We start from the raw sequence: 71331 nt of genomic DNA on the forward strand, positions 1-71331 counted from the left end.
TGTGGTGGAGAAGAAGTGAAGTTATTAAAGTATCGATACAGCTTAGTGTTTTTTGCTGTTGTTGTTTGGGTTGTGTTTCTTTCAGGAAAATATATCCAAATCATCTTACTTTAAAGTAAGATGATTTGGATAATTCTGTTTCTGTGTGCAGTTAGAGAATTAAGAGTGATAAGAGAAGTTTGTGTAGCAGTGTGCTTTTTAAAGCTTACTTGCCTTTTAACTTGTGATGTGAATTCTATCAAAAAAAGATTTACTTCTACCGGGAATTGCTATGAAAAAAAAAAGTATATACAAGCAGAATTAAACAATGCTTTGGAGTTTGTGTTATTTCTAAGCTTAGAATCTAGAGCTTGAATCTTACCATTAAGTTGATGCTAGAATCATTTCTTTTGCTGCTTCCTTTTGAAGACAAAATATAGATTTAATTGGAGATTTCACCATTAAATAAATGAAAGAACGACTAAAAGAACACGACAACTGAAAAGTTTATTCTTTAAACATTTTATTTCCAGAACAGTTAGAGAGATAAATAGATAAATAAATGAAAGGACCTGAGAGTGGAGAAGGTGTATTACTCAAACATATTGCCAGAATTATCTGTCTGCTCAGTGGCAGCAGGGAGTGAGCCAGAGGCTGGCACATTTCCCTCTGTGCTGCTGCAGTAGGTCTGGCAGGGCTGGAGCAGCACTGGTTTGGGTGGTGGCTTTCTTAGGGCACTTGAGTGGTGGGGGCCCATGGGTGCTGCTGTCTCTGCGCCTTCTTCCTTTGGTGCTGCCAGCAGGCTCTTGTCTCACCCAGCAGCTGCTCCCCGCAGCTGGGCACCTGGTCTGCTCCTCAGGTGGCTCTCGTTCAGGTCCTGCAGGGCAGGGGCAGCCACCTCTCCTCTCCTCAGGGCAACACCTTGCTGGCAGTGTTCAGGCAGTTGTGGATCATCTGTCATGAAGCATGGGTGAGAGTAGAAGAGTGAATGAAAAATGCAGAGACAAGTTAGTTGCTGTCCAATTGGGACTGGAAGGCAGCAAGATACAGGAAGTAAGACTTTTAATTGCTCAATGAAATTAAAATTAAAAATGTCTATAGGTCGGATTAATCCTACAGCTTAGGCTGACTAAAACAAGTTATGCTGCAAACATACTGAAGTAAATAGACATCACATCCTGATCTAGTTATCTTTCTATTCCATGGGTTCAAACTGGGATATAACCCAAATCTTATTCATATTTCTACCACTCAGCAGTGCTACTCTAAAATACCCAGAAATAGACAGAGAAAGAAATGGAGATCAGAACATTTACTGTCATCATCCTCTTCTCTATTACCAGGACTTATTTTCTTGGAACCTCCAACCCTCCCACCAGAATCTTGTGAGGGTTGGTTTATGTGTGTAGTAACTGACATACCTTCCTGTAAGCAGCAAATGTTTCTTCCTTTGCAAGAAATTTGGCAACTGAAGGAGATCTTTTGCTGTCACAGTGTGTTTTGGTGAATTCATACAATTAAGTTGGTGAATGAAGCTTTTCATGCTTGTAGTCCGAAAAACTCTCACAGGTCCTTTCCTTCCCAGCTTAAATATTTCTTCATCGATGACAACACAGTTTCCACTATGACACTGCCAAATCATCTTAAATTGGTCACTTTCAACCAGTTGCAGAGTTTCTGTGGAAAGCTGAGGGCTGAGGAGATGCTGGCTTTGCTCTCCTCAAAAGAAATGTGAGGAAAACATGTGGTTTGTTCTTCATCTGAAAAATTAGTGAATCTTTTTCTTCCTTTATCCATGCTGCAGCAGCATCCCATATTGTTCCTTTTCATCCTATTAGGAAGGAAGGAGAAGAGGAGCCTGAGGCTTTTCTGGCACTGAAACAGAAGATGTTTCTGGTTCAGGTGGCTAAATTTTAATTTTCCTTGTCTCTCTCTGACTGGAGTTCTCACGCAGAGGCATTTCTGTGGTAAGGCAGTCTTTGCCCTGCCAGTTGGTAAGCGAAATCCGACCGAACTGTTGGGGTGTTTTGTTGGGCAATGTTCAAACATCACCATGACACCAACGCGTCATCGCAGTGACATTGCTATGTGGCAGCCATGGCCTGGCTGGTTGGAGCAACCAGAGAGATGTCACTGAGCAGCACTTGCTCTGGTCCTTCACAGAGCCATGGGTGTTTAGACTTGAGTCCAGACACAAAGAAAACAGTATTTAAAGGGGATCACTCCTCATCTGGACCTTTCTTCCCCCTTCCTGTGTGGTCCTAAATAGCTCTGTTCTTGCCTCCTTGGTGGTCCTCCAGATGGGGGTGGGGAAGAACCAGTTTCCCAAGCAATATTAACAAAAGAAAACAGCAATCTCTTACCAGTACATCACCATGTCTTGCAAACGTTTCATGGCTTTAGTATCAGAATAGCTAGGAGAATTTTATATTTTCTTTTAAATGGGTAGTAGGACTAGATGTGTTATTTAGTCCAGTCTGACTTACAATTTGTTTTCTGCATTCCCCAGTTCTGGAAACTGAGGCCATGACTACTGAAACTCATGTCAAAAAGTAGTGGTGATAAAAGGTTTGGTTTAATTTCTGTCCCCAGAAGTTTATGTCAGGAGTGCCAAAATGGCATTGAATATGAATGATTAAATGAAGTGTTATGCTGGACAACCATCAGATTTAATGAATTGAACAATGAGTTGCCTTATCACTTCTTTTTGCTGATTTTTCACTTTCGTAGAGCATCTGCCTGCCAGTTAGTGCTTTTGCTACAAGGCAACCTTACACTATGGATAAAGGGTCATGATGAAAGTCTACAGAATAAAAACTTGCCTTAGTGAAAGATCTGTATACAGATTTTTTTAACAGAAAGCAAATGTATAATAGTAGTGAAAACTTTTACGTCCAAAAATCCTAGACAAAACATATGAAGCATGCAGAAACACCAACTGAAATCAAATCTGCCTTTTAGAAACACTTGCCAAACTGCCATGTTCTATATATACATAATAGTTGTTTAGGAAAGAGAGGAAAACAGGGGACATCTAATCATCTGTCTACACCAAAATTAAATGTATCAGTGACCTTGGTTGTGCTTACATACAGCTAACTTGTTTATGCTGCATTACCTTAAACATTTCAGAGGAAAGCTGTTTTTAAGTTCTAAAGTTCCTTTAGATGCTGTCATGAATTTGTTGAAGAAGGAAGTATGGTCTGCTGTTCAAAGCACAGAACTCTGAGTCAGAAGATGCAGATTATGCTCCCTGTGCTGCTAACTAGTGACTGTGAGGCTTCTTCATCTCTAAATTGGGAAATCATACTTAACTGGGCACAAGGTAACAAGGAGACAAGTCAGTACTGCTTACGATAATTGTAATAACCAGAGCAAAGTTATCAGATGAATCCTCACTAAAAAATCCATGGGAAAAAAGCAAACCACCTGTATGTTTTCCGGCAATTTACTCTGAAACAAAGTGAAATTTCTGAGCCGTGTTGGTGGGCGGTTTAGGAACGCAAAATATCGGTGGTTGCATGTGTTAAGCAACATCATCTAAAGGTCACCGGGATTCCAAAGTAAAAGCATGATCTCATGGCTGCAGTCTTTGCCCTTCCCTGTTCACACCCTTTCCGTGTTTATGACTGTTGTGCAGGGAGGTATTCATGGCCTCCCCACCCTTATATAGGCAGCCACGCATCGTGTAATGCCGTGTGGGCTCACTATACCTCACAAAGTCTTGATGCTGGAAACAAAGGGAGGCAACTGCTTGGCAGGCTCTATCTTGAGACTGATCAGGATCTGAGCTTGTGAGGGTGGAGGTTTTCCCTGGCACTGGAAAATGCTGTCACTATAAGGCTACCTGGCGGCCTCTGTCCGAGAGACGGCGTGCTCACAAGTGGGCGTGGGCAATAAAATCTGGGGAGAGAAAGCAGTGAGGAAGTCACATACCAAGATAGGAGTGAGGTGGGACAGTTTACTCACTATATTCATTGTATGATAAAATTCCCTCTATTTTAAATTGAAAATTCTGTCAACTACATTTTGCTATATTTTGGATTGAGCTACAAGAAACTGAAGGAGGAAGAAAGTTAACTGCATTGCAGCTGAAATCAGGACAGGTATTTACTGTGTGTGGGCAGCACCAACACACAGACATACATATATATGTGTACCAAATACAATATATACATAGAGGAATTTTTGTGAGTGTAAGTTTGCAAGAGAAGGAAGGTGGCAGGGCTGTAAGCAGCCGCCTCATTGCACTGCCCCAGCAAGCAGCAGCAGCAGAATGTATTGCTCCTCCTTCCCCACTGCCCCACAGCTGCAGGGGGACTGTGCAGCAGCCCAAGCCTCACAGGCTGCCTTGCCTGCCTGGCTGAACCGTGCTGTCTGAGTCTGCAGAAAGCGAGCTGCGTGCCTGACATACCTGTGCCCACAGAAACCATGAAACTGCCTTCTGGTGCCAGCAGAGATTTCACAGAATCACAGTGGTTCTGAGGCAGGCAGGGCCTCCAGGTCCATCTGGCACAGCCCCTGCTCCAGCAGGGACACCCAGCGCACGGTGCCCAGGTGCTTTTGGAGGTCTCCGAAAAATGGTTTTAAGTTCAGGGAGGGAAGATTTAGGTTGGATGTCAGGGAGAAGTTCTTTACAGAGAGAGTGGTGAGGTGCTGGAACAGCTGCCCAGAGAGGTTGTGGATGCCCCATCCTTAGAGGTGTTCAAAGCCAGATTGGATGGGGCTCCGGACAGCTTGGTCTAGTATCAAATGGGGAGGTCGGTGGCCCTGCATGTGGCAGGGGGGTTGGAGATTCATGATCCTTGAGCTCCCTTCTGACCCTGGCCATTCTGTGATTCTGTATGTCTCCAAGGAGACTTTCCCGTCTCTGGGCAGGTTATGCCAGTGCTCCACTACCCACACAGCACAGAGAGCTACCTGGCACTCAGAGGGAGCTCTGTGCTCTGCTTTGTGCCCACGGCCGCTGGTCCTGGGCAGAGCCTGGCTCCGTCCTCTGCATGGCCTCCCTTCAGGGATCCCGGAGCCCGAGTAACCCGGGCTGAGCACGCACAGGTCCTCCTCACAGGAGAGGTGCTCCAGGCCCTCCACCATCTCCACAGCCGTTCAATCCCAGCGTTTGCCACGAAGAACTAACGTTCCAACTTATTTTTAGGTTGGATACTGAGAAAAACCCCTTCTCACAGCGGCGACGCAGTGGCACAGCAGCCCGGGCAAGCGGTGCAATCACCGTCCCTGGAAGCGTCTGAGAACCGCGTTCGCGTGGCGCTGAGGGACGGGCTGTGGGACGGCGGTGGAGGGCCGGCGATCGGTCGAGACGATCCGAGAGCTGTTTTCCAGCCTTCGCGATTCCGTGATCCCACACACCAATTCTTAGGGTGTTCTCAGGACCCTTCGCATCCCCCTGCTCTCCCGAGCTGCTAGGCTCATCCCCACAACCCCCTCCCGGCACTCACCACCCCCACACGCAGCCGCAGCGCCCGCCGAGGGGCGACGGCGATCGACGCGGGCGGTGCGTGAGGCGGGGAAAGCGGGTGGGGGGCGGTGTGCGTGCGTGCGTGACGTCGCTGCGTCGGGAGCGCGCGACGATCCCGGAAGTGCGCGGCTGTGCAGGAGCGGGCCGGCAGGCCGGGTGCGGGACTCGGCTGAGGCGCGAAGTGAGCGCGAAGCGGCCTGAGCTGAGCTGAGCTGAGCGCCGCCCGCCGTCCCGCGCTGGCCATGACGAACTTTATCTCGGTGCAGCTGAAGAAGGCCTCGGAGGTGGATCTGGCCAAACCGCTCTGCAAGTTCATTCAGCAGAGCTACCCGAGCGGCGACGCCCAGGCCGAGCACTGCCGCGCCGCCGAGGAGCTCAGCAAGCTGCGCAAGAGCGCGTTGGGCCGCCCGCTCGATAAGCACGAGAGCGCGCTCGAGACCCTCCTTAGGTAGGGCCGGGGCGGCCGCGCCTCTCCTCCCTTGTCGGGGCTCGGGGGCGCGGTGCGGGCGGGGCCGTCGGGAAGCGGCCGGGGCCGTCGGGCCGGCTCTGGAGCTGCGCCTCGAGCGGGTGCCTGGCGGCTCGGGAGCCTGGGCTGGGAGTAATGCGCAGGCCTCGGCTCTCCCAGCTTCCCCTTCCGAATGTGGGTAGTGGGAGCTGGGTAAACGCCGTTGGCTTTACGGGACGTGCCTTCCGCTCCAGCGTTGGTGCTGGAACAGGCTGCCCAGAGAGGCTGCGGATGCCCCGTCCCTGGAGGCCAGGTTGGATGGGGTCCTGGGCAGCCTCGTCTAGTATTAAATGCGGAGGTTGGTGGCCCTTCCAACCTGGCCGTTCTGTGATTCTGTTACATCTCGCTGTCTCTGATGGCTTCTCTTCAGCTCCCCTCATGCTCCTGACCCTGTTCAGTAGCTGTTCAGTACCTGTTCAGCAGCTTTTAAGTATATTTGCAAAGTCACGGCCTTATTTCTCTGCTTGACGCTTTCAGTTTGCTAAAAGGTTTTGCTAAGAGGAAGCAAAGGGGGGCCTTGTGCTGGAGCTGCTGTACGTTGGATAAGTTTCCATCTGAGCCTTCTGCCTATTAAACTGTATGAGCGCTGCTTTGGGACCCGCAGCTCTGTCACCTGCAAAAATGCTCACCCTTTTGCGTCTCTGTATAATGCCGATGCATCACAGCATTGCCTCGCTGTGGTAATCCTGCTCCTCTCTCCTGCGTGGGAAACATTTCAAGCTCAGCTATTTGTAGCTCTAATCGCTGAAGGCACTGTGATTAACTCAGTGGTGAACACCAAGCACAGACTTCAGTCTTCATAGTTAGAATCGAAGATTCAGTGAGTTTTTAGCACTAAGATTCTTAAAGAGAAAAATAAGTAGGGGGATTTCCTAGTGCACAGAGAAATGATAGCCGAGAGCTTGACATGCTTCTGCAGTGTTGTCAAGAGCAAACATATCTTATGCTCACTGGGGTTTTTTTATGAACTGTAAAAGGAGTGGAAAAGATACATGACAGAGAAGGTAGTTACTGTTTTTTGTTGTTTAAAGGCTTATCAAGCCCACACTGGGTGTTTGGACTATAAAAACTACGTGTTTTATGGTATCTGTGCAGCTTCCTGTTCTATTCTTGCTTATTACTCTTTATGCTTTTGAGGGTATTACTGTGCATGCCTTTTGAAGGTCAGGGAAATAAATGAGCATCTATGAACAGAAAGATTGACTCAGCCAAGTTGAAGGGTGTGACGTCCCCTTCCCTCGAACACTGGAATCGGGCTCCTTTTTCTGATTGTGCCAATCAGGTTTGTGATTAATTTCTTACCTGAAATCCATGTTTGGTCCTGATCTGTCACATGACCTCACCTCATCTAACAAGTGCTGAATGGAGAAAGTGCTGCCATATCTCCTCAGTTCTGTTCTTTCTCTTCCTCGGTTCTAGAATACAAAAGGTGTACGTGGCTCTTTCTCAGGTTTGAAACTTGAAAATGAGCTCAGCAAGAGGTCAGATGAACCTCAGAGCTGGAACAAAAGAGGGTAGGAGGAGTATGGCTGAAAGCCAATGGCTGAGGGAAACATCCCTCTTTCAGAGCCAGGTCATTACGTTAATTGAAGCCATACTATGCAACTACCTCAGGAATTATGAAGAGAAACTGATCGGAATTGCATAATTAGCCAACTTTCAAGGCAGTTCCATATGCAGAGATCTGTTCTCGCTATCCGTCAGCAGATGGCTATTTTGCCCGGGTGCTGCTGCAGCAGTCAGAAGTTGAGTGTGGTTTCACACTGCCACATTATGTATGAGCAAGTCATGTTCTCTCCAGCAGTTCTGTCAAGGCCTCCACTCATAAAACACCTGCATTCATGATGCTGCAGCTTGAGAATGTTCCCTTTATAGTGGGAGTGAGTTAAGATGGTTTGAATTATCTGTAAGTTCAGAGATTATAACCAAAATCTCTTTGTATTTACTTCAGTCTTAGTCATGGAAACAGAATAGAATAGGCATAAAATGTACTTAAATGAGAAATAAAACTGTCAAAATTTGTTTCTTATCTTTAACAATGCATTTTTTTATCCATGTCTGACTGTTCATGTCCATTCCAGTTGTTGGAAAATAAGTTCTTATTCTGTAAGAATATTCTGCTATATATACTCAGTTCCGGAAGGTGCCAGCAGTTGCTGACAAGTTGAAACAGAAGCATCCAGCTGAGCTTTGCTGGAAGGAGCCCAAACTTCCAACTGCCTTGAGAAAGCTCTCATCCCTTCCCAGCTCCTGCTATCTCGTTGTTACTGTTGGAGCCGTGTGAAGTCTTGTGTTTCAGTTAACAGTTTTAGCAAGGTTAAAGCTGGATTTCACACTTGCCATGTTTAAAATGGGTTTGTTAGTGAAGCAAAGTTGGAAGAACTAACTGCAAAGTCCGTTCGCTTCTTTGTGACATTTTAGACCATAGAATCACAGAATGGCCTGGGTTGAAAAGGACCACAGTGCTCATCCAGTTCCAACCCCCTATGTGCAGGGTCGCCAACCAGCAGCCCAGGCTGCCCAGAGCCACATCCAGCCTGGCCTTGAATGCCTCCAGGGATGGGGCATCCACAGCCTCCTTGGGCAACCTGTTCCAGTTCCTCACCACCCTCTGGGGGAAAAACTTCCTCTTAATATCCAACCTAATCCTCCGCTGCCTCAGTTTAAGACCGTTCCCCCTTGTCCTGTCGCTCTCCACCCTCGTAAACAGTCGTTAAACCATCTTCCTTAGTAGAGCGCTGCAGGCTCCTTAAATGTTAAGAAATGAGGGCATAATCTTCTGCTAACAAGTCTAGAGCTGTCCCCTGTTTTTCAGTCTTCCCCCTTGTTTCGCTGCTTAGATACTGCATATTTTTTCTTTTGGAGAAGAAATACGCTCGCTTGTGGCTCCATTACCTAGATAAACCCTGAACAAAAGCGCTGAAAGCGGCCGGTAGGCTGTGTTTGTGTGGCTGATGAATGTAAGCGCTTCTTGGAGAAGTACTTGAGGCACCCGGTGAAAAGGGGGGGAAATGTAAGTGGGAAGGACTGCTGCCTGCCTCCAGGCTTTGTGCTCTGTGAGAATCGGAGCGCTCGGAAGGCGACGTCCGTGAGCTTTTGGACACGTTTCTCCTTAAATCCTGTCGTACCGAGTGTGATGTTGTGCTCTTTTCCTTAGCTTGATAATAGCTTCGAGGGGTTCCCCGCTTCCTCTCTTAATTCTAAAGATAACCAGGACTCCATTTTTGTTCTCTGGAGTGCTGGTATGAGCTTAATTGGTTTAATTTTGCTTACAGCCCTTGCAGATTTGTGTGTGTGTGCACGTGGCTTTATTTTGAGCCGTCAGATCCTGTGGAGGCTGAAGGCTGCAGCTCTGGTTTCCATCTGTGGATTCAGAACTCCAGCTCTTATCTGAGAGAGTGGGCAGATCTTGGCCTCTTTTAGCTTCTTTTGAAGGAGATTTTACTTTGTGATTGTCTGAAGGAGAAAGGGGAGTTGAGCTTAATGCATAAATCATATCGTTACGTTTCGATGAAATGCTAATTAGACCTTGATTTCCAGCTCATTTGGCTGCTGTTTCTCATTTCTGCAAGCATTTGGGAGCCTGTAATGCCCGTTTTAGTGAACGAGCCCTGCACTTTGAGCTAGGTCTGGGTTGCTGACATCTGTTCTGCCTTTCTTGCTGTAGCCGGAACTCTGGCACACATTGATAGGTTTGTGTGACTTTCTTTAATCCATCACCTTAACACAGCCACATGTGCAGTGCCCATCTATGTTGCACAGCAACTTCAGGTCTTGGTGTCTGGACAGTTAGAAATTACTGTAACTTTGTTTTAAATGGCACCTTTATGTGTTACTGACTCATGTATCAGATGTGGCCTTTCCTTTAATGGTTTCTCTCTTTGTGCTGTACTGCTTGCTTGCCGTTCTCTGGTTGGTGTTTTCTTACCCTTATCGTTATGTTTAGTCACTGCTAAGCAAAAGTGTTGGGTTTTTTTTTTGTGGGGGAGGAAGGTCTGCAGAGTTTTAAAGAGACCTGAGTCTTGAATAGGATTTCAGGTTCTTCAGTAAGAGGAAATGACACCACCACACACTTCAAACAGCAAACAAGGTATGAATTTATTTGTAAAAAAGACAGCCAAACAAAAAGCCCTCTGTTGTTGGTATCCATGGATGTTAAATGGAGCAACTGCATGTTGGTAGAAGCTCGCACCTCTTGATTTCTTTGTGGCTGTCCTTTGACCATACTAAGAAGAGTCTTTGCCAGCAGCCACTGCTTACATGCACCTGACTGCATGCATCTGGCGTGCAAGGCCATTGAACGAGCTGTGCATCTTGATTCTGTCCTATTGGCAGCTGAGGAGAAAGGTGATGGGAGGACTGTAGGAGGGTAACTTGTATGACAAACTGAATTGGGTGACGTGAGGAGAGTAAAAGAGAAGTCTCATTTTTTATGTAATACAAAATGGAACCTGCTGAGACCAGCAGAGGACAATGGAGGAAATATCAAAGTACATGACTTGAAATTATCTTTAGTAATAGCATTTATTTCACTGATTTCTGAACTGCTTGTGTTAAACCGTGTCAGTTAAACCTCCTAGGGAGTGGAGGTGGGGGGGAGAGGAGGTGGTAATGATGTGATGATTCAGACCAAACTTAAACTGATGAGAGCATCGCCATGCAAAACTGAACCTCTTGTAACTACAAGAGGGCTGCTGTTCTGTGCACTTTTATGTGATCAGGCCTTGATTAAGGTCTTAAACTAAAAAAGAAATTGTAACTAAGGTGTGTTTAACTACTTCAAGGGCTATGTGCTTTCAAGCTATGGTCATCTAATGAAAGATGGAAAACAGACAGAATGTTTTAAAAAAAACAACCACACACAAACACTTAACAAAAAAAAGCATTCTTTTAAATACTGCTGCCTTTCATGTGCTGACTTCCTTCGTGTTGAAAGAAAGTTATGTTACCTTGATATTACAGTCGCACAGTTTATCAGCTCGTTACCACCATTTTAGTTCTTTTGGGAAAGCACCTTGTTCTAGAGTATGTCTCTGAGTAGAAGCATATCTCAAATCTGACTCTGTACCAACAGGTCATCTTATAGCAATCTTACTTGTGAAGCATGATAAGATAGAATGCAGATTTATGGGTTTGTGTAGGCAAGAGGAGAATTGTCACAAGCTTTAAAGCTCATATGAAGTGTCTTAAAGCCCTTTGGCTTTTACATACTTGTTGTTTTAAGTAAGAAATTATCTTGAGTGAAGCACTGTCACACAGAACAGCTCCAGAGATCTTCTAATAAAACTCAGTGCTACTGGTCAGAGACCTTCTGCAGAGTCACTGTAGCAGATTACTGTAGCTTTTGACATGGCTTAGCATATTGTCTTTTGAATTGCAGTGCCTCAGTTGAAGCCATAAACCCGTATCATTATGTACATTGGTAGATGTAATTTACTGAAGCATATGTCAGTGCTATTCTTATTGTATATTAGAAATGTTTCCTGAATTTTTAAACATGCATTCCTTGCCTGTGGAACATCTGCTTCCTGTCCTAGACTGATTAATATTTGATAACACATTCTAAAGAAACAGGGGTGATGTTTACTGTGATTCAGATTGAGAAGCTAGATGTTTTGAATGTTGGGAACATAAATTGCTTAAAAGAAACGGACTAATATAATGTTGGGTATATGCCCATATGTCAGTTTGTACAAGGAGAAGCATAGAAACAGTCTTCACATGGGATGTGTTTGCAGTTCGGTGGCTTTCTGTTCTGCATGCTGCCTGCCACTGAATTAGTGGTGCAACTTGGGAAAACTTTCAGCTGCTAATTGTTGCTTGGAAAGATTGTGTGGGGAACTGTGCTGTTCTTGCCACTTTTCTGACACTTTCCCAAACATCTTCTGCTGAGTAGACAAAATACTGGCACGGAGACTTGGTTTTAGTTCACAGTGGCTGTGATAATATACTCCAATGACAACAGCTTACAACTGAAGAATTTTATCAAGGATTGGGCTTTTCAGCTGATAAACTGTAAAGCAAATTCTGTTTCCAGGATGCTGAATTTGAAACAAGTCAGTTGGAAATGACTGGGGACTGGGTCGTAATGTTCAGAACAAGAGCCCATTAAGTAACTTGTTTATATTAAGTGTTGTACTTACTTTTGCAGCATGATTTTATGTCTAATGTATTCCTGTGTTTTTATGCACATGGGGTCTCCTTTGTATAACTTTTTTTTTAATACATTCTCTTTCAGAATGTGGCATGGACAGCTTAATCTGTGCTACTTAATTCTTAATTAATTCTTTGACTGTCACTGAATAAGCCTCTCTTTGAACACACTGGTCTTCTGAAATGAATTCCTTTAGGCAGGATTTGTCCTGCAGATGCCCTCCATAGCTATGAGTGAGCCCCATAGTGTACTGGGTAGCAGTGGGGAGCCTGTGCTACCCTCTTCTTTACGTGCAAATTTGACAGTGAGGGCTCTTGGTTTGGTTTCTAATACCTTTTTTTTTCTTTTTTTTTTTTTGTAGATATTATGATCAGCTGTGTTCGATTGAACCAAAATTTCCATTCTCTGAGAATCAGGTAAGGAGATGCATCGAACCCTTACACAGAAGTAACTGTAATGGTGGCATCTAGGATGCAACTTCCAAGCCTGGGCATAATCCGCTAAACAGGACTTAGCTTAGGCAGGGCATTAAATCTTTGATCCTTATTTTTGTGACCTTTGTTTATTTTCAGCCTGTACTCACATAGTCTGTGCTAAAACTTCATTTCTGATTGTCACGATTGCTTCTTTATTAAAGATTTGGGAAAGCTTTAGTGCTGGCTGATGGTTGTGGTTTAAGTTAGAAAGAGTTGTGCTTGGCTGGAGGATTCCTCTTCAACTCTCCTTTTTCCAGGAAATCTATTTCATACCATGTTATAAAGGCTATTTAAAAACATGATTTTTATGGGAAAACCTTTAGTTAGTAACGGATGCAATATGATCTTTGGTTTCTTTTGAGGCAGGACAGATGTTTCGTTCATAGCAGCAAAAAGACTAAATCCAATGAAAAGCTTACTGCTTATTCTTTCTCTGCATTTATAAATTGCATAGCTTCTGAAAGGTGGTTTTTTTTTTTTTCCCCTACCAAATTTACTTACTATTTTATGATTCAGATGACAAATTCAGCTTAAATTCTGCGTGCTGAGATAAAAGATTTCTTTCCTCAGGTGGAGACTGGAATATGTTTATAGACTCTTATCTTGGGAGAAAAAGACACAGGTTGTTTTTCAGAGGCATTTACCAAAAGGACAGAATTTCAGACTTAAAGATTACAAGGGAGTGGCTTTGATGGAGTTCAAACTGATTTGAGTTTTCTGTGTAGCTGCCTTCACTTGTTGGTAAAGCCAAGCCAAACTGTACTTGGTTTTAACTTGCAGAAGTTTCCGTGTGGTGATCTGCAAACCCTGGGATGCAGTGAACTGGAAAACTTTATAAGCAGGAACTACAGATCTGTAAACTGTTCTGTTAATAGAAGCAGTCAGTGGGAATGAGGAGTTGGGGACCAGAACTTCTTCCTGAACCAGTGTTTCTGCTAGAAGAAAATGTTATTGAACAGTATTGTGCTCTGCCTCTCAGGGCATTTGAAAATGAAGTATTCTGTTATTTTTTCTGGGCTGATACCTGTGGCCAACAACTTGTTCAATGGACTGAATCAAATTGTGGAACTTCAAAACAGGCTGTGTGAAGAATTTAAATTGTCTTTGACATATGTGCTGGAAATGTAATATAAGAAAACACTATTTTTACCTGCTTTCTCTTCTGAATGCGTTTCCTGACAATTGAATTCACTCCTAATATGCGTGTCATAAAAACTGTATTACAAAACAGTTCTAGATATGCTGGTGATTGGGAATAGTGGAAACTGCATGGCTGGGTGGTTTCATTTAATGGTGACCTTACCTGTCTGTCATGGTGGGTGTGGAAGGAGTCAGTTTGGAAATAAACACGTCTGTCACTCGGAATAGGAGCAGAGCTGGAGGGTTATTTTTGGATTTGTCTTGCTTGCATGAATTAGAAGTACTTTAGGAAAACTACCGAGAAGGAAAAAATATGGAATAAACACTTTCAAGTAATGTTGATTATTTCCTGAAACTTCCAGAACGTGTGTAACATCACAAGTGAAGTACATGCTTCGTGTAGTTAGAATAAAAAGGGATAAGTAGTAAGTTTGGAATATTTTCTGAAGCTTTATTATTTAATTTTACAAATAAACATCTTTTTTATACCTTTCAGGTCTGTGTAACATTTACGTGGAAAGATGCTTTTGACAAAGGATCGCTTTTTGGAGGCTCTGTCAAACTGGGTATGTAGTTGTACTGAAAATGCATGCATTGAAAATATTATCAAGATTTAATAAAACTATATAACTGAAAGTTTGGTAGTCTTTATAGTATTTTCAGTAGAGCTTTCCATGAGTTCACCTGCAATAATAACAGATTAATCTCTTAACATAGCTAATAACTCAGTACCATGCACATGATTTCTATAAAATTGAAGTCGAGATTCAAGATTAGTTTTCCGAAGGCACAAATAGATACTCAGTCTGATAATAGTTATACTAACTTATACACTCTGAACTGGCATTAGTCGAAATTGTTCAAGTTAACATTAAGTTTCAATAGTAGATGATTGTTTGGCTTTCCATGAATTGGGTTCTCTTGAAATGTGCTGCTGAATCTTCTCGAGGAGAAGGCTGAATTCAGTGACGTAACTGGGCATCACATTTTGTTCCAGAGAATAAAAGGATCTTCCTTCCCATATGTTGAAATAATTATTCTATTACTTCTTTATAAAATGTCTTCATACAGTATTGAACGTTTAGAAGAGAGAGAAATAACATTAGTCTCCTGTGGACGTGGAGGAGTTAGTCTGTTTTGTTTCAGTTGCCTAAGGACAATTCTGCACTGCAAACTCACAGTCATAAAGTGTATTGGCAAGTGTTCCAAATCCAGAAACTGAGACTAAATCCTTTTGAATCAAGTGAGAAGCTTTTCAGCCGAGTCATCATTCTCTATTTATTTCTATTTATACCTAAGTGTTTATCATGACTAGCATTGCAGGATGACCGTTGCAATTTTGAAGCTCTGGACAAAGCTTGAAAAATGTTAGAGTGCCTTTTTTTGTAGGTTTTTTGAAGCTCTCGTGTCTTATTCTGAATACAGCTGCCACAGCTGTGTTTATGTGAACTCCGTGTGTAACAACATACCATGTCCCTGTGCTTAAGCAGGTGCTACACATCTTTTCTTGCTCAGTTTTCCAAAGTGCTCTAGGAAGTTCTTGTGGGTAATGAGGGACTGTCCTGAAGATGCTGTGTCTTTCTTTAAAGTTTGCTTGGCTCTGTGTTCTGGGGAGCTTCTGCTTCATGATAAATAACTTTTCTTTCATAATGAAGTTCAGAATATATAATTATTACTTAAAAAGTCTGTCACTTTTCGGAGATGTATAAAAAACTAGGAGGGAAAATCAGTAATCATAAGGTTGGTGATTGTCCTGAGAATTTGAATACATGCAGTGTCAGGGCGGTTTGAGGAAAGCTTGCTTGTCTGCAGGTTAATTATATACTACCCCAAATAACGTGAGGCAGATGGCCAGAGATTTATGCAGCAGTCCCTGTGCAATATCCAAGACATTCATTATTGACTTGTGAGTAATGGTCAGTTAACGAGCAGTGGAAGAAAAACTGTTTTGAAGCTTTAAAACAGACCTTAGTGGGAAGAAATTAACAAAAGGAGTTTACTGGTCTGTGGTTTTAGTGCTACATTGCAGATTGCCCAGATGCTGCTCTCCAGGTGAAATATAGCATATGTGTGAACCTTTCAGATGAGAATTGGCAGTGGGCTTTATCGGTACGAGGCCAAGTTTTCCGTTATTGAGGGAGTAAAATGTGCTTACCTCTAAAGAGGAAAATTCTTTCTCCAGATGAAAATTCAACACACAACTCCTTTCACTTCTGTGGAAGTGAGATCCAGTGGTATGGCTTGAGAGTTCTGGCTTTCACTGTGGTGACTGCTTTCTTCCTGTTCTCCCCTGTATCCCAGTCTGTATCACAAGGGTAGCTAGCAGATACTGTGACTGTTGGAAAAGTGACCCAGTTCATAGCATGGCATGCAATCTGAAACATGTTGGCTTAAGTTAGTAGGTAGAGCTATAAACAGATGAGTCTGAGGAAAACTATATTGCTTAACAGCTGTTCTCACTGTAGTAAATCACACTTGAGAAACAATCCAAAGTGTAAAGTAATTCTAGCTACAGAGCACTTCTGCACTTCAGAAACATTAAGACCTTGTCTTCTTTACTTCCTGGTGTTTTAATTTTTTGACTTAACATGTAGCCTGTACAACACGCTGTTTAGAAAAATTCTGGAAAGTAAACTTAAAGGAGAAATGATGTAGATAAATGACTGTCACCTAAATGAAATACAGTGGCTGCTTGTCTTAAAATTTAGTGCAGGTCAGGGAGTAAAAACTTCAGAGATAAAGTAGCAGCTGAATAAAGAGGCTGGATGATGGTGAAACAAAACAATGTGCCCCATTGGTACTACTTGCGTGTTATAACTCAGCAGTCGGACCTGGGTTTGTGAAATGGGGAATGCAGTAACTGAGTTTTGTCTTCTCCATGGAGCACAGAATATCTGCAGTCTTTGGCTGAATGCCAGTGCTGGAAATTCTAATAACCTTTGGAAGGCAATTAGTAGATTCAAAATAGTTGCTGTTAAGGTATTAACTGTTACTAGAACTGGGGGCTCCATCCTCTGGGGCTTTGAAGTACTGCAGGAATTGAGTCTGAACAGGCCATGCTGCTCTCTAGTGAGCACATGTTTTAAGTAAATCTGTAGCTGTCTCAGTACATCTATAACCAGAATGCATCCATTATATTTGTTAATATTTTCAGTGTGAAATGATATTTGTAAAGGGTGGGAAAAACTCCCTCCGTTTCAATGTATAGTAAGACAGAGCATGTGAATCCATTTGCTCTCAATGAAAGAAGGGCAATCTGCGTTCAAGATACAGTAAGAACATGTCAGTGTGTAGTTGCTGCAGGGTGACTGATACTTAAAAGGTCACACACGTGAGTAAAGGATAATCTAAAATATGTTCTTATATTTCAGGAGCCAAAAAAACCCCATTGCATTGTAATTATAGTGACTTTCTAGCTATTTCATGTATTGTGTAGATATTTATGCTATGACTCTTCCTCACTTTGAAACATTTAGTGGAAATATTGAACAGGATCTGTTCAGCCTTTGGGTCAAAGATAATTTTTACTTTAAAAGTTCATTATGATTGTTTTATTTTTTTAGTTTGAAACTGTCCCTTTGTCTGTAGGATGTTCAAGTACTGGAAGTTACTATTTTCTTAAAAGTGTGGATAACAGTTTTTCTTGATTGCAGCTCTGGCAAGTTTGGGGTATGAGAAGACCTGTGTTTTGTTCAACTGTGGAGCATTGGCAAGCCAGATTGCAGCAGAACAGAATCTAGATAATGACGAAGGGCTAAAAGCTGCAGCTAAACACTATCAGGTACAGAGGCTCCCTGCTTATGCTTTGGAATTCAGTTATCTATCTTAGAACATCAATTTTGCAGCTGCATGTCTTTTCTTCCTTTAATTACAATGGTGGATTGGCTGAGCAGATGGCATTGGCTCATGCTTATTTGCTAGTTTTGAAAGATTTCATTCCATAACAGCTCGCCTCTGCCCCTTCCCCCAAGACTGCTGGGAACTAATAGCCTCCAACTAAAAACCTAGTAATTCTAGCTAATATGAAGTTTACTCCTAACAAATTATACAGTAATACTCGCTTAAATTCTTCTTGCTAGAATGCATTACATTTTTCCTGTTCTTACATGGTTAGCTATCACCAGTATAGTTTGGCTTTTATAATCCCTCTTGATAAGCGTTTCCACGTGAGTAACTGCAGGAACAAGAAGTTGCAAGTTGGAGTTGGTTTGGATAGTTAAACAATAAATGAGAGACTGTATACCAAAGAATTTATAGTTCTTTGTAATTACTGCATGAATTATATTAGAGCAAAAGCCTGTTTTGGAATAAGAAAAATGTTAATTTTCTATTTTGTTTAGTTTGCAAGTGGTGCTTTCCAACACATTAAAGACACCGTCCTGTCAGCTCTGAGCAGAGAACCTACAGTGGACATCTCTCCAGACACGGTTGGAACCCTCAGTCTCATTATGCTGGCTCAAGCACAAGAGGTGTTTTTTTTGAAAGCAACAAGAGGTATACGTTAACATTCAGGTTGTGTTCATGTGCTTGTTGTAACTTCAAAAAACATGAAATCATCTTAAATTATTAAGAGATGATGGCTGGCCTTTCAGGTTTTCAATTTTGCCTTTAGATTTCCAACCTTTCTCTGTGAATACAGGTCATCAAACAGAAACTACAGATGTCATTTTAGAATTTAAAGTTCATTTGACAGTGCATTTGTTCCACTTGCCTTTACTTTCTTTTTGTATTCAAAACAATTAGTCTTTCTTTATGAAGGATTTTGCTGGATTACGTACTTGTCTGTCTGGGAAACAAAAGATCTTACCTGGTATGTTTCTTCACAGGGGAAAAAATATTGTAGCCTTTTGCCTTTTAGAGAATCTCAACGAGAAGCTAATGTCCTTTGGCTTATTAATAAGCTGTGTTTATGTTTATTATCGTGCTGGTAGCAAAACTTCTTATTCAGAATATGATAAAGCAAGGCTGATTGAAAGTCCACATGCACCTAGTTAATGAATGAATGTGGTTAGTCCTATGATACAAGTCTTCCAGTCTTAGAAGCACAGGTTAATAATAATCTGACTGTGGAGGCTGTAGATTTTTGTCAGATGTAGAGATTCTTTTCCCTTCAGGAAAATAAATGCACTGTGTGAAGTGTTGTAGTTGACAACATGGGAAACCTGTTTTTCAGGCACAAGTGCTTCACAGCTTGGTCTCAGAACTCAAATCCAGCTTCTTGCTGCTTTGTCTATTTGCATTACTTGCAATTTTTCTGATTCGACTCTCATGAGATGGGTTGTTCAGTAGCCTTACTCAACTGATATCTGGTGAAACTGCACTTATTCACAAATTGAAAGGGGAATTGTTTGACAAAAAAAATTGGTCAGCTAAATCTAACTTCATTGCAGAACTGCAAATTACTTCTTCAATTTCTGAGCCTTTCTTAATGTTTTAAGTGTCTCCAAGTTTACATATAATTGTTATTCCTTCTCTAGGTTTGCATTAGTAGCTGCAATATTTTTAGGATGTGTGAATGAAAACTAAAGCTCGTAACAGGAAAATATCTATTCCAAACTATCTGTGTGGACAAATAGTCTCTGACATTTCCATTGTTAATAGAAGCGTGGCTACTGTATGAATAGTTATTTTTCATTAATGCTCAGGCTCTGCGGAGGAAGATTAAACTGTAGAACATTCTTCCAGTTCCATCTATTTAGATGTTACTTGTTTCTCTTCGGTTAACTAAATATTTAATAAAAACATTTTAACAAAAAAGTTGTCAGATCACAAACGCTCCTTTTCCTTCATTTGTCATCTCTAACCTGTTCCACGCTGGAAAACATCTGCCTAGGATATCTTAAATGCACTGAAGTCATAGAGCATAAATGTGTAACATCATAGCTCGTATCTGAGTGTTGTAGGCGTGTGTGTGCTGGAATGAACAGCACATTTTGGATTTGATTTCAGTAATTTGAGTATTTATGGCTTTCCACTCCGCCTCTCCTGTACTTCCCACTACTGCTCATCAGTCTGGCCATACACAAAAAATTACCTGAATCAGAAAATATTTGTTTGTAAGAGCAGCTGTTTAGATGGTCAACGTTTGCATTGATTGCTTGCTTCATCTAAGAAGGCTGAATTGCTAGTGCAGGCCAGAGATGATTATAAAAGGAGATAAGAACAGATATGTCTTATTTTTAATGGTTCTGGCTTCGGAAACTGGGTGAGAACGCGAGGCAGGGAATGCTGCTGAGCACAAGTGTCTCTGATGTGAAATATATTCCCTTAGTGATTATTGCTGTTTGAGGATGAAATAATTAACCTGTTGACTTGTGTAAACTGATCATAATCATAATGTTTTTCTTTCTTCCTTCAGATAAAATGAAAGATGGCATCATAGCTAAACTAGCTAATCAAGCTGCAGATTACTATGGTGATGCTTACAAACAGTGTCAGTACAAAGATACTCTGCCCAAGGTTAGTAACTCTTGGAAATAACATGGGATCTGTTGCTGTTGTGTGCAGTGTACTTAATGAAATATGCATCACGTGGTATCCTCAAGAAAAGCTGACCATTATTGTTACATTTATGTTATGTGTGAAGCTGTAATTAGAAAAACTGAAGAATCCAGGAAGAAAAATATCACTTACTTTAAATAATTATTAAAAATGTAATTACAGTTATTAAAAAATGTAATTAAAGTGTGTTTACTTACAGCATATTTCACTTAAAGTGAACTTGGAATATTTGATGCCTTCAAGGATACCTTCTTACTTAATATCTTACTGAATTGGGTTTTCAGACTAACATTTCTAATGGGGTTTAATTGGTTTCTAGTCTCAGTGTTTTTGTGTGAAATTTGCTGTCTTGATAACAGGTTATTATGGTGGCATTTATCACCTACTTGTTAATGAAAAGCATGGCTGAAAAAGTGTCTCTTCTTCCTGCCTTCTCCTCTTCCACCTCCAAAGCAGTTTTGATATTTATAAATTACCTCAGTCTAGACTTGACTATTAATTTGAGTGCTCTTAATTTTTGGAAGAAGTGGGAAGATAGTTTTTACCACATTCTTTCAATAACAAGTACTTTAAGAAGTTGGGAAGGTTCTATCAATTATAATTAAATCATAAAACAGTAGGAATTCTTCTGTGCAGTGTGAGATCTTTAATCTTGGATAAGAGGCACTTAATTTTGATATTGTTAGACTCTTGAAATTTGTATGTAGTAAAAGTTGGAGTTTGTCTTCCGTAGTGACTGTGGTGTGAATATCCACAGGAGCATCCCAAGCTGCTCATTTTCAGTTACTTTTCATTAATAGTTTCTAAAACAATGATCCCAGCTTGCAGTGGGTGATCATCATAAAAGTGAAATGTCAAATATACCAAATCTACTAAAACCTACCACCACAGAGGAAAAAAGAAATATTTTTTACCAGTGATAAAATGATTGATGTTTGGTTCAATAACTTAATATGCCCTGTAAGCCACAAAGGTATCCTTAGTGTCATGGCAGTTATTTCCTCTGGAATAAATCATGTCAGTTTTCTCTTTTTTTCCCTGTTTTTCAAACTTTTCTGCAGAGTAGAATCTTGAATTATAGGAACCGTGTAAGGGCTACTCTGCTAAAGTAGAACTGCTAAAGTAAAGTGTGCTTTTTTTATTCTTAAGGACTAAATTACACAAATGCCTTTGCTCTGGACAGTCGGTGACTTTTCAATATATGTGTGGGGAAAAAAAGCCTAAGTTCAATTGATGTTTTACTTGGCTTCAACTCTGGATTCCTTTGTGTGCACATATTTCTTGTTGCATGTGCAGTGGTGTTTTACAGATTGGACCAATTTCTTGCCTAGGTGCTGTGGTTGTAATTGAATTCTGAGGTAATGTGATATAACAGAAGGCCTTGCTTTGTCTTTTGTGATTGTGAATGTTTCTAAACTGTAGATTTGCTCCCTGTTGCAGTTTTACAGTAATCTGTCAATTGGTTATTCGAAATAACATGGTAAGGTTTTCTGGTTCTGTGAGTTAATATCAGCTCTGAGAACCGTTACGTGCTTAGGGGTGTGAAATAAAGTCAACTTGATGTGTCATATTCCAGTTGCAAGGCTTCCTAGTCTGCTGATGTTTCAAGTTGGACTACTCATCTCTGAGGTGCATCAAGGTTGCACAAATGTGAAGAAGCAGGTTTTTGTATGAGTTCTTTACAACATCACTCTGCTTTTCCAGTGCTCCTTGGTTTAAGAAATAGAACAGCAAGGCCAAATCCTTGATCAAAGGCTGTGCCTAATGCTGTTGCCTGCAGTATAATGTTTTCTTCATGTCTTGGTTGGTGTTCCTGTGAAGATAAGTGCGTTCATATGAAAGTCTAAAATGACTTTTAATGGCTTTACATCTTTTGGTTCTTTTTGTTTTTTGTTTTCATGGTTTTAGACTTATTTTCTTGATAGATGTTATTTTCTTGCTGCTACGTATAAAGAAAACCAACCAAACAAAAAAAAATGGTTTTCTCCTCCCACTCCTTCCTCCTCCTTTTAAGAATACTGTCTTGTCTTCGGGGCATTTGGGTGTGTTCTTGCAACTATCCTTCCTAATATATGCATGCATTCCTAATCTCTAGAGTAAATGTTGCGACTTCATGGTTTGAATTTAAACTCTAGTTCATCTAATATAATAGACACCAAGAAACTTACAGCAACAGATTGAAAAAGAAGAAAAAAATTGATTCAATCCATGCCAAGTCGTGTCATCTCTGACATTTACCTCTAATATTTTAACCTATCTAAACCATTAATTGGGTGATTCTAATTTCCTTTTCTTCTTCCTTTTTCTTCCTGCATCCCATGTTGTCTGTGGTGGTTTATGTGGTTGGACTTTCCCTGGTCAGTATTTTTATTTCCAGGAGGTGTTTCCTGTTCTGGCTGCAAAGCACTGCATTATGCAGGCCAATGCAGAATATCATCAGTCTATCCTGGCAAAACAGCAGAAGAAATTTGGTGAAGAAATTGGGAGGTTGCAGGTAGGTAATTTGAATACTTTTTATCTTTTCTGAAAAATATATGGGAAAACTTCAAGTCCTGAAATGTCAGCTGAGTGTCTTAAAACTGAAATAGGCAGGACTGAAACATTCAAAAATTGCAGAGTAATTTATCACATGAATCAAATTATTAGTAGCTGCATAGATGAGAAATAGATCTGTAGCTGTTATAATGATGCATTTTCATTTTGGGGCACTTTGATACCGTTGATCCTGCTTGTTAAATCTGTATCTTTACATTTGCATGTGCTTCTTTCCTCAGAATAGTTAACAGTTCTGTTAATAAATGTTCCTAAGTAATTTTGTCATAAAAAGAAATTAAATTCAGCTTTGTCTATACTTAACTCTTTTAATGCAATCCTGATATAAGTGATTTTTGAAAAACACAAACAGTTGTATTTTTCGTCTTTTTTTTTTTTTTTTTTTGTATCTACACCTGATTTACAGAGGGGCTTATTTATAATATAGCAATGGGTAAGATCTTCTCACTATTTCAGTGTAGTATAGTAAAAATATCTTAAATTAACAGTTTTCTTCAAGTTTCTGGTTCTTGAGAAAGGGAAATAGGAAGTACCATTTTGTCTAGGGATCCATGTGCTCTATTAATAACAGGAAAGTTACAAGATAGAGTTATTGTGTTGACATTTTAGAAGTTACTGTTACAAGTTTTTTGGTGAAGAATGAAGGTATACCTCTGTACCTTTCTCTTGACTTCCAAATCCATCTAGCAGAGCTCTTTTTTTCTCTAGGATTGCACTGCTAGAGAATCTTCGAGTTTTTTTTTTAAATGTTTGCCACTAACAGATCTGTCTAGATCAGATTTACTATTAATTTGTATTGTTAATAAGCTTCTGCCCTTGATTTCATGTAGAGTTCTGGTACAAAAAATATCCCTTCATGCTTGATAGTTGAGATGTTTTTGTGAAGTCTGAAGGGAAGTATGCCATTATTACTTATTTCAGTACTGCCTCGTGAATGGTGCAAAAAGTCCTGTCTTATTTTACTAAACTAGAGACTTGCTGTCCTTTCTGCTCATGTTTTTTAAAAATTTCAGATGCTATGAAGTGCTACTCTTTGTTTTCTCTTTTTAAAAACTAAACCAAATTAGGCTGGGGAGAAATAGAACATTTGTTACGAATTTTCAAGTTAAAGTATGTATGATGCCTACCTGTTTCTTCTGTCGTTTCCTGTTTCTGGCACATGCTTGTTAGTCTGCAGTAATAGGGAGGAGGGGGATGCAACAGAACTGCTGGTGGGTGATTTCTTACAAAGTCTTAGCAAACTTCAGTTTTATTTGTAATACAGCTCTGGACGTCCCTCCATTGTACAATCCTCAGAAGTTTCAGTTCTTGACTTTCTGTGCTTTTATGTAGGCCTTGAGTAAAATTGCCTTTTAAATATGTTGGTTTTACGTATTTGCAACACGAATGTGATCAGGATGGAACAAATACCATCTAAGGACAGTGTCTTGTCCTGCATTTCTCTTGCAGTAAATTGGGTGTAGGAAGGCCGGAGATCTTAGGGCTTTATGTAGCTTTGGCAAACAGAAGTGAAGAGGCAGCGGTATTTGTGTTTTAATTTGTAGTAGGACCCAGCAACACTTCTGAGCTCAAGGTTAGACAGGTATTAGCAGTAGGGGTGGAGACCAGGACTTTGGCTTTGCTTCTTCTATGCCCTTGAGCAAGATTTGAGAAATTTCTGTGATACCTGTGAAAGCAAGCTTTGAATTTAAATTGACCTGGAAATGACTTGGTGACTTCTTTTGTAAACAGGTTTTTGAAGTGTCACTGCCTTTAACCTGTGATCCCTATAAGATTTGGCTGTGAGGCTTGCTCACTGATTTTTTATTTTTAAATAAGCAACTTCAATTAATTTTTAATTTCAATTTTGATGCCCAGTAAAAATTATTCCACTTCTTAAAGAAAAGAATAATATCAGTCATACTGATATGGTATGACTCCAGCTTTGGTAATCATACAGCTTTGGTAGTTAAGACACGTGATCAACTGGGAAGCTAATCTTTTTTTAAAATAAATATATTAGAACAGTATCTTTTCTCTAACTTTAACTCTTTTAATTTCCTAGCATGCAGCAGACTTGGTGAAAACAGTGGCGTCTCGTTATGATGAATACATCAATGTTAAAGATTTGGTTGACAAAATCAACCGTGCGCTTACAGCTGCCAAAAAAGATAACGACTTCATTTATCATGACCGTGTTCCTGACCTGAAAGATTTGGAGCCCATTGGGAAAGCCAGCCTTGTCAAGTCTACTCCAGTTGCCGTGCCCCTCAGTCAGAAATTCACTGGTGAGCAAAGTTTGCCAAGCACAGGGTAATTGCTACCTTGTAAAATGTGCCTAGCCACTAAAGCTTGTTTGTGCCATGAAAAAGTAGGTGTTTACTTGTGAATTATTAAGTTCACTCAGTGTCTTTGAAAGTATTACTTTTTTCAATTTGATGTTTTTCATCTTGAGAATAAAATGTACTGGAAGAAAAAAAACACAATATAAATCATTATCTGCAATGTAATCTTAAAGATTTTTCACAGCAGCTGTTTTTTCCCATATTAAACCAATCTTTATAACTTCGAAGGAGCAATGATACAGGGGAAAACATCAAATTATACGGTCTTTGCTAACCTACTTGCTGGCCTTCCTTAAAGCTGACAAATACCAGTTTGGCTGAGCAGGGGGTTCTGAAAAATGGTCTTCTCTCTTTCCTTTTGTTCCCTTTGGAAAAAAAAAAAAAAAAAAAGCTTAAGGAAGGTATGATATTTAGTCCTACAACTGTCAATGAAATGCTTTTATGTTATTTTAACTCAGTTTTGGTCTTAGATGGAAATCCAATGCATTAAAATAAAGACCTTTAGAAATTTATTTTAACACACCTTAGGGAGTGGAGGAGAAGTATCTTAAAGTACAGCCTGTACTGAAGAGCCATGAAGATGGTTGCATCCTCTTACCTCCACAGTACAACTTCAGTAATCTATACTTCTTTCATTGTAGACCTGTTTGAGAAGATGGTTCCCTTGCAAGTTCAGCAATCTGTGAGTGTTTATAACCAGAGAAAGGCAGATCTAGTAAACAGGCTAATTGCCCAGATGAGAGAAGCCACAAATTTGGCAAATGGGTAAGTATGGCTGCTTCTTAACTTCATCAAGAGGAGTTATGGAACACCCTCTAAACACTAATTGCCTTGTACTCTGTATGTCTCCAGACTACAGTGAAGTCTTTTGTTACTGCTGTATGGTAGGCTAGCAAACGTCCAAGTTCAGCGGGGGTGTTGAGAACTACTTGTCTGCGGATATTAAGGCTAAAAGTATCAGAAGAACTAATGGCATTTCATTTTTTTCAGTCTTTTCAGTTTTTAAGAGCCTGGCACTTCTTCTGAAAGAAATCCACTATCATTAATCTAGAAGGATTTTCACATTTCAGTGGTCAGCTTAATTGAACCAATGATAAGATACATCATCTCCCCACCTCCAAAGATTTTTTTTTTAAATAATAATAGTAATAATAATAATAATAATAATAATAATTAAAAAACCCTACAAAGATGGAAAATGTAACTCAAGGCAATTGGTTATTGAACTACCAGGTAGTTGCTACTGAAAATCTGTGCCATATTTGTTAGAAGCTGGGAGTCTAGGATTTGTTTAGCTTTTAAGAGCATTGAAAGAGCTGCTTTTTTGTTTTTTGTGAGGTATACTACACGAATAAGTTCCAAGTACTCACTTTGACCTTTTTGTCCAATGGCATGTTAAGTACTGTGTTTCCATTCTTTTATTGACTGTGTGAATGTTTATTTGAATAGCAATGCTATTTATAGGGTAAAATTACCTTAACACTGTAGACAAGGTACTGTATAACATGTTTACTCTTTCAGAGTGTTGGCTTCCCTCAATCTTCCGGCTGCTATAGAAGATGTGTCTGGTGATACTGTTCCTCAGTCTATTTTGAACAAATCTAAGGCTGTGATTGAACAGGGAGGAGTTCAGACTATTGATCAGCTGATCAAAGATCTACCTGAACTGCTACAAAGGAACAAAGAAATATTAGATGAAGTAAGCTCAGCAACTGCTAACACTAAAACATCCTTAAACACAGCAACCTAATTGGTTTTCTTTAAAGGCCCACCTCAAGGTGCACGGTTATCCAAAATACTTGTAACTCCTTAAAATCACAGTGCTTATAGTAGCATTAAAAATTGTGCTTGTGATAGCACTTTAAATGTTTAGTCCATGTATGCAAAAGCTGCACTGTCATGTAAGTGAACACACAAGTGTTTTGTTTTTAACATCAAGGTGGGGGAAGTGGGGAAACATTCTGTAAAAACCTGGATCATTTATGCCATATTTGTCCTTTTCTATTTGCAAATTATAATTATGAAATATAGGTACGCATTCTTTTTATTTCTTAAACTAGCTGTATACTTTGTAGCTATTTCATGTTTACAAGGCATGATAATGCATATACACTTCTAACTCTTCAGTCACTGCGGTTATTAGATGAGGAAGAAACTACAGACAACGAACTCCGAACAAAATTCAAAGAACGTTGGCAGCGAACACCATCCAATGATCTCTATAAACCTTTAAGGGCAGGTAAAGTTCATACTTCGTGACTTGAATCCAAGGGGTGTTCTAAAGTGTCCTTACGTAAACTGAAATAGTTTTTACATATTATGTTGTATTAATTTTGAAGATAAATCTCAATTTAGGAGAGTGTGTGCTGAAATATCCTTATGCAATCTGTACTACTGTTTGGAGTTGAGAGTTGATATTATGGCAGAGAATTTTTGGATGCTTCATCATCCCTGGAGTGAACATATGTGCTGATATTCAGAAATAATATATAACAAAAAATGGCCGCCCTTCTAAGAACTTGTTTTCAGTTACCACTTAAGTGGGTCTTTTAGTGCTTCTTTCTTTGTATGTCAGCCTTTAAAAATTATCTCCTAAGGCGTTTTTTCTTTGATTTGTGTAGTTTGCTTTTTAGCAGTTTGTCATAATACTTACAATCATCACCATAGCAGGCTTTCTGTTCTTGATGTGTATTGTTGGGAAGGTAGCAAGGTACTGCCACCGGTGCCTTAATTAAGTAACGTTTTACAGGCTTTAAAATCGGAGTGGTTCAAACTGAGTGTTAAAATACTTTCATATGCCTCTCTGGACAATTGATATAATTGCCTTGTTTGTGTACTGTTTCTAAATGAAGCTTAAAACTTTGTCTTAAATCATAAAAGTGTGGTCTTGTGTTTGCATGCATGGCCTGGTGCAGGACAAGTTTTGAAATATTACCATTTTTCTTCCCACCACCAGAGGGAGCCAACTTCCATAATATCTTGAATAAAGCTGTGCAAGCAGATGGACAGGTTAGAGAAGGCTATCAGTCTCACCGGGATACCATTGCACTTCTCTGTAAGCCAGAGGCAGAACTCAATGCAGCCATTCCTTCTGCCAACCCAGCAAAAACATTACAAGGGAGCGAGGTAAAGCATGGAAATTAGTCTCTGTTTTGTATAGAAGGATTATTCATCTAACTAAATATACTCAAGTGAACTGATGTGTAAGCTGTTCCTTAGCAGCTCTTGTTTAGTCACAGTTAATACAGGGGACAGCACTTCAAAAATGTTTTCTATACTTTGTTTTGTGTAAAATCTGCTGAAGTATATTTTATGCTTACTGTAAGCAAGTTTAGTTGTTAAGCAAAGCAGAATTGGTTGACAAACTTGTAAGAGGAGCAGTACTGGATGTGTACTTTCTTATAGGGTGGTGTAGGGGAGTACTCAGGCTCTTGGAGCAGTTAGACAAAAAAAAAAAACAGTACTTCTAAGCATTAGGTAATTATGTCTATCTGCTTTTGAAGAAAGTCGTGGCTCATTAACAATGATATGCTATTTGTTTTCTTCTAGAAGTGCTTTGAAATCAGTATATGTAGCTTGCCATGTTTAGAATATTGTACTGGAAGTTACCTGATCTTTAAATAACAACAACAAAAAAATCATAGTTATTCACTGTTTTTAGTTGGAAGCAAATCTGTAGAAGAGAAGATAGCTTAAGGAATGCTTGAAGTTGCTTGTTTCTTTGTGTTTTGTCCTTAATCATGCATCCTTAAAATGTCATTTTAAACACATAAATAAAAGCTCATACAGTAGTGTCGCTGGTGCAATATAGAAAATAAATAATACAGTATATACTTCTGCAATAATTCTTCTAAACATATTAATTTCTGACAATTTTATTACCTAGGTCGTTAATGTATTAAAAACTTTGCTGGCTAGTCTGGATGAAGTCAAGAAGGAGAGAGAACAACTGGAAAATGACCTAAAATCTGTAAATTTTGACATGACGAATAAATTCCTGACTGCACTCGCACAGGATGGTGCTATCAATGAGGAGGCTATCTCTGTGACAGAGTTGGACAGAATTTATGGAAGTTACACACAGAAAGTGCAGGAATCACTGAAAAAGCAGGAAGAACTTCTCAAAAACATTCAGGTGCAATAGCTTGTCTTCATTATATCTTATATCGTCCTTACTCTCAACATAAACAGTAACAATTCTTTAACATTTCCAGTGCTGTAGAAATCTCACTTCGCTTTCTATTCTGTTTTGCTGTGGACTCTTATTGTAGACCAGCTGATACTCCTTTACTCATTGATCACTGAGAAATAGCTGGAAAGAAAAACAGATTTCTAGTGAACTCTGCCAGAGTTCCAGTGTAAATTTCCTTGGACTGTCTTTAGCCCAGTAATGCAGATTGTTTTGCCCTAGAAGAAATTTATCTGTGCAAGAGGTTTTGGGTTGATTTAACTATCTTTCTCCTCACCCCATCACCCCATCTTGATAGCCATCTGTGAGATAACAGGAGATCGGTCTTGGTTGTCTGCTAGAAGATGTTTTTTCTCTCTGAAGCAAGTTTTGGTTTATTCCTTGCTGCTCTTCACAATCTGCTTGACTTCCAGATCAAAGTAAAAAACAATGAGAATTTCTCAAAGTGTGAATTATAATCTTAACCTTAATTTGTCATTAACACTTGAGATGGATGTGATAGAAGAGGAAATCCTAGTGCTTAGTCAAGTAAGAACAGTTGGTTGAGTAATCATGGAGCCTGTTTGCATGCAAGGTTACTTGCAACTTCTGACTGCAACTGGCACTTGGAAGAATATAGATAAGAAACTCTTCAATAAGGAACAAGTTGTTTCTTAATCACCACGTGGCTCTGTTTGACAGACATTTTACATTTGTGTATTTCTTAACATAATTACTTCTAAAAATCTTGATGGATATTGCTTGGATGCTTGAGTGTCCTGGAATTCAAGTTTGTTGGCTGCTTCTGGCAGCTGAAGTTATCTTTTAAGTCTGATTTTTCCCATAGAAATGAGTTGGTGATCCTTCAGTCAGTTTTCCACTTTGCTGGCCTTTTAATAACTTGCCAATGTCAACCAAATTTGAGGTAGAGCTTCCTAAATATACTAGCACTCAATGTGATTTCATGAATATCAGTGGAGTATAGTGCAGCAGAAAGAGCCTAATTAGTATATCCTCTAAAGGAGTGTCTGCAGTAGGAGCTAAAGAATTATCTGGAGGCCAGCCCAAACGAAACAGATAATTAGCTGTTACCTACTGGCAGTTAGTTAACACATACATAGTTCTGAAATAGCCACTGCACTTGGCAGTCAGTGTGTGTCAGGAAGTACGTTGTGTGGCTGGAAGGTGATCAAGGTGGGTGTTGGGAAAAAGAGGGTAGAAACACTGAATAAAACTAAAAACAGAAGGTACAGAATCTTACATGGAACCATTCTGCATTATTTTCCCTCCTCACTTTTTCCCTTTGTCTTTTTAAGAATGCACATCAGGATTTTTCAAAGATGAAACAATCAAACAACGAATCCAATTTGAGAGAAGAAGTTTTGAAGAACTTAGCTGTAGCAAATGACAACTTCGTGGAACTCCTCGCCAATTTAAAGGAAGGCACAAAGGTACAGTAATAACTGAAGAATTGGAAGAATCTTTTATCTACTCAGTCAGATGTGAATCAAAAGTCATAAACTGTGTAGTGCTAAGTGGGACGTACATTTTGGGGGATTTTACTGCAGAAGTGAGGACAGTGAATTGCTTGAAAGTTGATTGTTTTTGCACGTGTTCATCTCTGAAAAGTGAGCTTTTGAGTGTTGTTTTATATTAAAATAGGAAAAGCTATTAATTATACTGGGCTGTTTAACGCTGAATTACCCACATAAGCTGTTTTATTTGAGGAATTTATGCTATGGTAATTAATCTGCTTATCAAATTTGTGTTTTATATACTGCTAATATATATATATATATATATATATATAGGTGAGAAAAGGTGGGAGGAGGGTTTTATTCAGCCTGCTTTCTTGATCTAGTCTTCCAGATTGCTTCCTGCTACTTTAATATTAAGTACTTTTGCTAGTTTATTGAATTGATAACCTTCTAGACGAAAAAAAATTAGAAAACAAATCAGATGCGTGGAACTGACTGAAGGTGGTAAAATAATAAGTCAAAAATAATAATTTAAAAAAGAAACAACAGAAAACCCCACTTAACAAATAATCAACTAACAACGATCCAAGTTTTGTTCTATTTTAAATAGATTTTCTAATTGTTTTGAATTATTTATGTGTTTTAATATTGATTATGTGCAATTGGATGGTATTACAGACATGGGCAGCAGCTGACTAGTATGTGCTTTTGCAAAAAGTGTAAAATGCAGTTGCAATTTCTGCTGGAATGGTAGGCTGTGATCAATGTAGTAGCATAATGCCTGTAACAGTCTGTGTGTAGAAAAATGCTGCTGTGGAATCTGAAACTCTTGGTTGAACATGTTTAATTTTTGTTACTAGTTTTACAATGAGCTGACAGAAATCCTTCTGAAGTTCCAAAACAAATGCAGTGACATTGTCTTTGCTCGCAAGACTGAAAGAGATGAACTGCTCAAGTAAGATTTAAATATTTTACGTGTTGTAGAAATCGTTCAGCATTTATCAGACATAATCATTGGAGACAAATTTGTTACGGTACTTGATGACATGAGGCATTCCACACACATCCTTCCTTTTGCTTTACATGTTAACCCTGCTCTCTTTTCTTGACGTTCAAAACTACAAAAGTAATAGAATAAGTGAATGGTGAATTCTGCTTTGAATTCTATTCTCTGGTTCCCTATACAGTTTAGCATGAATCTTTTTCATCTTAGCATGATTTTACTCTACTTCATTTTTTTTGCATGTGTCTGGTAATCATATTCTTCCTCCTGAGGAAGTTTTGATTTTTGTTCCTTGCCTCTGCTGTTATACTGGCTTGGGAGGTCAGCTAAATGCTTTAGCATCCGTCGTTCATGCCCCTCAGTGTAGTGGAGGGAAAGAAATAGATGTTCCATCTATGATCCAGTCTGTCCCTTTGTTATTGTTTAGGTTGTGCACGTTGCCCTTGCTACTGAAGGAAGGCAAGTAGATTTTGTCCTTCATGTGAAGGAAGCAACAGTTTTCTGTTGTCAAGCTCCCATGCATGTGACTAGGATAGTACAGTATGCTTGAAATGTAATTTTTAGGCACTTGATTTGAGAGGAAACGATAATTGATATTACTTACTATTTTCAGCTGTCTACAGCAAAGCACATAGACTATTGTAAAAAAGGCTAATTAGTAAAGTTTCAGCTGGTGAAAATACAAGTTTTTTTTGTACCATGTCATGAATGAGATGCTCAGCCCTCAAATTGTATCTTTTCTAACCTCATCCTTTTTAAAACTGCTTTTAATCACTTGGATGTTGTGCTTTTAAATAAATTCCTTGCAACTGTATACAACCCCTTCCATCTTTTTTTCACATCTATTTTTTTTCCTCCTTCATACACAAATGAAGTTCAGAAGCTCTAAGCCTAATGAAGGCTTAGTTCTTAATATTTTTACATCTCCTATATGTTAATAATCACTGTTAAAGCTTTACATTTATTGCCTCATACATAACCTGTTCACTGACCAACTCTCGTCACTCAGAGACAATCAGATTTGGGATGCCTGTAGTATATGATGCCAAATGTATTTCTCAGTTTGAGTACTAAAATAGTGTGGTGAGCACTGTGTGTTTCTCCTGTTCCTCCATTAAAATCAAGTACTGGCTGTGGGCTATGCCTTCACTTACTGAAAGTTAATTTGTTGATCTGGAGGTCTCACTGAGGTGGTGTTTTAAGCTTTACAGTTGATGTTTGGTCACTGGGTGCCAGAATACACACTTAACTCTGAAGCTTACCACTTTTCTGTAAGCCAGCAATCTCTGCTGTGTAATTTTAAGAAGAAAATTATGAATTCCTTCTCCGAGTTGCATCTTTTTCTAAGATGTTAAGATTAGTTTTGATAGTTTCAGCATAATGATGTTGAAAAGTAATTCCACTGTCTGCTACAAATAGTTTGACATATACATATGAGTCATTGCTTTTTTTCCCTACAAATCGAGTTACCAGTTCTGTTCTGCTCTGAGCTCACCTCTGCGTGCTGTGTTTCAGAATGCCAGGTGCAATGTGCTAGCTGCTGCATCCTGTTATGTATCTTATCTGTCACTTTTTTGTGCAGAATTTTTTCCAACTTTAAATGCATCCTAACGTGTTTTGGAGAATCTGCCAAGTGCTGTATTTTTTTGCACTGAAACATACCCTACATTCACCTGAATATGTAGCTTTGATCTACTTGCTCAGAATTTTCATGATGAACTGACTGTAAAATTTCACTATTTAGTGGACGCTAAACATGATGCCAATGCTTCCTTTTATTTTATCAAAGTAGTGTCCAGGAGTCATGATCTATACCAAATACTGACTTGGAACATAAAGATATTATTAGAAAATAAATATAACCCTTAATCAAAGGTTTTGCTGGAAGATTTTCTCTGATTAAAGTGATATAACTCCAAATTGTTTGAGCTAGCTCACCGATTAAGCTCTCAATACTAGGTTTAGTTCCTTTTTTTAAGGAGTTGTTATATACTTCTTTTTTTAATAAAGTTTATATGTATGCTTATCTGTTTTTAATAGAGATTTGCAACAAAGCATTGCTAGGGAGCCCAGTGCACCCTCCATTCCTCTGCCTACTTATCAGACCACGCCAGCTGGAGGAACTAAGCCTGCTGCTCCATCAACTCCCACTCCAGCACCCAGAACCATGGTGGTAAATATGTTACAGAATTAGTGGGTTGAAAGTAGGTCTGTTCTTTGAACTCTATGCTGATCTATAACCTTACATATATTGTTCCTTAATGTACTGGAGGAACGTGTATTATATCCTGCTGGTGTTAATAATTTATATGTCTGAAATTGAATGTTTATTGCTTTGCATTATCTGTGTGAAGTAAATATAGAGTATCTATTTAAAAAGTAAGAAATAAGCCAACCACATAACCATAGATTTTGATTCTATGGCTTCCTGAAAGAAGCTCCAATTTGATTAATCTTCTCTTGTTAGGGTACTAAACCACAGCCACCAGCACGGCCACCACCACCAGTGATTTCTGCAGCAAGCAGTTCCCCATCTGCATCAGCACCCTCTGGAACAGCTGCAGCACCTCCTTCTGCTCCTGCTGCTCCTACTCCAGCTCCAGCTCCAGGAGCCAGTGCATCAAGCACTCTGCCTTCACAGGCACAGGGACCTCCTTACCCAACTTATCCAGGTTACCCAGGGTATGTTATGGGAGTATTTATGTTGTGGAATGTTAACGCAGTCTAAAAGCACTTGTTTGTTACTTGTGACGTATTTAAATCTGTTATCACTGAAGATAACGGATTTTACAGAAATGTTTAGTGTTCTCAAGGCATGATGGTTTTTTTTTTTTTTTTTTTTCAGTTTCAATCATGTAATTCTTACTAGAATTATTTGCACATAGCATTTGTGGAGGGTTCGCTTTGCTTGAGGCAATTTTTACTTCAACATTTTCCTGTTTAAAGAGAAAGGGAGATAGGACTGCAATTCCTTAACTATGCTTTGTGGACCATCGTCATTCCTCCCATAATTAGTTGGTGTTTATCTCCTAAGTGTTGGCATATCATTTTTCAATTCCCAGTGTCTTACTGAAGATGACAATATACAGAATAAATTCTATTTGAGTAGTGTGCTATCTTCTGATCCTTTTTTCATCTTTCTGGAGAGGATTTTGAGGCTGCTGCTGTCTCTTTCAGAAGCAGACTCTTAAAATGTTAAAATATTTATAATGATATTCAACACAAAAAATCAATTTGGATCACTTCAAGTTACATTCCTCTACCTTCTGTCTGTATTTCTGCTCCATGCGTTATACCTCTTTTTGTTTTGTCCTTAAAAGTTGCCACGCTTCCTGCTGCACATAAAGAAGCATGAAAAGAAAGCATGTGCAGTGATTGCATGTCTTTTTGTCTATTAAGGAGTTATATGATGTTGTTTGCAAATTGACATAGGCAGTGTTTTGCAACTAAGGTATGTTTTTTCTTTTTCTTCACGCAGGTATTGCCAAATGCCAATGCCAATAGGCTATAACCCATACATGTATGGTCAGTATGCGCCGTATGCCCCATCACCTGTATTTCAAAACCCTGGACAACCACCATATCCTCAGCAACCTGGATACCCTTTTCCTCAACAGCCTTATTTCCCACAGCAATAATATATCTGCGACAAAACTCTGCTTGTTAAAAATCTTGGAGAAATTTGCAATAAGCATACTAAAACTTTAGCTTCCGTTAATGTATCATACTGAACTGTATGCAGTCTATAACTCTTGTTTATTCTTAACTGCTCAAAAATGTCTAGGTGGGTTTTTGATTACACTAAACACTGAGATCAGGCGTGGCATATAGACTGTAGAGCAATGCCAGAATTAGAACCTAGTTCAGTGGTCTGAAAACTCTACACTACATGTTGACTAGCCCAAAATGTTTCTTTGCAAAAATCCTTCAAATAACAAGTGGGATCAGATGAGCAAAATGAAGCAGGGTGTGCACTGGGTGTGATATATTCTATGAAACTATATAGCCTTTCCTTCAATACTCCATTGGTTTGTATTTTTTTTTTGAGTTTAGTTAAAATATGCTATTTTGTCTAATAATCAAGACCTTGTAAATCATTGGTTAAAAATAAATTACATAAGAATGGTTTAAATATTTAGCATTTTCATTACCAGAAAAATGTATTGTGATGTATTGTCTCTTAGATTCTTCCATTTATCCCTTGACTTACACTTGACCATAACACAAAACCAACTTTGAGTGCTTAGCCTTACAATTGAATTTCAACCTCTTCTTGAGCTTTTTTGTTGTTGTTGACGGTCTGTAACTAACCATTTAGATATATAGCAGATAAAGTCGTGCGGGTAGAATCCTGTACCTCTGAAGTGCATTTGATTAAAAAGTGCTGATTACCACTTTAAAATAATGGTTGCTCTCATCTCAAGAACCCTTTTTAAAAGAAGGGAGTTGAATCACGGTCCTTGTTAGAAGAGCAGTGGTTGGTTGGTATATAACCCATGTTTTTCTGAGAAAAGTTGATCAGAAATGTGTAATGACTTAACATAGGGCAGCTACTGATTGTTGGAATTTTCCAGATTGTTTTTATGTGATTTTTCCCTCCAGCCCCTCAAAGTGTAACGCATTCCCTCAGAGAGGTCATAATGAGTGGAGAAACAGGTCTTTTTTTTTTTTTTTTTTTTTTTTGGTGGGTAAAAGAATCACCTTGCGAATTACAGTATGTATAATATTTACTTTTGGATCCATCTTCTGAAGGGACTAACAACCTTGCGTTACATTTTACACTAGATAGGAAGAATCTAAGATTGTGGTTAATGGCTTCTACCAAATACTTGCTAAGCATTTTTCAATTTCTTTTTAACTTGTTTGTGTAGCATGGGACTCTCTTCCTTTTAGCCCTGCACATGTGTTACTTGGTTCTGTGGGGCATTTGGTTTCTTGAGTGCTTCATTCAAGATTTTCTGGCCGTACAGAATAGTTATCACAAAACTGTTAAGTGTTACTACTTTTATTTTTCTATTTAAGTGCCTGATTAAAATAGCAAGGTATATTTTAATGTAGAGGTTTAAGGGTGCCAGTTTTTGTAGCATCTGGGTGGAAATCTCATTAGATCTTGAATACTCTTCCTCTTAAAAGAAAGCAGCATACAGGTCCATACGAGCTCCTTTCTTTGTCTCGAGTTCTTGCTATGAGATCGCTCCAATTACTTTGTGAAGACTAATTGTCTTTTATGCTCCCTGTCCCCTATAGAAAATGCCAATCAAAAGGTGTAAAGTACTTCTCTTTCAGAACATGAGTATCTAATTAAAAATAAATTTATTAGTCCTGTAGAAGGTCTGTGACTTGGGGGAAAATGATGGACTAGGAGAATCCAGCACCATAGTTACAACAGTGCATGAAAATGAGTGCTTTGCATTTCCCTTCATAAATGGCTGCATGGGGTGGCATGGGAACCTCTTAAACTTCTTTTTTTGTAATAACGCATAAGAGGCAAGCAAGGATAATGAGAAAAAGCTAGGAAGGGGACTGATTTGAACCAACTATCAGAACCTGATTTTACTCAACTGGAAAAAAAAAAATCAACACAGTGGTTTTCCACTAATTTCACTGTGTTGATGTGAGCAAGTGCAAGTCTAATGCCACCATTTGAGTTCTGTATTTCTAGAATATTATTGCCTGTAGATTATTCCATTTGTATGTCAGATGCTTTTGAGTAACTGTGATAAGTTTGTTTCTAGTGCCTCAATTTACAGAATTTTAATGCTGTATAAAATGTAACCTGTTCAGCACAAGGATTCCTAAAACTGAAATTTACGTTTAAATTTCATAGATCTGAAATCACTGTTAAAACATTTTTCCAATTGTGTTAGTTTACTTTAGTCTGCTGTCAGTTGAATATGTATAGAAACCTGTGCATTACTTTCAGCTTTCACATGACTGTTTCCTTTTCTTTCAAGAGAACAGAAAAACCCAGAGACATGTCTGTATCTGCTTTTGAGCATGCAGTTATCATGACTTCAGTTGAAATGTTACCTTGTTCTTCTATAGTTTATTAAAAAAAACAATTAGAAAACCTGATTTCATGGCTTCTCTCTTGAGTACCGTGGTTTCAGACAAGTTGTTTCCTGGGAAAGGATGGGAATTAGTTGTGAGCCTCAAGTGAGTTTATGCTGTGGTGAACATGCCTCGCATGTCAGTGGCTGTGTGGCATGGTACTTGTCCATGCAGTGTCACAGCTGTTCTTAACAACGGCCTTAAATCTTGCCGGTTGTACTAATTTCCAAGGCTGATGGAGAGTATTTCCCTTTGATTGTATGAGGAAGAAATAGTGAAGCCTCCTCAGCCTTTCAGAAGCTCGGACTCGGTGTCTGTTTCCATGAACTCTGGTTTGCATATGGCTCACAGCAGTGTGCTTTTGCTGGGCAAGCCTTAGAGGCCTTTAGCTTGCTCCCACAGAGCAAATACTCCAAGAACTCTTGATGTTTTTTTTTTTTTTTTTAAATAAACTTGTAACACTAAGGTTTTTTGCAGCTGCAATATAGAGACAAAAGTTTACAGTCGTGTTCTTTCAGAGGTTGTGAAGTCGAGCATTTGTTTTGTCTTCTGTAAAAGTTTTCTTAGCAACTGAAAAGCAAGTCTTAGGAAGTTCTAAAAAAAATAATAAGTGGAATACCAAACAATTGCAGAGTTACCTTCCTATTAAAAAAAAAAAAGTGGTTTTAAGTCATATGAAAATTAAGTCATGAAAAATATCTTTCTTGACCCCAAGCTTCTGCATTACCAGCTAATACTGGTTCTTTTGCTGTAATCCTGAATGAGATGTAGGAACTGTTCAGAGTGCTTTAGGAGTGATCTGTGGGATTTAGTCTGACTTATACTGAAAGTAGTCCATTACTATTTCAAAGAACCCTGAAGCAGTATTTGGGCCTGGACATTCAGAAATGACATTATCAATTGCTAGGTAGCTGAAAATTGCAAGAAAACTCTGGAAAGCACTTCTTTTCCTTTATTAGCTGATTGATGCACTTATTTGACATTAAAGCGTGTGGTTCTGAAGTGACTTGCCAGTCAGAGGGTGTTCTCTGGCATTTATCATGATATAAGACTGGAAAAGACACAACAAAGTGAATTTTGATTCCTTCACTATTGAATGAAGTTAATTGACTTTTCAGGAGTTTGTTCTGATAAGTTTAAAAAATGCTTGGAAAGTTCCAGCTCCTGAAAAATGAATTCCCAGAATTGCTGATTTGTGCATTTTTAGGAAGAAACATGGGAGGATTTGAGGGTACTTTGTGGTGTAACTTTTGGCTACTGTTAGGAACCTGGTAGCTTTAGATTTTTTAAACAATTATTTGAAGTTGTATTTAAAATGGTTATTGTTTAATATTTTTAAAATGTTGGCATCATGTTTGTCGTTATAGTTAAGTACTGATAGACCCCATAATTCATGGAATTTATTTGAATTGTTTTCATCAAACTACTTTGCTGTATGCTTTTTATGCTCTGGCAACTCGAAATAGTATATATTCAGTTAAATTTTTTGTTCCACACTGAAGTTTGAAGCTACACTATCCTTCAGTGTTGAGCATTGGATTGCTGTTAAACTGTACTGATGGCTTCGGCCTTGCATCTAATTTCCCTATATTGGGTGTCATAATCAGTGGTTGTAGAACTCCATTTCAACTTTAACTTTCCAAAATGAAGCGGGATGATGCTTCTAAATCTTGTGGAATAGCTGGCCGCTGGTTCTATTAACTGTGGTAAGGAAAAATATTCTGCTGTCAAGCATGAAAGAGAAGACTTCATCATGAAATCAGTGCCAAGTCATAACAAATTATCACAAACCAACCACTGCCAGTTCTTCCAGCTCTTACATCAGTTCAGCTGTCCCATATGGCTGTACTGAGTGCATGCATGCTTTGCTCCAGGTGTTCTGGAATGCTGGCACACAGCCATGCCTGTAGCAAGCTGCTGGTGCTTGCTGTAGGGGCCTGGCTGTGTGGCAGCTGCAGGGCTGGGCAGGGCTGCTGGGACCTCTGGAGATCACAGAGCCCAATGCCCTTCCTGCTACAGCAGGTTCTATGCAGTAGGTCGCATAGAAAGGCGCCCACAGGAAATCTCCAGAGGAGACGCCTCAACCTCTCTGTTACTCTGACAGTAAAAAAAAAAAAAAAAAAAAGGTCTGTCTTTTGTTTGTATGAAATTTCCTGTGTTCCAGTTTCTGTCCCTTGCTCTGTTGTTGCTACGTACCACAGAAAAGAGTCTGCCCTTCCACTGGGTATTTATAAACAGCAGTGGGATTCTCTCTCAGCCTTCTCTAGGCTGAAGAGCCGCAGCTCTCTCAGCCTTTCTTCATGAAGGAGGTGCTCCGGGCCCCTCACCATCTTCATAGCCCTCCTCTGGACTCTCTCCAGAAGTTTCCTGTCTTTATTGAACCGAGGAGCCCAGATGTGGACATTATGCTCCAGATGAGGCCTCACGGGGCCTCACGTTCTTTTTAACACACCTCATGATCTCACTGTCTTTCTTGGCCAGAAGTTACCACTCTAGCACTTAATTTAAATTCTAAAAGTAAAATTAGGCTGACTTGAAACTCATCAGTTGGATTTGTATACATTTGGGTGAGGTGGAGGAAGAAGAGAGCAGGCTAGGTTCATGAATGATGGAAGAATAGAGAGCGACCTCTCGCTGAATGCTTTTGGCCTTCAAGTTCAATTGCTTTTGTTAACAGAATAATACAGGGAAAGATACCCTTTTCTTCTAAGTTTTCTTCAAGTAACCACGTTTGGTTGGAAGCCTGGGAACATTTCTACCTGACTTTTGGACACTGCTTATTGCTGCCTGGGTGAAGGCTGTGTGTATGGGCGCTGGCAGGCGGAGCAGAGCCACAGCCATCCAAGCTTAATGTTTTCTGTAATGAGCCCCACTTTCACAACTTTTTTTGAATCTGCTGACTACAGGAAGTATGGCCAGCAAGTGTGCTCTCTAATTGCCTGACTTGAGTGGCAATTACTGCCCACTGAGAATAGTCTCGGGACCACTCTTGCTCTCTAAGCGTGCTTCAGATATTTCTGGGGAGAAGTGTTACTGGATCCAGGCTGCAGGAATACTGGGCTGTTCTCAGAGCAGTGCTGAGCAATGAGATCCTGTGCTGTGGTGTTTCTTAGTGGATGCAACCTGGGCCTGGCCCAACTGGGACCTCCCATGCCTGCCTCAGGCACTTCTACTAATGGAAGTACCTTGATGCTGACCACAGGTTCCTCTGCAGTGCTAAGACCATGAGGCACAGGAGGAAGGAAAGGGGGGCTGTGCTCACTTTGTGGCTGAGGTTGTGCAGACTGGGCTTCTAACTGACTGCCACTGAGATTGTCCCATATATTTTGGCCAGTGCAGTATTTGTGGTTTTTGAGCTCAGTTGTTATCCATTGGCCTGCTTTTCAGTGCATGATGATGCTTAGAGAAAACTGCTTTGCCAAAGTCAGATCCTTGGTCAATAATTAACATTAGCATCATCTGCACGGCGTCTGCAGATTGTCTAAACCATTCTGTAATTCGTGCTTGGGATTTCCAAGTCTCCTCAGTGCCGCACCTTGCTGAGCCTCCTATTCTGTGTCTGCTTAAATCTTTCCTGAGGCGCACACCCATGTAAGAGAGGACCCTCAGCCCCTGCTCTCAGACAGCAGAACACGTCGGGAAGCAGCAGAGGGCGGTCTGCCACCACTCATGGCAGCAATTCCAGCCGCTCACTTGGCGTGCCTGTGTGCAGTAAGAGATCCCGGACTCACCTTGCTGGAAGGACAGGTGAGTGGCTTTTAATTAAACACTGCCAATTTTAAGTGAACGTAGATATCCTGGCATCTCCCTGATGGATGACCTGCGGCCCGAACTGCAGAGACCGCAAGGCATGGAGGTAACTACATCTATTGTAACAGTCCAAGCGTAAAAAACATTGTGCATTCCTTAGCTCATGCAGTGCAGGGTTATTTGATCATGGCCAAACTGATGCTGCAAGGAAGCAGTGTTGGAGCAAAATGGATGTAGAGTATTACTTTGACCCATTGGAGAGCTGGAGCAAAAAAAAGCAGCATGTTACTGGCAGGAGGAAGGTGCGTCAGTGGTAGCAGCTGCAGTGTTGCTGTGGGGCAGCTCCAACAGGAGCAGCAGATAAGGGAGAAAAACACTGATGGAGGAAAGATGTCAGTGTGGTCAGGCAAAAACCAGGAGCAGGTGGGATGGAAGCTGAAGGGCAGCTGGAGGCTGCAAGAGAAACAAGCATGCTCATCAACCAAGGTGAGAAAGAGGAGGTAGAATGGAAGAACTGAGATACTGATTGAAAGAAGTGATAAACCTTACCCTTTTGGGTGGTATAAGGAAAACAGAATTGAGATGGAAAGGGCTCCAGAATTAGTGGAAACAGAAGAAGATACAGAACAGTTTTAGTAAAAGGAAGGAAAAAAGAGATGGAGATTTAACTATGAGGAGAGAGGGAGAAGTTCCAGAAAAGGTTTTAATGGAGAAGGAAGCTTTTTTTCCCTCATTGTCTTTGGGCAGTAGGAGAAGTAATAGCAAGGAAGGGAGCTCATTTGTAGGGTGATTTCTAGTGGGACAGAAGCTGCTGGGTGATAGCAAAGGGCTGGTGATGGGCAGAGAGGGTCTTGGGAAGGGAAAAAGAAAGATGCAACAGATCAGGTAGATTTGACAGTGTTGGCACAGGCTGGCTATAGGCTGTAGTCAGGTTTTAGAAATGGGTAGGATAACACCTGGAGTGACTGACCTGGGCAGAGGAATCACGATTGGTGTTGACGTGCCCATAGGAAAGGAGACACAGCAGGATGAGACATGAGCACAAGAACTACTGGTAAGATAGGAGTGGCCTTATGAAGTTTTTAAATTTAAATTAATGGAATCATTAAGGTTGGGAAAGACCACTAAGGTCATCTAGTCCAACTGTTAACCCAACACCAGCATGCCCAATAAGCCATGCCCCCATTTCAAATTGAAAGCTGCGTCTCTTCTCCATTCAGCCTCCTGCTGTCACTAGTTACACTTTATTAGTGATGGAACATTCCACGTTTTGGAATTTTCATTACTCTGTATTTTCCTGCAATTTTTAACTTCCATAAGCAGAAAAGGAGATGAGATCTAGCACAGAAACAGATGTTAATCCAGCAAATATGCTGTGTGATGTTCTGCTGTTTTCTGACGTTATCATGTGGCCGTGCTGAATTCTATTTTTTCTTGTCGCATTAAACAAAACTTTGCAGTGCACTTCCAGTCCCCAAACATAGCTAAGGAAGGAAGAGTGGCTGGCAGTTTGGTACCGCTGGGTGGCATTGTATAGAAAGACAAGACGTTATCCCCCGCTTACTGCACTGCTGTTAAATCCTTGCGTCTCAATGGCATCATCAGTTTTGCGTGGAAAATTTTGAACAGCGTTGTTATGGGTCGAGACAAAATGATACAGGCTTATGGAAGGAAAGTTTTGCTATGCTATAAAAAGATTGTTGTGAAGAGACCAGAGAAAGCTAAACATCACCTGCAAATCTCCAGAAGATGTTATTTTGGATTTAAAGGGGTTTTTTTCTCCCCCCACCGTTGGCTATATGAGGTATTTCACCTGGGGTGGTCAGTGGGTAAAATGGAGACAGCCCCACCCTCTGTTTTTCCACACAGGGACACCTTCTGCCCATTATTTTTAATTAAGGGGCAGTAGGTTGCTTGACATGCTGATAGCAATAACCTGCAATAATTAATATCCTTTCTACATAGGATGACATAAAATTTTCATCCTAATCTCTAAAGGGGATTTAGCAACAGGCGTGTGCCCCTTCCCTGCAGACAGGGGCCACTGCTCAGATAACCACTCACGCTGGTGGGCATCCAAGCAACGTGTCCTGCAGGTGGTCACACAGCGGGACGTGCACTCATTTCTGCAGGGCTGGAGGGGCCCAAAATGCTGCACAGCCTGTAGCAGACTGCTGTTATGGTGGAGGAAGCTCAGGGGACAAAGGGGTATTAGGGCTCTCCGGGGCCATAACTGCTCGCTTCGTGGTGGCTGCACTCTGTGTGGTCTCAGCGCCACGGGGAGGAGCAGGAGGAGAGGAGCTGGATGCTCGGGGTAATGGAAGCAGAAACTTCTTGTGCTTTTGCATGCTATTCCCTGGAGTTGTACTCGCTGTATTTTGGGATCATAGGAGGGGAGTATTCGTATCACACCACACAGCAGTGTGCAAAAGTGGGCTGGCAGTAGACGTTATGTTGCTGAATGTTACTTAAGGACCAGCTGTAAAAGCTAACTGTGTGCAGCAGAAGGCACAAAGACCCCACTGCAAAGAGAGAATCCTGAAATACTGCTAAACAGCCATACAGATCACTTTGAAAATGGCCACGGGTGCAAATAAAGCTGCTTTCCACTTGTAGCACATTAATTACAATTACACTGGCTTTCTACAGCTAACCTTAGGCACGAATGAATTTTTTAAAGCCTATTTGAGGTAAGGCTGATGGGGCTTTGTGACAAAGATCTTACGTGATAAACCGCTCTCTGCAGCTTTCAAATAAATGCTAATGCTTCAGTGAGCAGGTGTCTCACTCCACCAGCTTCCTCTGCTCCATATGTGCTCATAGCAGTACCTGCTATAGGAGCATTGCTTTGCACACTGTGCCTCAGCACCACGTGTGTGAAGGCCAAGCACAAACAGAAATTTTCTGTTGGGGTGACCTTCAGCGAGGACTGACAACCGAGGAATAAGAGCGAGAGCAAACCCGGGCTCTGTGGGAAAGCATCTGGCGTGTTTCTCTGCTGCCAGCCTGCACTGCAGCGAGCACAGCCGTGGCTGCCAGCTCTCGCAGAGGGCGGATTAGGGATTAGAAAGTGCAGGAAAATAGACAAAGGCAGGGCTGTGTGCTTGCAAGCCCTTGCTGCCTGCTAGGGTGCAGCCTTGTGTAATTTAAGTCTTGTGATTGGATTAACACCTGCGACAGAGGGGTGTAAAATCTAGGAATATAGAGGTATGCTAAAGGATTTGGTAACTTTCTAGAATGAGAAATATGAGGGCAGACAATCAGCATTTCTCTCTAATTTAGATTGATGATCCGACCCGTCCTTTATCTTGCATTTGAAGCCATGAGAGGTGGCACAATAGATTTTGCTGAAGAAATGGGCCAAATTTGGTTGGCTGCTCCACCTTTTATCCCTCAGTTGCACATGGAGCAAGGCAAGAGACTCCAAAAGATGGATAAAGACGAAGACAGACATCAATTATTCTGTTGGCATGCCAAGCCTTCATGCAAATTCTTGCACTTCTCAGGCATCTGAAGGGGAGACTTGATTCCCAAACATGGGAACAGATTTCCCATGGCCACGTAGCTCATGGCTGGCAGTGTGTCTCAGAGGGGCTGGTGTACATACGAGGATGGGCTCTGCTGCAGAGGCTCCTGGAGATGCAGCAGTGGCCCACCTCTTGTTCCCCTCTTGGCAGGCTCTCTGTCCTCTGATGAGATTTCTTTGGCTGGGGAACTGCACAACCACTTCTGCCTTACCCAGATGCTCTCTCAAAACTGGTTGCATCTGGCTATCTGTGGATCTTCCAACTTTGCTGGGAAATTCATTCAAAGCTTCAGGAGGTAAGAGGGAATGCACATATGAACATACACTTATGTACATCCACTCGCTGCCTTGCAGGACAGTACCATCACAAGTGCTGTTTCTATGGAAACGAGACTAAAAATACAGACTAACAGAAATTAAAGACTTATCTAACAAGTATTTTCTATCCTGGACAAAGTTATTCTCATTTATATACTGTGTCTGCACATGTTTGCATGGAGACGATGTTTTGTTGGTACTCTCATGTGCTCTTACATGCAGAGCCCCTCAGCACTAGTCCTGCTGCTATTTCTTCCGAAGAAAAATGCTGCATTGCATCACTATGTGCTGCTGAAGCACCTCGATGAGATCAAGAATTGACATTAAGGATTCTTTCCCATCTCAGCTGCTCTCCAGCTGCGTCTCCAGGGCACTATAGCAGGTGCCCAAAGCAGGTGGCTTTTGCCCTTTGGCTCAGGGTAGCCACCTGCTTTGCTCCAGTGCTGGTGGTGTCAGAAGGGCACTGCAGGCACTGATCTGCCCTCACCTCACCGCTCTCCCAAACAGGCCTTTGGGACAACAGAGCTCTGAAGCACCAGCAGTGGGCTGTGTGAACCTCCTGCCCTTCCCCACGTGAGCTGCCCAGGCCCATTAAAAGCTTTAAAAGCCCGTGAAAGTGCTCTTGCAATTTGCATATAAGCAAGACTGCACTTCAGAAAATCTTACATTTTACTTCATAAACATAGGCATCTGCTGCTAATTAAAGTAGCAGCATATAATTATACCCTTTCTTATTAGTAGATATAGAGTCTGACAGTTGCTTAGATACAAAATAAGCAACTACGGATTGTCTTCTGCACTTTAACAAGCAGAGAGAGCAGGAACAATAGAAATGTAAACTTATTCTATATTATCTCCAGTAAATGTGCCTGGGAAAAATGTTTAATCTCATTGGTAGCTTGTAATTTTAGCTGTAAGGTTCTTCAGCAACCCCTCTGCTTTCCTCAGTAAAATACCGACCAGAGAGTTCCTCTGGAGAGAGCAGTGATCTCCTTGGGGAAGGCATCGGGCAGGAGGAGCAATAGTGGAGCCAGCAGCCACCATTTTGCAGAAACCCCATTTTCTGGCTTTTTATTTCTGGGGGAGTAATGTCTTCTTACTGACTAAATAAAATAAAAGTAATCCAGGAGCCAGTGCAGTTGTCACCATAGACAGTGGCAGATAAACAGGAGCATAATGAAGCGTGCGCAGAGCATAGATAAGGCTTTTAAAAGGCGGATGTTGCCAAATGTGGTTGCCTTATTTTCTAATGGGTTAAGTTTGCAGCCAAAGCAGCCTGGATGTGACAAGATGTATCTTCAAAGTCCCTACTGCTTCTCATCAGAATACTCATGGTGCTGTATTGAGAAATCACTTCCCTGCCCCACCGAATATGTCAGCTGCATCCTGAGAGGCATATTTCAGCGCGTGACCTTTTCTATCCTCTCGTTCTGCTAATAACCCCCAACTTTCTTTGCTCGCAAATCTGAAACTCTGTTGATACACCTACAGTCTAAGTGCTCTTGTTATTAAACTGTAGGGAAGGTAATCAGAGCAGCTAATGCCACGATAATCCCCCTGATCCATACTGTTATCTTTGGAGATATCAGAAATGATGCTGCCCGTAAAAGCGATGATGTATGTTCTGGTTAATTCTGCACTGGGAAACATTTGGAGCTAACCTTCAGAGTGTTACATGCTGGAGGCCACAATGGGATTTCAATTGCCTTTCTTATCGACTAACAAAAAGTGCAATATTTCTCAGCGGAAACGACTGGCTTATTCCTAAAAAGTAACAGCAATATTAAGAAAGTTCATTTTGGGAAAGATCCTGTGCCACACTGTGGCACGTAGGCAAAGGGCCAAGGCTCACGGGGATGGGCAGTAGCCTCCCTCCCCTCTCCCTGTGTGGGGCATTAGGGGTTGAGCAAAGACATGAAGCTTCCCCTTCTCTTTGCGATGTCAGCTGGAGCAGAATTTCAAGTATGGCTTCCCATGCTCTGAAGACAGATTCTGCAGAAGGAACAACAGCCATAGCTCACCCACCCCTTGCAGAGCAGTTTTGGAGATGCTGAGGTGCAGCTGGCTCACCAGCCACAACCCTTGCTTGCGTCAGATGAGGGGAGAGAGTGATTTTCCAGTTGCCTGTGTGATTTCTAAGACTGAGGCTGTCTGCCACTCTGAATCAGAGGTGAAACGGCTTTCCAGTAGAGGGACCTTAACTTCTAGCTTTCCTCATCCTTCCCAAGTACATGATGACCAGTTTTAAATGTTCAGCCAGCAAGGGGTCAGATAGGAGCTTGGATTCAAGAGAGAGGTTGTTTCGTGGCTTGGTGGCTGAGGCTCACAAGCAACAGATCTTGTTGGTAACTGAAGTCAGGCTGAGCTGATGGCTTACTTTCATATGTTTGTTAGCATCCCAGATTAAAAAAAGAAAAAGAAAAAAGAGGTTTCTGAGCCTGGTGTAGTCACTGGGTGTAAGCACAGTGTAAGTCCCCCATGATGGCTGACTGTTGGTGGGTTTGGAGCACTGTCACCAGATGGCCTTTTAGTGTCGGTGGGTTGTTGCTGTTCTCTTTCTTCTGAAGCATCACCAGTTTTAAGTTCTGTGTTTCTGTTTTGGCAATTATGTCTGCCAGGAGCTGGCACAAATACCTTGTCAGCCTGCTTGGTGCTTTCCAAGTTGGCCAGATCGACAGCATGGGCATTGCTGGCACACTTTCAGGTTCAAAGTTTTTCTGCTATGACAGCACTGGGACGCCAGTAAAGAAAGGCCAAGGCAACTCTTTCTCTTGCTGTGCCAGTCCCTGGAGACCACCTTCCATCTCCTCCCAGCCTGCACTCAAGCCAATTGATTTGCTCCACTCTCTGAGCCTCCTGGCAGCCCACTGCGAGCTGTCGCAAGGGAGGACACACAGATCAAAAGAAACCAGCACACAGGCAAGGGGAAAGCATTACAGGAAAGAAAAGTGCTGCAATGAAGTACCCTTTACATCTTTTTCCATCTCTGTTTTTGTTGCTGGGCTATTTCCTTTTTGTTCCCAATGTGATATAAATTTTATCATCCTAGTAACATTAATTTGCTAGATCCGCCCCTCTCTGAAAGTCTCCTGACAAGAGGACTGCATGGCAAGCTCCTGAGCTCTCTGCCTCACCATAGAGTTTCTCAAATATTTTAATATTGTCTCAGAAGTGCCTTTCTTCTGCTGTTTTTGTTTCTCAGCATGAACTTTATGGTCCCCAGAGGTAGATTCAGAGTTTAAAGGTAAGCGAAATGCAGTGTCATTGGGTTTGCTTCAGGCTCTTCCACATGAAACACAGAAACAACAATCTCTTCACCTCCTTTCAAGCATAACTAAAGCCCTATTTTCAGTAGGACAAACTCATGCAAAAATTCCATAAAGTTCCTAGTAGAGCCAGCTGAGTTTGCTGCTCACCCTGCTGATCTGTGGGCATTTGACAGTTGTCAGATGATGTTATTATAGAGAATATCTGACAAAGTGTCTTGTAAATTCTGTCCCCTCCAGAGCACCATGCATATTTTTCAGGAAACCAAATTTCAAAGTAAAGTAATCCTAGAGGTTGCCTACTGCAGCCATGCTTGACGTTTTGGCTGCAGGCAAGACATGTGAGTGCACTGGTGTGCTGTGCCAAAAAGGTATTTCTCCTTCTTCTTGGTGGGAAGTCTTGTCTAACTCAAGCACAGGTGATGAGATCACCCAGTGTTAACAACAGTGGACTTGCTCTGTGCCTGCTTGCAGGAATAGGTTCTGCTGACAAACCATGAGAGGCTCACATATGATAAGAAAAGCAACCTCCAATGAGCTCGTGTTCCGTACTATTCCATTTTTTCATTGACTTCTCATTACAGCTCCTTTTTTTTTTTGTACTTCTCTGATCCCTCATCCTTTTCAGGATTTTTTAAAATGGCTTTTAAAAATACAGCTTTCTTGTAAGATAGGCTCCTCAGGCAGCATGTCTTTGTCGAGATAACAAAGTAGGCATCTCACAGAGCTCTGAGAGGCTGTGATGTCCTTCCCGTCAGTCCACTGTCTACTTTCCCATTGCCCTGGTGAAGGTTTTGCTGCTTCGGTGATGCTACAGCAGCAAATAGGCTTAGGGCTTCACAAGGCAAAGGGTGACAACTCCCAGCTGTCTGCACAGGGCTGCAGGAGGAGGCTCTCCATACAAGCAAGTGCTCAAAGGTACAGAAACATTGCTTCCACAGGTCCATAAGCTCTCTGTGCTGGCCAGTGACTGTGTAGATTGAGGAAAGGAGTCCAGGTGAGGGAGGCTGTAAGGTGGTTCAGTAGCAAAATAGGATGGGAGGTCAGGGAGCATCAATTTGGCTGCACCTGGGGGGCTCCGTGTAGGCGGGCATAGGACTGATACCACTTCACTGCGTGGTGGGCTAGGCTGAGAGCCCCCACAGCAGATGTCTCTCATTACATGCACATTACAAGTTGCTGTAGATCCAGGAATGAGTTCCTAATGCAGTGTGTACGATCTGGAAAGTAAGGTATCTGAGAGGTGGCAATGTAATCCTTCAGCAAGTGTGGAGGTAAAACACCAGTGTGCCAGTGGGGCTTTGTACATCCCCACATGGGCTGAAGCAATATTTAATTTGTGCTCTCACAAATGCACAGAGCTCATCAAAGCTGTAAATGCAATCAGCTTCTGTAAACTGACTCGCAAGAAAGGAGGAAAACTGGGGACCTGGGAACTGCTCTGGAGGCTTGGTGTATCATCTCAATAAACTGCCACTACCATCAGTGCAATGGAAAGCCTAGAGCAGGGTCCCGTTGGCAATGCTTCTCTATTGGCTATGGGATATCTAAGAGGTATAGCTAACTGGGATACCTTGCTGTACCTCAATGTATCTAGCATCTCCAGCATTAGCAGTATGTCTGCTAAAAGGCATCTTGGAGCAATTATTTGGCAGAAAATTAAATTTCAAATACATCATTGTTTACCTTTACTCACTTCATGCTTTTCTTTTGTGACTTTATTACCAAGATGTCACTTAGAAACCTTTCCACTGGTTTTCCAGAATACTTCCTGCTTGTTTTTTTTCTTTCTCTTAAATGTGTTGGCCATTCAGCATGAACTTCAGGGAATCTGACAAGTCTGGGATGCTTCTGCTTCAGTGGACTAAAACATACCCAAATAAGTGCTGTTGCACAGAAAGCTGTTTTTGTGTCTGCAGTCCAGGCAAAATGGGTAAACATCTATATTGTCACAATGGGGTCACGTTGTTCCCTCTATAAAAAATACGGTTACTAAAATTTGCTAGCCACAGCATATTTGAAAAAGAACCTCCAATTTCTCTGTTAGCTAGTGCTCTTTCTCTGCTGTAAACAGTAATGCTCGATCAAACATCTTGATGCTGTTATAATGAGCTGTACCTAATACTTTAACGAAAACATCTGCGTAGGCTAAAGGGGAGGACAGACTTTCTGGCTGTCAGCAGATTCAAAGCTCTGTATCTTGTGCAATCCAGCTAGATATTCTCTGTTCATATCTTTCCCTGTTGGCTTTCTTCTTTTCCTACATCTGCTTAGGAAGCACTGGGTGTCCACATCCAGCCATAAGTCACCAACCTACACAGAGGTTCTGCTTAGGGCTGTGCTGCCCGTGGAGAGGAAATCCAGCAGTGATGGGAGTCAGTGGTTTCTTTGCAAGCTCACCCCATGTGCCATGCTCTCCTGTTTTTGGATCCCCTTGAGTAAACATTTGATTTCTCTGTTGTGCAGGAGCTTTCAACTTCCTGTTTCTCCAACTATTGGTACCTTTCTCTTGCATTGTACCCTCATGCATGAAGGCATCATTCAGCATGTAGTACCTTATTCATAAAATTTCCCAGGCACACTTCTAGACCCAGCTAGCAAGGGCATTTGTTAACTAAGACAGGATTTCAACCTGTGTGATGCAGTATCTGTGGAGTTGACAGAGCCTGCAGAAAGCTGACAAGAGATGATTTCATTCAACTGTGAAGCCTTGAACCATGAAGATAGCAGCATTGCTCATCCTTTCAGAGCACTGTTATAATTTGATAGATCAATCAGGGTTATTTAGCAGGGATGCTTACCTGGCAAGGCAGTTCCTTAGCTTTGTGCCCCTCGAGTACAAAACTCAAGGCCAATGACCAGCTGCATCTGGCTCCAACAGCACTATTAAACTTCAATACAATGGGGTACTGAAGGGTACGTGGGCTCTATGTCTTACAATTGAATTTTTTCTCCCTTGAAGATACCTCTGTATTTTGTCTTTGCTGAGGTGAAGATTTCATTGTAACCCACATAGTTGCATCTGATAAAATGTATAGAGCCTTCTGTCCTCGCAGCCTTGAAGAAATTTCTATCTCTGGTTGATATTTGCTATGAGCAGACGAGTGCATGTTACCATTGTTGTTTAAAGGATATTTGTACTTCAAGTCCTTCTGTGTAGCATCTGTTGCCAACTCTGGAATCAGACTTTCTGCTCCTTCCCTGTAGGTCTTCAGGCTTCCTAAAGCCTGCCCGTGGGCACAAGATGAAGCACACGTGTACCAATGTCCTGAGGCTCAAATGCTTTTTGTCCTCAGGAAAGATCCTGAAAAGCCTTTTCCTATGAAGCTCTGGCCCTCATTTGGGTTGCCTGTGAGCTGGCAGAGACAAGATCCCTACTGCTGCCTGCATGCATGCTTAGGTTAGATTTTATGGCTTGTGAGCCTTCCTGCAGCCCTCTGTGTGGCAGCCTGACATTTAGGCTTCTTTCTTCTTCCATCTTAAAGAGGGGTCTAAAGCAAGTTAGCTTTCTTACTTCTTTCCTGAAGTCTTCTGACTTCTTCCATGGTCTTTGTACCATGATCTGAGCTTTTGTCACCTGCGTGGACAGCTTATATTAACACTGATTTTAGTTTCCAGCCTTTGATCTTCTAGCTATTAATCGTCTTAACTCATTCATCAGTAAGGCTGCTTTTCCCCTGAGGGGAGATGCTCTCTTCCTCTGCCCTGTTTTCCTTCATATTACTGCTACAGTGTGTTTGCAGTGCCTGAACTTGGCTCTGCAATGTATTTTCTCTAACTTCTTGCTTAGAGATGCAGATTATCAAATGACATACCACCTGCAAATGGACTCTCTTTTAAATTAATTTTCATAGTATTTGAATATCACCACGCTGCAATCACATCAAGATTGAAGGGAGAAACATGTTTTGCAGAGTGGCAGTGTTGTATTTCAGATTGGAGTCAGCCTCTCGTGAAAGCAGACAAGACTTTTGCTCCAACTAGAGCATGCTGATGCCTCTCTTCTGTGACTCACTTGAGGCTGCAAATCTAGCTCAGTAACATCTTATTCCTAGTAACAATGGTCTTCAGAATCCCTCCAGTTTTGGAAGGGTTGTATGACATTTTTTCCCCAAGGGAGCTCCAGTGGATCAGGGCTGAGCCATATAGGTTGGCTGTGGCTTGTGCAGACCTCGAGTATGTTTTTATAAACCGAAAGGAAAGAACTAATCTCTTTCCTAGACAACTTAGTACAAGTTGTGCTATGTTACTTGAAAGCCCTTTCCAATTAACATCTGTGTACAATTCTTGAATGGCCACTAATTTGTGTTTGCTCTATTTTAGTGTAGCACTGTTGAAAGTATCAGTTTATTTATTTAATTACTTTAGCTACAGCAGTGTTGAAGGTACTTGGCCTCCCAAATATACTTTTTTCCCACTGTCCAGGTAGCTTGTCAATGTGCATACTGTTAATGCTTTTGCTTTTATTTCTTTTCTTTCCTGTTTTGTTTTGTTTTGTTTGTTTCCCTGCAGTTCTGCTGCAGTCAGTCCTAGAAATATCTTGAACCATCAATTTCTTCTCTGTGCTAATTCTTTAAATGCCAAAAAATCTTTCTGCTTCCATATGGAGGCTTTTAGACTTTTTCTTATGCAGAAAACAAACATTTTCTGACTGCTGCAGAGGAATTCAGCCTCCTCTGGCATTTCAATACAGATACCACTTGCTAGATAACCATTTTGGGATGAGAAGCAGTTTTAAAAGTAGAATCTTATCGAGTATTTCCTTCCTTTCTCATAACAAAATACAAAACCTTTGGTGTCCAAATACATATGGCTAATACCAGCCTCACTGCTGCTGAGTTTTAGTGCAATGCAGCCTTGTTTTCTAGAGTTACAGAAGGTCTTCTCCACTGCACAGAGGGTTTTCAGGACAACTTTGAGGCTGGCACTTGCAGTTCTTCTGCAGCTCCTTTGCTTTACTTATGGGTCCAGCTTTTAATGGGACTGTGCTTATTGTTTACCTCCAGAGGTGATTTGTTGATGTAAGCAAAATGCCTTTCACTGAAAAAAGACCCTTGCAGATAGTCACTGCAGATATAGCCCAGCCTTCCTGTGCTGGTTGGTCAGGTCCCTCAGATAGGGCGGGCAATCAGATATGAAGGAAAGGGGACAATTCACCAGCCCATCATGCTGCCAGATTTCTGCCTGTTCCCACTCCATTCCTGCCTATGATGTGTGGTGCTGCATGTGGGAAGCCCCAGCTTACAGGTGAACTTGCTGCAGAGCTGGGGCCAGCTTTTGAACTGGTAGAGGTGAGCATCAGTACTACACGCTTGTGTTGATTCACCCAGGGCTCATACCATTGTGCTGATGTGACCCTTCAGCCTTTGAACCAGCACCTCCTGACAGTGCTGTGCAGCGGAAGTCAGGGCCCATTTGGAACAAGGACAGGTGATCTCTGGGTGCTCACAATGCAATGAAAATACAGTAACCCCAAATACAGAGCTTGCTGTACCTAACACATTTCCTTTGCAGATCCCTTTGTTCAGACTCCTGTTGCAAGAGCGATATGCTTTATTCTGCATAAAGATGGGTCACGCTGCTCTTGGGAGCACAGGCTGTACAACTTTCTACTCTTCTGACAGCGTCATGCCTGACAAGTCTCTCTTCCATCTTGCTAGGCCCTCAGTAGCTTCCAGATATTCAGATAAGAATAGATGCCAGGATGTTCCTTCATTCCTCATTGTCAAAAAGGATTGCAAGACCATTTTTTTCTACAGACGGATGTGAACTTGCTCTATCTATCCAAGATAGATCCAAGCCTTTTCCATCTTCATATTAAATTACTTCCGCGTATTTCTACATCAGGCTACGATGACTACAGCATCTGGGAAAGTTAATCATGAAAAAGCAAAGAAGTTAGAAGTAAATCTGGAGTTTTAAATTCATTCATGCTAAAAAGCAAAGCACTACTTTAAATATTATTTCCTACGTTTTCACGGCGTTATTTCAAAAATATCTCCGTTAAGAAAGCTAAAAATCAAATGTGAGTTGTAACTTTTTAAGTTGCATATGATGTTAATGGAGAAGCTCCTGGTGTCCACTGTGAAGGAAAAACAAGAATAAGATGTCCTTGCAAAATAAGCTGAAATCTGGGAAGAACAAAGGAAGGATAGGGAGTCCCTGCAAAACAAGATAAAGCTGAGAGGAAGAATTTCAGCCACAAGAATCTGTTTAACAAACCTATCTTCCAGGTATATGGCAAGAGATGCTAGCACCTGCATGTAAATCTTGTTTGCTGGACAGAACAAAGAGTGGTAGACTTTACAGGATACAAAGATAGTTCTAGTTGGGCAAAACAAAAAACTCTGAACTAAGATAGCAAAGTATGATAACCAAAGGAAAAGAAGGGGGATACCTACTGGGCTTCTGCATTTCTTTCTGCCTTTCTCTTGCCTGTGACACAGTGGTAGCACTGCAGCACGCGGAGAGGCTGCTTTGCTGAAGTGCTGTGAGCACACTGCCAGCTGCAAAAACTGTCATAGCGTGAGATTTAAACAAGAAAAACAAATTAGTTCTCCTCTCTGGAAATTTTGAGGTGTATGTGAGAATATTTTCTAAGGTCTGGAGGTTTGTGTGCTGCTCTCTCCTTTTATTTTTTAAAAGGTAGCTAAATTTCCTGTGGAATTACATGGCTTAAAAAGCCTCAAGATTGGGAAGTTTGAATCTTCGGGAGCAGTCAATGCCCTGCACAATGCAGGATGTGCAGACAGGAGAATAGGAAGGCTGTTGGTGTACGAAGATTTGTCTTTGTGCACTTTCATACTGCAAGGGCTGTTCAAAAGCTGTTCCTTGTTCAGTGGCACTTAACATATTTGTGGATCCTTTGGTTTAGGGCAATTGCAGAGATTATCATTGATGTAGAGTGATTCAACAGTTCCTGGGTGCCGAACATTCACTGGGCTGGCAGTCCCAGCTCTCCAACGGCCTCCCCAAGGGCAGGCCTGCAGCTGGCAAGGACACACCATGAGGCGGCACTTTTTCCGATGACTAACTTTAAAAAGCGGTGAACTCCTCCTTGGAGTGAGGTCCTGCTGTTTGGAGATCATATCCAGCAAAGGAGGGACATGAGAGAGTGAGGGTGGCTGCAAGACCCCTCCCAGTGCTACTCTGGCCCCTCTGCCCCAATGGCTGTGTGAGGCCTTTTACCCACTTCTGCCCAGGCCTTGTTTCAGCCCTTTTGAGGTCTGCTCCAAAGGATAGCTGCTGCAGGTCATGCAAGTAGGTGTACGTATGCTGTTTTGGTGGGTACCTAGCTCAGTTTAACCCCAGTCTGGCTGCCAAAAGCTGTCTCCTCTCTCCCTCTCCACCATGCAAGACTTGTGCCAGCGATTGCACTATGCAGGCCACATGGCTGGAACTTGCCTGCTTGATCTGCTAAAGCTAGCTAAGTCTCTGGCGTGTCAGCTTTGCAAGTCAAGGGGAGCTCCACCTGAGGCTTTCCTTTCCTCTCTCTGGGCCAAGCTCAGCCCTGGAGCTGCCAGCTGGGGTGTGGGTGGTTGCAGCTGTGCAGGACTTTACCAGAGCTTGCTGTTTGCTTTTTCTGATGTTAGCAAGGTGAGCTGAAGAGTTTGAAAAGAAAGAGGATAAATTCCTCGGTTGGAAATAGGGGTGTTGGTAACTCTGGGAGTCCTTTCTAGCCCTGTATTTCCCATCCCCTTCCCCTATGGAAAACCTAAGGAGCAAAAGTAATCTACTTCCCACTGCTTAGCTGTATTTATTTTCCACTGCCTGCCTTTCTGCCTGCAGAACCACTAATGTTCCCAAAGCACCTGAAGTCATTTATTTTCTACTTCTGCCTATGGCAGTGGTATTGCACCCTAGAAGGTTTTGCTTGAAGCCTTCTGGGCTTTGTTGGGTGTGCTCTAGGCATGTGAGAAAATAAACGGGCACAGAAGCAGTATGTGTTAAATCCACAGCGGGTGTCTAGACTGCCAACGCTTGTGTATGTTTTCACTTTTAATAAGTGTACCTAGATATATTGCTAAGTATCTAGTAGACAAACATACTCTAGATGCTGGAAACTTGCTGCTCCTATGGTCCTCTCAGGAGCAGTTTGAACAGCATCATCTTCCCTTTGTAAACGCTGTAACATTTCTCTAAGAACTTAGATTACTTTTCATGGTCTCCATTTAATTAGGGAAATCTCTGCTTGTTTTATGAGCTTTTCTGGGTCATCCAAAGCCCTGTGTGAGTAAAGATGTTAGATGTTGCTAGGGCTGTGCAGGTCTCACTGCTCTGAACTGAGCTACGCATGCATAGACCAAGGTTCAGCATTTTGGGAAAGAGGAAAGGAGCCAGTCAGCTGCTTTTTAAAAGAATGATGAGGTTTGGAGTGATTAAATGGTTACAGGCTTCAAAGGTAACAAGACTTCAATTCTTCTGTGATTATAAATGGTTGAGAGTCAAAATGGGACTATTTATTTCCATGACTGACTGCTTAGGAAGTGCCTGGTTCACGCTGTGAATAACTTGTGTTTTTCCCCTTCTTCATCCCTCAGCTTCTGACAATCTCTTGCAGATGAACTTACACACATTTCTTTTAGCTGTTTCCTCACTCCAACTAGTGTCACTGCCATCTCCTAGACCTACACCAGCAGATTTTTGGCCTCAGTCATTAAAAAATACATGAATAAAAATATAAGTCACTAGCTCCGAGGAGGAGGTGGTGAGCTGGGCTGCTTTCCTCAGTATCCAGCCAGTCTGCATCTAATGGCGAGCCTGCAGCCAATAAAATCCTGAGGAAGGCACATAAATAGAACGTAAAGCCTTTTCTCCTTATATTTCCCTTGGACTATCTTTCCCCTCTTTCCTCACATATTTTGCTAGCAGAAGCACCTGTTGTTTGTCAGACAGCTGGTTAAGACTTAGGCTGGAACAGGCTCATGATATAGTCAAAACTTTGGTAATTTGAGCTCCTATGTAACTTCCCTGCTTACCACAGGGGAGATAAATCCTCTTACCCACCTGTCAGGTAGGCCCAACAGAGCAGCTGGAAATGAGAAAACAAGCTGTGCATGACCATCCAGTCCCTGCTGATCATTGTGGGTGTTACTGGGAGCCTGCTTTGCTTTCTCCTGTTTTGGAGATATTGCCTGGAGCCTTACCTCTGGGGTCTTCCTAGAGTCTCTGGTGCTGAGAAGTCCACTCTGCTCAGCAAAGTCATCAGAGGTGACAAAAGCAGTTTGAGCAATTGATAGAGCTTAAAGTTACAGATGAAAAGAGAACTTCTCATCAAAGGCTTCAACTTTTTCTATAATGTTGCTGCCCCCAGGCTTGCTCTGTTGATGACTCTCTGTTGGCCTGTGCTCCTTGGGGTCATAGGAAAACTGCTTTGTCTGTTGAAGAGGAGGTGGAGGAGGAGAAAATAGTAAGTTGGTCTTTTTTTTTTTTCTCCCCGGAATTGAAAAACATGCAGTTGTCAATCTGTTCTTGCTATGGAGAAAGATCAGTGTTGTATACAAATGAAGATGTTAGGAGAAAAATGTAATGCAAAACAATGTCTTGTTCCCATGCAAGCTAGAGTGGCTGCATAATAAATACAAGGCATCCAGTCTGTGTTTAACATAATATGGGAAACCATTAAAAAACCTTAAGTGAAAGTTTCCTAAAAAGCTATGAAATAAAAAAGTAACATTTTTATGACTGTTTCTTCCTGGAGATTTACATATATCTTGGGTATTTTTTTTTTTTCCGGATTGTTTGACCCTCACACAGCCCTGTGTGGGGGGCATATATAAAATAAGAGCAGCTCCAATTTGAAACACTTGGAGTGGCTTCTGAGCTCACTGGCTCTGCTGTAACTAATACTGCAGCACCTCTCCATCTCTCTTAAAACTGAAACATCAGAAACGTTTTCTCCTCCTGGCCACACTTCATCAACAAGGCAGATGTGGGCATTGCCAAAATGTACATTGCAGGAGGTGAGGGATGGCAATCCATGAACTTAGCAGCCTCAGTGTTGGGGTTGTTCCTGGGCCAGCTGCTCCTCTAGGTCCTGCTGATGGTTAAGGTGTGCATCTCTAGAAAAAAACTGGCATCTAAAGCAAGAAGTATAGCACTGAGACCTATATGAGCTCTGGGTTGTTCACTTCAAGTGGTGTGATGAGCTGCAGAGCAATAAGGCATCCAGTAGGAACGCGTGCTCAGTCAGGCAGTATTTCAGCACTTGCCAAGGCCGGGCATTTATCTGCTATTAAGTCAGCACCCATCAGGATAACAACTAATTGAAACCAAAGGGACCACTCACAGTGGAAGATACCAGGCAATGTGAGTAATGATAATATTATTTGGTCAGTTAGTCATCTACAGTTTACTTCAGAGCAGGCTATATCTGCTGCTGCTGCATGTGGGCTCTGTGTGGATCAATTTGTGCCTCCCACAAAAGGTATGAGGGGGGGTGGCTGCTGCTCATGTCTGCAGGTGTTTGGCCTGCTTACCCCTTCCATTTAAGAACTGAAAAATCAGTTATTTTTTCTTCCTCCTTTATCACAAAGTATCTGGAGTCTCTCAAGTGTCTCAAATAAATCTTTCTGATTTCTCTTGGTGCCTGCTAAATTATGGCATCTTTGCTGCAGGATAACAAGCCTGGCTGCCTCCCAGCTGGTTTCTTTGCTGGTTGCCCAGCTGTTAGCCTGACCAGAAAGGTGACATGGATGTCTGTCACAAAACAGCGTTTGCCTTTTCTTTCACATTACTTATGTTGCTGTAAGTATATTTGATGAGGTTCAAACACATGAGGTCTGTGGGAATGAAAATTCCTTGTTATTGCCCATTAACATCTATGCAGGGAGACTGGTACTCAGCAGGGCTGGATGGTTTTTTTTTTTTTTTCTTACTGCTGGGTTTGTTTCTTTTTGTAATATATCTTCCCGGAAACTGATTTTGGTCCTCCTGTTGCTGTCTGTGAACTTTAACAAGTAGATAGACTACTGTGGTGGCTGCTGCTGCTGAACAATATTGGATGAGCAGACAGGGTTAGTGCTAAGTTTTGGAACACACTCAGCATGTGCCCCTTGAAGTCTGGATTCTTTCCTGGGACTTGAGGTCCTTCTGTGGACTGCTGCTGTGGCATTGCCTCTGCTCATTACATTTGATACTGCTGTAAGTATAGAAAGGTGGTTTATTGTTAATAACTTCTCTGTTAATCTCAAATACATACCCTTGCGGTGTAAAAGCTGCTCATAGACTTATACTCCAAATCTCTTCTTGGCTGCGCCTCTTTGTTTCTGTTTGTGCCATGCATTGCAGTGAGTAACATCGTTTGCTGAATCCTGCCAGGAAGAGTGTCTGCTATTCTTCATAGTTTTCTTTATAAGTTGGCTTCTGTAGTGTTAGTCCTTGTCTGTTTTGGGAAATGAATACTTTGCTGACAATGTTTTTCACTGATACACCTTGCTGTACTATTATTGAATGCCAGTCTCGTCTTCACACTTGGGCAGTTGTCCCTTTGGAAAATATAACAATGTCTAAGAAACCCATGTGGCACCTCTTGTTTTCTGCATAGCTGCTGATGAATCATCGGTAGGAGATGCTCTCAATGAATTTTAAGATTGCATAGCTCCAATTGAAAGTACTTATTTGGGCAATTCCAGTCGATGTTGTGCTCAAGCACAACTGCAGCAATTAACTTGAACGTGACTGTTGCGAGGTCTGTTTTTGATCCCACCAAAGACATCCTCAAACAGAGCCTGCACTGTGAGCTACCAGATCTGAGGGTGGCAAAGCACAAAGATGTGTATTTTGGCCACTTCTGAAACAGAAGGATTTAGATTCTGTCTGAAGGTCTCATCCTGTAAAAATAACAGCCATCGTAGTACCAGATTAGATCTTCACTTAGCTCCAGTATGTTTATCAAACTGGAAGGCTTTGTTTCCCTCAGTCCCCTGCTTCTGCAGTCTAAAGCTGCTGAGGAGTTTCATGAGAATATGTAGCTATAGTTCCTGTAAATGGGTGAAAAAAATGAAGTGCCAACAGTCATATACTTTATCAATTAGAAGACTGGCGGTGGAAAAAAGAATTATGCCTACCTGTCCTCAACAGTTTCCTGTTTACTGGATTTATTGAGCCTATTCATCTTGACTGAAACATACATCTGGATATGCAGGACTTCATGCTGCTGCTTAATATGTGTGAAGTGGAGGATTTAAAAATCAATCATATTGAGGAGCAACTATTTTCAGTCCTTCACTCTTTCACATTTCTACCTTTTCATTCTTTTCTCCAAGCTGTGAAAGCCTTTAATTTCTCTATGTTTGATTGACACCCCAGAGGATGTGACTCATGAGTTAAGGGATGGACAGGAAGTGTTCTGTGGTTTCTCAGTAGGGATACATCTGTCCTGAGGCAATTCTCCTTTTTAAGTGGCAGGGGGCTTTAGTGGGAAGAAAGGAGGTTTAGACTAGGAATTATAAAGGGTATCTAGTAGAGGCTTCTAAGAAAAATGCTCCCATAAATTCTTTTAACTCTGTGCTAATAGGGCCTTGTCAGTGAGCATCTAAAGGTAAAGTCTGATCAAGTTTGATAAGTGGAGAGAGAAGAAAAGGATGTGGCAACCTAGAGTGCCTTCTTTCACCAAGTTTCTCTGGTTGGAAGAGCCATTTCTCTGGTTTTGACAAGAGGTCCAGAAAGAAAAAGGCAGATTTTATCTATAGAAATAAAACCATGTACCTAGGTTCTGACACATAGCTCCATAGGCAATTTTCTGTGGGCAATTTCTTATTCTCTCCTTGGTTCCTTATGCTGTTCTCATTGTCATGGTGTCAAGATGTCCTGTGGATTTTGCAACTTGACTTAGCTCTAAGTAACTTACCTGAATATGGTAACTATATGATAACACAGGGTTGGATATCTGGAAAAGGCTCCAGCCAGGGGGAGGTTGGGCACTGGAACAGGCTCCCCAGGGCAGTGGTCATGGCCCCAGACTCCCGGAGTCTTAAAGAGATCTATTGGTCAGTTTAATCCTACAGCCTAAGATGACTAAAACAAGATATGTTGCAACTATAATGAGTCTATTTATTTCAATATATCCTGATTTACTTATCTTTCCATTCCATGGATTCAAACTCAGCTATAACCCAAATCCATTTCCACATTTCTATTATTCAGCAGTGCTACCTCTGTAATACCTAGAAACAGCCAGAGAACAACTGGAGATCAACTGTCATCGTCCTTTCCTCTATTGCCAAGGCTTATTTTCTTGGAATCTCCATCCCTCCCATCTGAATATTGTGAGAGTTGGTTTCTGTGTGGGGCAGCTGATTACCTTCATGTGAGTTCTGTCAGGGGAGGGTCAGGTTGAGAGTTAGAGAAAGGTTCTTCACCAGAAGGTGATGAACAGAGAGCAGCCTCCCTAGGGCAGTGGTCATGGCACCAAGCTTGCAGGGTTCAAGAAGTGTCTGGACAACGCTCTCAAACATAGAGATTGAATTTTGGATGGTCCTTTGTGAAGCCAGGAGTTGGACTCACTTATCCTTCTGAGTCCCTTCCAGCTTGGGGTGTCCTGTGATTCTACGATAACTATTTGGCTTGCTCTGCAGCACAGATAATTGTAATTTATCCCTGTCACTCGACACTACTTGGACCCAAGTCAGGAGTTTTTTCTTTGCAGAGTGCTCTGTCTTGCCCATGAGAAGGTGACAGCTACACTGACATTTTTTTTTGTTTATTTGTTTTGTTTTTCTCTAGTTTTCAATTCTAGTGTGGTTATCCCTGGCTTCAAAGTTTTGGTTCAAACCTCAAGGAAAGCAGAGAGAGTTTCTGCAGACAGAAATCAGTTCAGCTTTCTGACGTGTCATGGAAAGACTTTTCTTGGGTGCTCGTATGTGGAGCCAGTGAAGTGTTTTGTCCCTCACCTGCAGACCACTCTTCTGACTGCTTTGTGAGGGAGACGCTGGATAAGTGATCTGTGAAAAGTAAAGCAGCTTGAAGCTTTTCACAAAGATCACAAGATCTTGCCAAGCGGGATAAGTGGCTTCCCTTTTTAAACAGGTCAGCCTCTAGGAGGTTTTGGTTTCTTTTCCAGTTGGCTGCAGTGATAGGGCACTCTGGGAAGACATTCTGTGATGTCTTGGAAAAGTTCAGAAAATGCATATAACGTTTCTCAGTCTTAAATTCTTTCATTATCATTGAAGGAACTTCTGGGATTTTGCTTTTTTATTAAAGAAGACTACAGGTGTGTAGGAATCAAACTTCATAAGCTTATGAACTTGAAGCAAATGAACGCATTTCCTCCGGTTTCCTATGGCTCTAATCTCAATAGGCTTTGATAATATAAGAACAGGGAAAGGACAGCTTGTGGTGATGGACAGTTTAATCTCACCTGCCTGCTGTGAAATACACTGGCCGATCTAGAGAACTGCAAAGTATAAATTGCCTTTTTAATACTGATAAACAGTAAAGGGGTAAACAAAAACTTAAGGAAATATTACATCTTAATTGTAGTTATCTGCTGGGATCAACAAATCTGGTTCATCCCACAACTTCTGTTGTTTATTGAGTCTCTCAGCCCCACAGTAATTATTTCCTTTACCCTTTCTTGGTTTGTGCTGTAATCTATGGCACAGCAGCAGTTGTGTAAAGGCTTGAGGATGAGAAATTCTGTCCATGTTTATTATGCGACCAAAGCAGCTGACCAGCTAAGAATCTGTCTGATTTTTTTTTTTTCCAAGGAGTTTGTAATTAAACTCATAATCTAAATGATGTCCTAATGTAATGTAAAGAAAGGGAGGTAATAGATTATCCTTTCCCCCTCTCCATCCCATTCCTTACAAGAGAATAAAGCTGCGTTCTATGCTACTTCAGACTGTTTGCAGGGAAAAGAGATAATGAGGGAATAGATTGAAAATATGTAACTTGTTTAATTGCAGAATTATAGGGCTGGCAGTGATACTTCAAAACTTCCTCACACCCAGCCTTTTCTTTGTCCTGGGAAGAAGCAGGATCCTTTCAGAAATTCCTAGCTGAGTCTTGCCTCTCTATCATAAGGCAGAGATGGGTCTTACCAGATTTTCAGGCTGATCTGATGAAAGAGAGATGGAAAAATCCTACAACCTGTCAGTTTACAATCAGACAGCCTCCAGGTGCCACATCTTGGGAATACAAACACTATGAAGAGTGCAGATTTGTTTGAGAAGATCTAACACAGGAAAAGAGAATGAAATTGAGACTAGGCAAAATATCAGAGCAATGTTTCACAGAAGTGAAGACTACAGAATATGACTAGGGAAACAGCAGACACGATCTTATGAGTGGGGCACTAACAATGAACCAACTCATGCGCACTGCCTGTAAAGGAGGAGGAGCTTGCTAACCTACCTGGTGGGGAAATTGTACATCAATTAGTTGATTGCAGTCTAAGGAAAGATCCAAGGGTGCTGCCCAAAGATGGACATTTTCACTAATTGCTGCCAGAGGAAGCACTCCTGGTAGCACTTCAGCTCAGTCTGATTTCAGTGTGTTGCACTCACATCTTCTTCTAGTGAATTAGTCCAGATGGGAGCCTTTACTAACATAGGGTGATCAATTGCATTTGCCTATAAAGCTTTATTTCTGATGCCTTCTTTTCCTTCTGCTTCAGGATCCCAAATCCTGAAGCATTTAAAAGAGCATGCTTAGTTACAAGCACTGTAAGAGGGGTGGTGGTGGAGATGTGTGGCTGCTTACAACTGGTATGGACAGATGTCATAGGAGCTCAGCATTTTGAACAAGAGACAGGCAGAGTTGTGCTGTCATGTCTAAGGAATATGAGCCCTGTGAGAGGAATGATATCCTGTCCTGTAGGGCATCATGTAGATGGGTGATGTTAGCCTCTGAACTGCTTTTCATGACACCTGAGTGGGTCAGTGGTAGTTCCCTAAGGAATTAACTGCTGTGGTGAGATGGGAAAGGATGGCTGGCTTTGGATAGCTGGCCTTTGTGCCTTAAGCACAGCAGCTGGTGCCTTCCTTCTGCAATTGTTTTGTGGGAGTCTGGGAGGGTAGGCAGGCACAGAGACATCCTTTTCACAGAGCAGAAAGGGGCTGGTCTGGCTGTGCTTGTATGCTTGAAATGTGGAATGAACTTAAATATCCCCTTTAACTTTCTTAGAAGAAATCCCATTTGCACGTTACACCATTATTAGCAGAGACAATGGGACAAACACTGGTATCCTGTTAATTATGGGAATGCTAATGATATATACTTCTACAGTCAAATAGCACTGTAATTCTATTTCCTGTCTTAATTTTGTGCTTTGCTGTTTGAAATGTTAATGAAGCCAGAATTCTCAAAGGTCATCCTCTGAATATATCGGCTTCTTTTTTGTTGTTGTTGCTGTTCTTGTTTCAGAACAATTTAAATGAGGTTTTGTTCTTAATGTTGCTAACAATGTTAACTTTTCTGTTTAATTAATGAAGGTGTAGGAACATGTCTTGGCCCTGGTCAGCGAGCTAAATGAGAACAGCTCTGTGTTCTCCTCCAAACCACTCCCTGGCATTTTCTGCCCTGATGTGTGTCCTGTTGCCCTGTTTCCCCCAGCGGTCCCTGCTTCTTTCTCTTCACAGATTATGTGGAAGAATAGTTAAAGGAAAAAAAGTAAAAAGAAAAAAAAAACCCAGAAAAGTGCAAATTTAGCAGAACTGAGCATTGCATTTTCCATGAAGCCATTTATCATCCTCAGAAAGTTTTGGTTCCTCACAAATAATAGAGGAAAGAGCTGGTAATTGCTGTTTTCGGCTAATTGGCAGAACTGTGTCATGCGAACAGGAGAATTTCTACACTGCCTTTGCTGATGATGCTTGAAGGTTGTTTTAAACTTTTTCTTTCTACTAAATTAAATGATTGTCCTTTGTCCGTGTTTAATGTTAATCCAACAGATGGAGTTTTCATTTGTTTCTAATACTCTTAGATGACAGGGAAATGGCAAGTGTAAGGGTTGTTTCCTTCAACTCAATTTGTGGGATAAAGCTCTCCAGGTTTGTAATATATAACCTTCGTGTTGTAAACTAGGTACTGATTTTGCTTTGCAGTCTTTTTCACTGGAAAGCAAATGGAAGCTCTGGATTATTTGGTGCTTTAGTGCATAACCTCCATACAGATTTTTTGGGTCCCTCAAATTCCTCTCCTGCAGCCAAAGTTCTCAGTGGTTAGAAAATGCAGGAGCCCTTTGTCTGGCTTTTTCATTTTGAGTTGCTGACAGTTTCCAGCTCTAGGAAGCTCTCACCTGGCTCCCAATGTTTAAGTCTCTGATACAGTGGGGCTGAAAAGGAACTGGCCAGGGGGAGGATATGGAGTGTTTTGTTTCTGATGAATGAATCGAAACTGGAACAGAAGAGGGTGGTGGAGGTTTTAGCTAGCTAATCTATCAACCGTATTTGCATGTACCTACAAATCTATGAGAGGCAAGGCAAGAGCTTCTGCAGGAAACTTGTTATTTTTCATGTATTTAGATATCGTGATCATCCTGCATGTGGAGGGCAAATGCGTGAGTGGAATTTTACCTGCTTCTAATATAATCAACAGAGAGTTTGCTTACTTCTCTCATACACTGTTAAGGTGACTTTGGACCACCTCTTACATTTCTCACTTTACAACTGAGATTGTCAGTGTTTTTTAGTTTCGCTGCCTAGGGCTGGATAGTTCCTCAAATATTATTTTACTGCACGTGTTTCCACCTACAGCGCTGAATTTGCATGTAGGGCACTTCAAGGGCAGCTTCCCAGCCTACAGACCCTGCTGTTCAGGTAGAGGACAGTTAATCAAGTCTCTGAATGGAGTTCAGCAAGCTTTGCACAGGTATTCCTGATGTGTCTCAGTGTCAAAATGGGGCAATATCCATCCTGTGGTGAACAGCCCTGGATGCAGATATAACAGCTACTTGGGGAGGAGTCTGTGGAACTTGTAGCTCAAGAACACCCAACTGTTTTAAAACCGGGGATGTGGCCACATAAACTTCTGATCCAACACAACTGCAAAGACTATAAACCTCTTAAACCAGGTGTTCCAGATTTGACATTACTTGTCCATCAAGCATGGCAGTAGAACTGCCCCAGCACTGGGGAGGAACACCATTCTACTGGTTAATGTCTCCTGCAACGCTGCTGTTCTAGGAGGTGAGGCAGTTCAGATGCTTGCTACACTGACGTTGACCAGCTTTTCTTTTCTTCCTCCACTATTATGGATCTAATCATAAAGTCCAGCTTGTACTCAAAGCACTAGCACATCCATCAAGACGCATTATGCTCTCTAGGGCTTTTTATTTTTATTTTTTTTAAATAACGGCTGTATATTTGGCATTCTATAAGAAATCAGTTTTGAGAGAAGATTGATGTTTTCAGAAGATTTTGGTATTTTATGATATTTACAAAGCCCAGAGAAGTGCAGAGGGAGAAAAATACGACTAACTTTTCTTGAGTACTCCAAATAGTTAAATTGAAGTAAAGCTCTCTGTTATTCCCCAGTAAAGCAAAAACAAAAGTCTCTTTTGTTTTGTGAGGTAATTATGGATTTTCATGAGCACTCCCTGGTAATCAGGTTTAATGACACTAAACCCAAATCACATTATAGTCATTTTCCAAGGCTATGTTGGAGACATGCCACATTAACCCAAAAGAACAAAGCTCACAAATGACAAGAAGAGTAAAAAGACAAAGGGAAGCAGCAGAGAAGCAGGATTCTTCTTACCTGCAGCTCTACCCTTTGCACAATGTGACACAGCACTAGAGGAATAAGCACTGATAAAAATGTTGGAGAAATAATGTTGTCCTTGAATATTTTGGGAATCTAAGGGATAAATTTGTTTAAGGATTTACTTTTAATTTTATCTTCTTTATTGTCATGTCTACTTGATTAAGCTAATAAAAAACCCATGCTGCAGGTTGCCTTATTTTATTTTAATATGCTTTCTGTTCTTACTTGACAAGCCTGACCTGGCTCAGTTGTCTATGCCAAGGGTTATGGTTTAGACTGTTCTGTGAGCTGAAGAAAAAGGTTGGGGCTTGGTGGGTTGGAGGAACTTTCTGTAGGAAACTAATGGGGGAATCTTACGCCTGCTGTGATGTGTAAGGCTTTAGCAGATGCACATGGAATGATGAAAGTAGATCAATTCTACCACCACACTGAAAGCTGAGAATAGTTTTGGAAAGCCTATCTAGGCTGTGCTCCAAATAAAGAGTTGATAGGAATTTCATTGCTGAGGAAGGGATGTGGTCAAGCAGCAGGTAACTTAAAATTTGTACAGGGAGCATGCTTTAACATAAATGCATGCTCTGAGTTTTGGTAAGGAATGAAATGTGCACACTGGCACACTTGTATCCATATTGCTGTTTTGTCACATGCACTTATTAGTGAAAACCTCCTTGTAATTCTTACTACGTGCTGAGTGAGTAAGATAATTCACAATGTGAGTTTTCCTGCGCTATGACCTTTGCTTTCTGGCTTCCACAAAGCACCATAAGGACTGCATCTGTAATTAGTGAGTTGTATGCATTGCTGTAAGGTGCTAACCTGCTGTAGCTATTGTCTTCTTGGCTGTACACAACTTTCAAAAATAGAGATATAGTGTAGGATGTCATTATTCTTTTCTTTGTGGTTCAGAAAGGGAATTCGTTTTCTTTGATAAAAGACCCATTGATCTTTGTGATCTATAAATCATTCTTTCAAAAGAAGCCCTTTGAAATATCAATTCAAGGTATTCTCGCAGAATATCACTTTATAGCTTTTTCTAGTGACGGAAGATAATCCTTGTGCTTATCAAAAAGGAAAATCCATACTATTTTTCACTGAATTTTGTGATTTTAGTAGAAGCTCTCTGAAGGCCCAACATTACCATTTCTAGTCTTGTGTACCATATGAAGTCAAAGCCTTTGTGTCAAAACAGCATTTCCTTACCTCCAGCAGAGCCTGAGATGATTGAATTAAAAACAGGACTGTATAAATCAGCATTCCTTGCAGCATCACAAAGGCTTAGCATCTTTCATGGGGAACACTTGTGCCATGTGTGATTTCTTTCTATTTTTTTTTAATTTGTCTTTTAAGGAAGTGGTTTTCCATTACTGCAAACTGCTTTAGGAACCCTGATGAAGCATTCCCTCCATCAGATCCATTTCTTACACGCCAGTTTGAAGGTGTCTTATGTCCTGTGCAACTACCTGATTTTACATAAACCTGTTCTAGACACACCTGCCTCTACCAAGGCTACATGCCAGTGCCTGCTAAGAGTTTCATATTTGGTGAAACAACTGGAGAGGAGGAGGTGATGGGTGAGTGGTGTCCTCATGCTCTCACATTGACTGACAGTCCTGCAGCTATCAAGATTTTTGGAACAAGTGTGCGTTCATGTTTGTCCTTATGCAATAAAGGATAGAGACTTTTATTCGTATAATCTGAAAACTATGGCTGCATCTTTAAGGAAAGCACAATGTACGATAACAATGCCTGGCACTATTGCTAGTGGAGGCTAGAGAGCAGGCCTGGGGTTGCTGCCTTTCAGTGGTATAAGTAATGAGCAGTCCTTAAGTGAACAGTTTAAAATTCCTCAGAGGCCTTCAGAAACCTGCTGTACAAACCAAGGAATAAATGCAGTGCAGCTCTTTTACATAAATAATCCCTTCTGCTTCTAATCTTCTGATTTATTCCCATGGTGGCATATTGTTTACAGTATTTATCTCAAGGGATTGCTATTGGTCTCTATTGTAGTGCTGAGGAAATGCATTTATCTGCATGAATCTGTATTGCTGGAGAGGTGCTCTAAGGCTGAGTGTACAGTTTTCCTCTTCGTGGTGATCACGTCTTATCTTTATTTCTCTTTTCCCTCCTCAATTTATCTTTTGGGTGACTGGCTCAGATCAGTGGGATGCTTGGTGTGGTTCGTGAAACTGATGAAGGAAGTCAGAAGTGCTTCTAATCCTGATCTTACCTCTTCAGTCTGTATCCTATCTGTGGATACGATGTGGTTTGGTTGTTGTTTTTTTTTTTATAGCTTTCTCACAGGCACATCTATACTTCAAGCATGTCCAGTGAAACTGGGGCACTCAGTAGAAGAGGGGAGAAGATGGTGGTGGGGAAATACTACTCAAACTGCATCCTTAGTAAAGCTACATAGGGTATTCCCAAAGGGTGAGAAAAGGACCAAGATCTGAAACTAGCTGGAGGTCACTCAGAAGGGGGAGGATTTTGTAGCAAACACCTCTCTCTGCCTGTATTCTCCTCTGAGAGGAGAATGTGAGGACTGAAGGATTGTTCAAAGAGCAGAACCTTCATCACAAGGTTGTCTCATCTAAAACTGTATAATAGAGTAAGAGGCCTCTAAGATCTGATCCTAGAATGAGGAGATTAAAGAGAAAACCACGCTTCTATTTCTGTTCATTTGTCCTTCAACATTAGAAACAGGGCAGGTATTCAGATTTCTGTAAGTTAATTTGTTTTTGTTTTTGTTTTTGTTTTACTTGTCTTGTATTATAGGTAATGTCAAGGCAACTGACAATTACCAAAGCTCTGGTATCGTTCCCATGGGTTTTCTCACCCTTGAAAAAGGCAACTGAGCAGTTTTTTTGAGACCCGACATCCTGAGGTGATCCTCCAGAAGATCCAGAGCAATCAGATGGTTCTTAGCCCCACTGCACGGGCTGTCACAGCAGCTGGCTCCTGGCGCAAAAGAGGAAGAACCTCCTGGTGATTAAACTTAGGCAAAAAAATCTTCTTGGCCTACAACAGGATGCTGTGGAAGAAGTTTGAACTCAGATGAGTTCCTTAAAATCATCCACAGAGTTCTCCTTCACATTTCCATAAGGAGTTCAGTTGCCAGTTCACTGTCTTCCTTGCGATAAGTCAGCCTTCTTGTGGAAATCAGCAAGGCAGTCCATATCCTTCTTGCTAGTTGTTCTGCAGAACCAACCTGCTTGTTCCTGTTGGCTGGGTGAATGGGATTTCGGAAAGATGCTTTGTGTCTTTGAAGTTTTTTCGGTTAAATATTGTTAATCATCAGAGCTATTCAGTTCTTGAGGTAATTTGTGGCTTTTTTTTTTTTTTATTTTATTTAAATCCATTAAAGGCATGAAATGGAAAAAATTCTTTGGTTCAAGATTATCCAATGTAATTAGAACAGTGTCACTCATCTTACTAAAATCCTCTATAAGAGTGGTTTTTTTCCTCTCTTATTGAAACTTAAATCCATGATATATAGGAAAGATGCAAGTTATTATTTACTCTGTACCTCCAAATATAGTGTATTCCTAGAAGTAGGAGGCACTTGGTTTTAGTTATACAAGTTGAATACAGCTTGTACTGCTATAGGCTGCATCTGCGGGAGGCCTGGAGGTCCTTTCTGCTGGTATCAGATTGACTGGTTGCCTCTGTAATGTATGAAATCCTTATGTAAAGGGTGACTGCAAGAAGTGTGGCTGGGATGTGAAATATGGATTTTCTAGATACCACTACGTGGACTATTAAAATGGTTAGGGTATAGGCCAGGGGTTGTACTGGAGATGCTGAAGGAGCTGGGTTTGTTTAGCCTTGAGATGCCAAGGGAGAGCTCTGTTCTGCAGCCTTTCCATTTCTTATATGGTGCCTCTGGAGAAGATAGAGCTAAGCTTCTCTCAGAGATGAGAAAGGATAAAAGGCAACGAGCAGAAGTAGCTGCAGTGGGATT

General features: G+C 41.2%; 1 protein-coding gene and 1 long non-coding RNA gene across 10 annotated transcripts; one reads left to right on the forward strand and one right to left on the reverse strand.

Moving 5' to 3' along the window:
• Positions 1-485: 485 nt before the first annotated feature.
• LOC104911561 (uncharacterized) lies at positions 486-7423 on the reverse strand. 7 transcript variants are annotated; one of them, XR_014884002.1, is made up of 4 exons: positions 4394-5428; positions 3693-3882; positions 1401-2273; positions 486-933 (listed from the first exon to the last, which is right to left on the reverse strand). It is a non-coding gene; the product is annotated as an uncharacterized LOC104911561 (long non-coding RNA). The 7 variants fall into 7 exon arrangements; XR_014884003.1 differs by having other exon boundaries at positions 1401-1810; positions 4394-5427; XR_014884004.1 differs by having other exon boundaries at positions 1401-1810; positions 3827-3882; positions 4394-5424.
• Positions 5537-37832, forward strand: PDCD6IP (programmed cell death 6 interacting protein). Of its 3 annotated transcripts, none has more exons than XM_085226551.1 (18): positions 5537-5903; positions 12476-12530; positions 14227-14296; positions 17384-17511; positions 18071-18224; positions 20089-20189; positions 22594-22725; positions 24829-25051; positions 25750-25873; positions 26630-26807; positions 27236-27347; positions 28065-28234; positions 28995-29243; positions 30593-30727; positions 31615-31709; positions 33798-33927; positions 34225-34439; positions 35236-37832. In XM_085226551.1, exons 1-18 carry the CDS (start codon positions 5698-5700, stop codon positions 35393-35395), a joined length of 2637 nt encoding a protein of 878 aa, XP_085082677.1. In that variant the 5' UTR covers positions 5537-5697; the 3' UTR covers positions 35396-37832. The 3 variants fall into 3 exon arrangements, with proteins under 3 accessions (XP_085082677.1, XP_085082676.1, XP_085082678.1); XM_085226550.1 differs by having other exon boundaries at positions 5538-5903; positions 33798-33930; XM_085226552.1 differs by having other exon boundaries at positions 5538-5903; positions 22609-22725; positions 33798-33930.
• The last annotated feature ends 33499 nt before the right edge of the window (positions 37833-71331 follow it).

Source organism: Meleagris gallopavo, chromosome 6, assembly GCF_905368555.1.
Source record: "Meleagris gallopavo chromosome 6, MGAL_WU_HG_1.1, whole genome shotgun sequence".
Classification (NCBI taxonomy): domain Eukaryota; kingdom Metazoa; phylum Chordata; class Aves; order Galliformes; family Phasianidae; genus Meleagris; species Meleagris gallopavo.

Coding starts and splice junctions, on each gene's coding strand:
- PDCD6IP (XM_085226550.1), top strand. CDS start 5,698: ATGACGAACTTTATCTCGGTGCAGCTGAAGAAGGCCTCGGAGGTGGAT. Junction 18,225..20,088: donor TTTTTTGAAAGCAACAAGAG/GTATACGTTAAC, acceptor TTCTTCCTTCAG/ATAAAATGAAAGATGGCATC. Junction 26,808..27,235: donor ACAAAGAAATATTAGATGAA/GTAAGCTCAGCA, acceptor CTAACTCTTCAG/TCACTGCGGTTATTAGATGA.